Below are 72,089 nucleotides of genomic sequence, written 5' to 3'. Positions count from 1 at the left end.
CCAGTGGTGAGGACAGAGCTAGATATAGTGAGTTGACCAACAAATCTTCAGAAGCATGTCATGTCGCATGCAGTAATCCTTTCTTATTCGACAAGTTGACGGCAGCTCTGGATGATATTATAGCGAATAAGGACATTCAGGAAAATGAAGATGATAGTCAGCGAAGGTTCGTGAACAATAATCCATTTGAGCCTAACCGAGATCATATTCTGGTTCGTGATCCAGTAAAGGTTTCGACGAAGGGCGCACCTAAGCAGAACAGTAGAGGTCGCGGTAAGGGTGGCCCAGATGTGACAAAAAATGAGAGGCCTAAAGCATTTGACGAGAAATCTGGACGAAAATGTAGCATATGCAGCGGCACAGGTCATAACAGGAGCACATGCAGCAAAAATAAAGAGTATGCCTATTCTTTGTTTATGTTAGTTTTGTTGTTTCATTTACGGTACATTGATTCTCATAGTTTATTCTATGCAGCAACTGGGCTTGAAGACAGAAGTGAGGACGGTGCATCTGTTTTACTGCATCCATTTATATGTAACTGTATGTCTTTTTGCTTTGTTTATGTTAGTTTCGTTGATTCATCTACCGTACATTGATTCTCACAATTTTTTTATTTATTCTGTGCAGCAACTGGGCTTGAAGACTCAAGTGAAGACGATGCAAGTGTTTTACCTATTCCATTTATATGAAAACATTTGTTGAATTTATGTTCGTGTTGAGTATTTTATATGTGTGAAACAAGATTATTGCCTACAGACCGTTGTTATTTGAGACTTGTTATTTTCTGTCCACTACAATAAAATTACTGTGGTGACAATTGTTATGTTGAGACATCATTATTGTTGATATAAATATTCACTATTCATTGTTTATATTATGAATTCTGCATGTATTTACTACAGTTCCGTCGGCTGTCAAATATATTAAAATAAGAGAAGTACTCTGCGAATTATTGTTGAAAAAGAAAAAAAGGGGAAAAAATGCCCGCCCGTCTCCACAGCGTGTCTTACTAAGCCCACCAGGCGACTACAACAGGCGTTTCAGAGCACGCCGTGGAAAGCAGGCCCAACAGGGCATCATCGACGGGTACATCGACGGGGTCACTACTAGGAAAAGGGCTATAGATAGAATGGCCACTAATGGCGCACCATGTGCTGGTGCGCCATTAGTGTGACACTAATGGCGCACCAGACAAACGGTGCGCCATTAGTAACAATTTTTTTTATTTTGCCAGACATACTAATGGCGCATCAGGACATGGTGCGCCATTACTAGTTGTAACTAGTAATGGCGCACCAGCAACATAGTGCGCCACTATTTTTTTTCTTTTTTGCAAAACTACTAATGGCGCACCGGGTGCAGTAGTAATGGCGCACTGCTCCCCGTGCGCCATTAGTGTTTTTTTGCAAAACTACTAATGGCGCACCACCAGCAGGTGCGCCATTAGTAACCAGGGTTACTAATGGCGCATTGTGTGGTGGTGCGCCATTAGTAACCTGGGACGAGCTAGATATTTTGGACAGCCACACCTACCCACTCACTTTCCCCACTTCATTCTCTCCTCCCTCCTCCAAGCTTGTCTCGGCTGCCTCCTCCTCCTCACCTCATTTGCACCATAAATTCATCCAAATTACGTGGTTAAAGCCCTTTTTTTGATAGGTAAGTAAGGGGGAAGCTATCTTTATGTTGTTCTCCCTCCAACAACGTGCACATGCACTTTTTATGTCCTAGCTAGATCTATGTATATTTATGGTGTTGCATATGTTTGTGGTGTTGCATATATGTTTGTGTTTGCAGGTACCGGTATTTGAAATGCGATAGTTGCCAATATTTTGCCGGAATGTTGATTCATTTCCGTTTCGGCGAGAATTTTGGCACTATGCATTCTCTTTGGTCCTATTTTTAGGGAAAGTCATGCCAAATTTTTTCTTGGTTCTAAAATATCGTTTTGCTCTACCCCGCAGGTGACCATGGTCCGCACGATGACCGAAGGCATCGTGAATAGGTTTTTGAGCTCTGCGAAGGCCGAGATGCTTGAAAAGAACGAGACGGAGATAAGATGTCCGTGTCGAAGATGCAAGCTGAAGAGCCTTATTGCGGACCCGGATTCCGGGCAGGTGCGGGACCACCTGCTCTTGCGTGGTTTCATGGATGGCTATCGGTGGCAAGGTGATGAAGATGACTATGAAGTCGTCCATGGGGGTCGGGCAAGAAATGAGGATGGGCAGCAAGACAACCACCGCGGCTCGGGCGGGCGAGAAGACGAAGAATCTCCAGGACATGATCACGACGGTGATGCTGTACACAGTCATCATGTAGAAGATGCCGGACATGATGATGAGGAAGATGCGGGAGCAGACGAAGGGCATGATCATGAAGATGAAGATGCCGGCGGAGCAGACGACGATGGACCATCGATGGGCTGGGTGCAGGACCCTCATATTCAAGAGCTGCTTCTCAAGCAGACGGATAACGCAAGAGCTGCCGCCCGAGAGAAAGCCAAGCTGGATCAACTGGAGATAGACGCGGTTACTCCATTGTATGAAGGATGCAGGCCCGAGGATACCCGCCTGAAAGTAATGCTCATGGCTCTGGAGATGAAGGTAAAGCACAAAATGACCGACGCATGCTTCGACGAGAACATGTCATTCTGGCACGAACGTCTTCCAAAGGGGAACAAGTGCCCGACTAGTTTCGAGGAGGCGAAGAAAATCGTGTGTCCTCTGGATTTACCGCACGTGAAATACCATGTGTGCATGAACAATTGCATCATTTATCGGGACGAGCACACGGAGTCTACCATATGTCCGGTGTGCGGCGTCACTCGATACAAGAAGAGGAAGAAAGCTCCTCGAAAAGTGGTGTGGTACTTTCCGATCACTCCTCGTCGGCAGCGGTATTTCGCGGACCCTAAGGTAGCAAAGCTCATGCGTTGGCACGCGGATAGGGAGGATAAGAAGCGAGAAGATGACGCAAATGATCTGGAGATAAATAAAAAAGACAAGATGCTGAGTCACCCTAAGGATGGGAGCCAGTGGCAAGCGTTGAACTTCGAACACCCAGAATTTAACGATCCAAGGAACATCGTGCTGGGCGCGAGCACCGATGGAGTCAATCCGTTTGGCAGCCAGAGAAGCACACATAGCACCTGGCCTGTGTTTGTGTGGATGTACAACCTTCCCCCCTGGTTGTGCATGAAGAGGAAGTACATTCACATGAGTATGCTAATTGAAGGGCCGAAACAACCAGGGAACGACATCAATCTGTATCTGGGGCTGCTGGAAGAGGAGCTAGACACGCTGTGGAAAACGCCAGCCAATACGTGGGACGCCGTAGAGAAAGAATATTTCCCTATGAGAGCCGCACTGCTCACGACGGTGCACGACTATCTCGGTTTCGGATATCTCGCGGGGCAGGTGGTCCACGGATTTTCTGGATGTGTCAGGTGCATGGATGACACAACGTATCGCCAGCTAGATAGAGATCCCGGGTCTTCGAAAACCGTGTTCATGGGACATCGAAGGTGGCTTCGCGATGATGACCCGTGGAGGAAACGCAAGGATCTGTTCGATGGTGAAACCGAACCCCGAAGACGCCCGCGTACGAGGAGCAGCGAGGAAATAGACGAGCTGTTGAAAAATTGGAAAGATTGCCCACTGCCGGGAAAGAAGCAAAAGGCGCCAGAGCCGGGAAAGAAGCGAAAGGCGCCAGAGCCACTGCTGAAGGTATGGAAAACGAGGTCTGTTTTCTGGGACTTGCCGTACTGGAAGATCCACCGTGTGCCTCACAGCCTTGATGTCATGCATATCACGAAGAACGTGTGCGAGAGTCTGCTTGGTACCCTGCTCAACATGCCAGAGAGGACCAAAGATGGGCCGAAAGCAAGGGCAGACTTGAAATCAATGGGCATCAGGGAGGAGCTTCACGCTAATGATGATGAGGCGAAGCAGGACACGGAAAGTCGTCGCAAAGGCAAAAAGGCCAAGAAGACCGGAAATGACTTCCCTCCCGCGTGCTTCACTCTAAGTCAGGAGGAGATCGATCAGTTTTTCACCTGCCTCGTAGGAGTAAAACTTCCTTACGGTTACGCGGGGAAGATAAGCAGATACCTAGACTCAGTGAAGCAGAAGTTCAGCGGGATGAAGTCTCACGACTGTCACGTGCTGATGACGCAGATACTTCCAGTTGCAATCCGTGGGATCATGGACGTGCACGTCCGTGAAACGCTATTTGGCCTATGCAACTTTTTCGACGTCATCTCTCGGAAGTCGGTTGGCGTGAGGCAACTCAGAAGGCTACAGGAAGAGATCGTGGTGATACTATGCGAGCTTGAGATGTACTTCCCTCCCGCATTCTTCGACGTTATGGTGCATCTGCTGGTCCATATCGTGGAGGATATCATCCAACTTGGGCCGACGTTCCTGCACAGCATGATGCCGTTCGAAAGGATGAATGGTGTCATCAAAGGATACGTTCGCAACATGTCACGTCCAGAGGGAAGCATAGCCAGGGGCTTTCTGACCGAAGAGTGCATCTCCTACTGCACGAATTATCTAGGCATCGAGAACCCCGTTGGTCTGCCCGTCAACAGGCACCTCGGCAGGCTCGCTAGATGGGGTCACCATGAGGGTCGCCGCGAAATGCATGTCGACTTCGATGGTCGACTCGCCGACTTTGAAAGAGCAAACCTAGTCGCGCTACAACACATAGACGTGGTCGATCCTTGGGTGGTAGAGCACAAAACGTTTATTGAGAAGACGTACAATGACCGAGGCCAACAGAGGACAGACGGAGATATAATCAAAGAGCACAACTCATGTTTCACGCGTTGGTTCAAGCAGAAGCTTCTGTCGTACCCTTTACATGAGGATTCTTCCGCGGAAGAACAACTCATATTCGCCTTGTCACAGGGCGCCGAGCACAACCTGATGACGTATGAGGCGTACGATATCAACGGCTACACATTCTACACCGAGGACAAGGACATGAAGAGCGATGGTTATCAGAACTCCGGGGTAACGATGGAATCCTACACCGGTAACGACAAGGATAGATACTACGGAAGGATCGAGGAGATCTGGGAGCTGAGCTACGCTGGAGAGAAGGTCCCGATGTTCCGTGTCAGATGGGCCAAGAGCGTCATAAAAGAAGACCAGTATTTCACCACCATGGTTATACCCGAAGCCAAATCCAAGACCGCAAGTGCGAACGTCACCGCGAAAAATGAGCCATGGGTACTGGCTTCCCAAGTGGACCAATGCTTCTTCATTACCGACCCATCAAAGCCCAGTCGTGTTGTCGTGAGGAGAGGCAAAAGGAAGATCATCGGAATGGATGGAGTCGCCAATGAGCAAGACTTCGACAAGTACGGCGACCCGAAGATGGAACATGACGACGACGATGAAGTATTAGCATACACCACAAGAAGAAGCAGGACCACCCTACCTAAAGGACGTCCGTTCAAGAGAAGAACTCCATTTACGAAAAATAAGGGCAAGAAGATTGTGAACAGATAGCTAGCTAAGATCGATTGTATTTAAATTGTAGCCTTCATTTCTCGATTGTATTTCATGGGCACTTTTTGAACTCATGAATGTTTTTAAATTGCATGGACACTCGATTGTATTTCTCGATTGTAGCCGACCCCCCGCACCCTCCCCCGCTCCACCGGCCGCCGCCGCCGACCCCCGGCCCGCACCCTCCCTGTTTTTAAATTATTACTGTTATGATTTAAACAAGTTTGAACATATTTAAACACAAATAAATATCAAACAGCATTTTAAATGCATAAAAATAAAAATTGGGGAGCCTGGGAATCGAACCCAGGACCTCCTAGTGTGTGTGCTGCGTGTTGACCAGTTGGGCTAGTGGGCGTGTTCTGATGGAGATAGGGTTAGGTGGGATATAACCGGACCAGTCGGGCTAGTAAGTAAAACCAAATTCTAATGGCGCACCAGGGGGAGGTGCGCCATTAGAGTTGACGTACTTATGGCGCACCAGGGGGAGGTGCGCCATTAGAATAGACATACTTGTTCCCCTCACACTGTCGCCTCCCTCGATCCCTCCCCTCGCTCGCCAGATCCCCCACTCCTCGACCCCAACCGTACGCCGCCGCCCCCTTGCTCCGCCCCCTCCGTCCGCCGCGCCTGCACGCCGTCCGCCGCTGTGCTCTTGCGCTACCTCAACGCCGCCGCCCCGACCCCCGCGGGACTCCACCCCCGCCGCCCCCGCGCCCCCCGAACGGGATCGGCCGAGCGCGCGCCGCCCGCTCCTCTCCTCTCCTCCTCCCTCCGACGAGCGAGGGCCTCCTCCGGCCCCTGCAGCAGCCGGCGAGCGCGGCCCCGACGCGCCCATCCCGCCTGCCCCTACCGTCCTCCGCCACCGGCCCCTGCTCTCCTTCAACCGCGGCCCCGACCCCGACCCCGACCCCTCCGGCGACCAGGTACCTCTCCTCCTTCCTCCTTCCTCTGTGCTACTGCTATGAACTAATGGAAGTGTCATGTGAACTCTAGAGCTCTGTCACCATCATTCAACACTCTGCTTGCTTGATGTAGTATTAGCCTAGAAAACAATTGTTGGTGTAGTATTAGCAAATCTGGGTCACTAGATCAAAAAAATAAACGGTCCAAAATAACTTGTTGTACTGTAAAAGGTCTCTTTTTTATGCCTAGAAAACAATTTTTCTTTCCTTTTCTTTTACAAGATGGAACATACTGCTAGGAGAATATACTTTACACTACTCTGTCATCATCACTGTTATAGGAAGTAACTCCAAATTTAGCAAAAAGTGTATATTGTTATTTTCTTGTCATATTCTTTAGTTTGTATGCAATTTTTTAGCAAAATTACTGCCAACTTATACTCTAGTTATTTTCTTGTCATATTCTTTAGTTGTATTGGCAGGGGTCACCGAAATTATTATTTTTCTGTCTTAAAATTAATTTTCATTTATATTATATCCTATAACACTATCAAGTAGCTGAGCACTTAGATCTTCATCTCATATGTTGGAAAATGAACTAGACATTCACAGAGGCCAGTTGGTCTAGAATTATCCAAATTATGTCAGTTTTTAGATGCCAAAGGAAAATTCAGTTATGGCATCTAGAATTATGTCAGTTTTGTTTTGTAACTAGAAGACCAAAGTGTTAGGAATTCTGTCCAAACTGTAGTTTTCAGTATTCTGTCCAAACTGAAAACTGTTAAAAAGACCATGTGTTTTTTGGTCAAAATCTGCATGTAAAACTGAAACAATCAGTCATAAAGAATATCCTCAAGACCATGTGTTTCTTGGATTTCTGTAATGATGATGGAACATTATAAAGCATTGTACTCCAGTGTGTATGAAGGATACAAAAAATTTAGCAACTTCTCTTATTTTATAAAGTTGTTCTTATATGGGTGAAACTTCACTTGTTTTTAGGCTAGTGCAGGGTGTTGCTTTATTGTGATGCCTCTGAATTACTTGTGACATGAGTATTTGGCCTGCCCATCATGTTTTGTCTACGACCATTGTGTCGTGATGAATTTGCAGGTACCCCGAGAGGCCCTTGAGTTTGCTGGAATGTCGATTAACTTCCGTTCCGGCAAATTCGGGTACTCCATATGTCCTATTTTCAGCAAAGGTCATGCTGAAATTTTCCCTATGAGATTTAGCATGACTTTGCTAAAAATAGGACATATGGGGTACTTGCGACTAATGCATGGGCCGGGGTATCTTAGTACTTAGTTAAGTAGGATCGACTGCCCCGCCATTCTTGCTGCATTAAACCATAGGTGGCAATAGAGCCAAGTGATTACGCCCAACTTAGAATTCTCCTTAGCATCGATAAACCCTAGATGATAAACCCAACATAGGTGGCAATAGAGCCAAGTGATTAGTGCCAAGTGATTAGCCCCAACCTAGGGTGCCTCGGCATCGATAAACCGTAAATGATGAAAACTTAACTTAGCATTTAGGGTGCCTCGGCGTCGACAAACCCTAAATGATGAAACCTTGGCTTCTATAGGGTGCCTCGGTGTCGATGAGAACCTAAATGATGTACGCTTAGGCTTTTAGGGTGCCTCGGCGTCGACAAACCCTGAATGATAAAAGATTAGCTTTTAGGATGCCTTGGTGTCGACAAACCCTAAATGATGAGACCATGATCTTGTTCCTTGACAATAACCGACTTTTTGACCAAACTTTTTTCCTATTTAGAGCGAAACATGGCCCACAACGATGAGGCCGGCGGTTCGGGCGGCAAGCAATTCTGGGAGCTGTCCCAGGAGATGGAGGAAGAACCTCACCGCTATCGGGACGATGCCGCGGAAGACACCGATCCTGACTACACAACCCCTAGTGGGGTCGGGGATGATGACACCACTGATGGTGCCGCCGAGGATGCCACCACTGATGATGGCGGCGCACGCACAGATGGCAGCCAACCGAAGAGGCAACGGAAGGACCGGCGCCCGAACATGCTCGGCACCGTCAAGGAGGAATTTACTGAAGTGAACTCCGACGGGCATCCAACGGCGCCCAAACATGTAGTCAAGGGGTACTCGGTTCAGCTCGGGTGCATTCTCCGGAGCACCGTCTCGATCAACACCGAGAACCTAAGGCATAAGGACCGAGGGAATTTGCGCTGCCTCCTCTTCACGAAGCTGCACGAACGATACAAGTTCCCCAATGAGTTTGCAAACACACGCCTCTCAGGGAATAAAGTGAACAGTGCCGCCCTCACGAGGATGAGCACGACCCTGTCTACATGGAGAAGCACGGTGAAGGCAATGATTGAAAAAGGTGATAGTTATGAGAAGATCAAGGCGAAATATCCTTTGATGAGCGAAGATGACTACAAGGAGTTCAAGATCAAGTGCGAGAGCAACGCAACCTCCGAATCAAGTCAGTGGGGGAAAGAAATGCGGCAGTTGAACTTAGGGGTCCACCAACTCGGTCCCAGCGGTTATAGAGTGGCGGAGCCTATATGGGACAAGGAGGACGCGGAGCGTGCCGAGCAAGGCCTACCGCCCCGCTTCGAGAAATTCCCTGACAAGCAGACCAGGAACTTTGTCAGGGCCCGGTACAAGGAGGACCCGGTAACAAAGGAGCTTACCACGGATCCGAAGACCAAGGCGCTTGAGAAAGTTCTGGTAAGGAATACACCCCCGCGTAATTAGCTACATATATGGTTGCATTCTAGTTAATGAAGCCAAATTTCTAAATGGTTCACATTCCTTCCGCAAGAGGCTGAAAGCAGTAGCGCGGGGTCATCTCAGAGCTCCCCTTTTGACACCCCTTTAAATAGGGCGTTGAACGTAATGAAAAACAAGGATAAGCTCAGTACGCCGTCGTCAGCTGGTCGTGTGGCCGGCAAAGGCTTGTCCACAAAATGGTCGTCATACTATACCGCTGGTGGGCGAAAGGAGAAAAAGACCATCTCGGAAAGCCAGTCGCGCGAGGTTCAAGAACTCAAGGCACAAGTGGCGCGGATTCCGGAGATTGTCCAAGAGCAAGTGCAACAACAACTGGGAACGACGCTCACCGCCATTGTGCCTACCTTGATTCAGGGGCTGACGACGTGGATTGCGGGCGGCCAACAGGGGCCTCCCCCGGTTCCCAGCTCCATGGCCAGCAACTCGCACAACGCGCAGGCGGCGCCATTGGTGTCTCCGGCGGAGGCGGTATTCGTGTCTCCGGCGCCGGCACGGGCATTGGAGCTTAATGCACCTGGGTGTACGCCGGCCGGCACCTCGCCAGCAAGCGGCCCCTCCGTCAGTTGCACGCGCACGCCCGCCGTTGGCGGTGCCTCGACATTAGCCGAGCTCGACGGCATCACGGTAACTAAGCCTCTCGGCCGATGACTTCATCTCCTTGCCTTTGACTGGGCATCCCTGACGCCCTACATGTTTTCGCATGGCGCCACCGATGTTCCTTGCACTCTCCTGCACTTCGTGGGCGGCGAGTTGGTCGATGTCGCCAAGGGCAGAATCGTTCAACCGGGCAACCGCGTGTTCCACGGTAATCCGATGCCACCCACCTTCTATAGGGTTGAACTGGTTCGGGTACTGCCAGGCTGCGACGAGTTGTTACCTCCGATTCGACCCGCTGGGGCCGACGAAGATGATGTGATGACCCTCAGCGCCTGTGTAAGCTGGCCCCTGCTTTGGCCGAAGAGCCAGATTCGTTTGGGGGCGGGGGACACCACCCCACAGACAAGACCGCCAGTCGTGCCAGCGCCAAGCCATGGCAAGAATGCCGCAACGCTACCGGACCTGCCGGACATCCCTATGGCACAGGATCCGAACATGCATATGGCACAGGATCCGGACGACGACGACAACGACGACGGTACATTTACCAACGTCGATAAGTACTTTGCCGAGCATGGGTACGGTGACGAGTTCTGCGGGCCTCCTTCTCAAGAACCCAACCCTCAAAAAGACGACCGCGATCTAGCTGGTACGGCGGAGAAACCCAATTGCAACAGGCGTCGTCTGGCGTTCAGTTCTCAGGAGACGCCTCCAGCTGCCGCCTTCACCGAGCCTCAGATAGCTGAGGTGCCAAATATTATCAGCCCCAACACGCTCAAGAAGGCGGTCTGTGAGCAGAACTCGATCCCATTACAGCAGATCAAGAAGAAGGGACGGAAACGAAAGACTAACAAGGGCGCCAGTGCGAGCCAACCGGCACCGAGTACGATCCGTGCTCAGGACGGACCACCTTCACCTAAGGATATCTCGAGGAGGGTGCATGTGGCGGGTAGGCCGATGCTACCGACAAATATGCTCAATGCTGCAACCGGTGCTATGCGGAGTCTGCATGACAGTGTTCTTTCTTTGGAGAAGCGGCGTCTCAGAGAGAATGATGTGGCATACCCGGTTTTCGTGGCCAAGGTGCCAGAGGGCAAGGGCTTTGTGGATAGCGCCGTCGGGGGTACGATCGTCCTGCGATTTGATGACATCTTTGCTATGCTTAACCTTCATCCGCTGCACTACACCTTCGTTCGGCTGTTTTCGCTGAGTATGGAGATGCGGATCATTAGAGACAAGACCCCGGACATTGTGATAGTCGACCCCTTCTACATGCGTGCCAAGATCTTGGGCAGCGCTGGGGACCGGCAAGTCGCGAGTTCACACCTCGAAGGCGTCATTCTGGCAAACCCAGATAAGGATAACTTCCTCGTGCCTTACTTTCCCGAGTAAGTCATCTCCTAACCGCCCCGTAACATATGATTTCTTAGATTTCGATCGTTCTTTTTTTTCTAACATTCCGTGTTCTGTGCAGTGACACACATTGCACACTCATCCTCTTAAGCCCGAAATATTCCATGGCCACGTATCTCGACCCGGACCGTGACTCCAAGATAGACTACACAAATATCAAGAAAGTTCTTGATGATGCTCTCCCCGGCTACGCCGCATCTGGAGGCACCTTTAAGAGGCCAGTTCGTAGGTACGGCAGGCACGTGTTCACCCACAATACGACGTTCCCCTGCGTCAAGCAGCCGCCTGGCGGTCAGAAGGATGCCTATTACGCCCTCCATCACATGCGGGCGATCGTGCGGGACCATAATCACCTTCTCCTACCAAATAATCTCAAAGATTGGCCACAAGCTTGGGGGCAATCCAGGACGCGGACATCCGACAAGAATTCTTTCGCATCCAGTCGGAGTTTGCAGAAATCATCCATCAAGATGTCCTTCGTACCTCGGGGCAGTTCTACCTCAAATTTCAACCATCCAACAGCGAGATAGACACAACGCTACAAATGCAGGCTGACAACGCCCGCGACTTCATGACCATCACGACAGACGGCGGCTTCATCCACGCTCCGGTCCCATGAGTCGAGTCGAAAGTTGTGATGCTATGTGTAGTTCTGAAACATTCATTAGCTCATGTTGTAATTAAACTGTAGTGAACTTGTATGTCTCTTTGGTTTGGACAGTCGTTCAACTTAGATGTAATTGATGCTATTTGTTAGTAGGACCATGAATCGTGCTATGGATGTCTTGCTTTTCTCTTCCGATCCTTTTGTTGCATACTTATATATTGCTTATGTATTGTCTGTTGTTTGCCTAGTGCATAGAGATGCCGTCGTATGTCGTGTACAAGGGTAAGGTTCCCGGAGTCTACGACGACTGGGAGGAGTGTCGGAGACAGGTTCACCGTTTCAGCGGTAACAGTTACAAAGGGTACACCACTAGGGCGGAGGCGGAATCTAGATACGCGCGCTATCTAGCGGGAGAGAGGAGGGAGCGTTGGAGCAACCGGATGAAGACCAGTTTCATCGCGATGATGCTCATCGTGATGACCGCATCTCTCTTCTATGTGATGGTAGTTTAGATGATCGATATCGACTTGTAATGTGTAGACAAACTCGCTACTCGCGGTCTCGAGACTTGTAATGTTCTATCTTCGTTCGGTCTTTTGAATTCGGAGGCTAATATGATGAATTGTATTCGGAGACTAATCTTCTATTGTATTCGATGAATCTGCTGTTGCTGTGTCCTGCTGCTTATTTTCTGTCCAATAATATATTTTGTAATCTGTGCAAAAATCAGAAAAGAAAAAAATAATAATCCCTAATATACATACTAATGGCGCATCCCAGAGCAGTGCGCCATTAGTATGCCAGAGGGTACTAATGGCGCATCACCCAGCAATGCGCCATTAGTATGCCGAAGGATACTAATGGCGCATCACACTGCAGTGCGCCATTAGTATGGCAAAGCACATGGGTATATATGGCCCCCTGGGAGGCATACTAATGGCGCACCGTGGCCTATACTAATGGTGCACGGCCCGGTGCGCCATTAGAGTACCAGATACTAATGGCGCACCAGCGGTGCGCCATTAGTAAAAATTACTAGTGGCGTGATGCTAGTGGCGCACCAGTAGTGCGCCATTAGTACGCAAAACTGGTGCGCCACTAGTAAGCCTTTTTCTAGTAGTGGGTAGTAGACCAGAGGAGTTCAATGTGCCGACGGGAGCTGGGTATATAAACTGGTCGTCGTCGCCTTCGGCCGGCGAGGTGGGACTAAACTAGCGTTAGTTTCCCTGGCGCGTCGTCTCAGCGGGGGTTAACTGGGCCGGCCCACGGCGCGTCGAGCCGTCGAGAAGTCCGCGCCGTCGATGGCCTTTTTGGGCCGGCCCACGTCGCGTCTGGCTGTCTCCACGTCGCCCCGCGGCCGATGCAAGTTTAGTCCCACCTCGCCGGCCAAATGGGACGACGACCAGTTTATATACTCAGCTCCCGTCGGCACATTGAACTCCTCTGGTTACTACCCGTCGATGCTGCCCTGTTGGGCCTAGTTTACACGGCGTGTTCTGAAACGCCTGTCGTAGTCACCCGGTGGGCTTGATAACGACGGGCTTCCTAAGACACGTTGTGGACGGGCGGGCAATTTTTTTACCTAAAATAATTTTTTTAGCTTTTCTAAACTAAACTAACACCCAGTGTGCTGTAAACCAACTTTTTGCTAACAAAATAACACGCAGTGTGCTGCCATAGTTTACTGTACAAAAACTTAATGACGACACGATTACATATATGTAAATGTAAACATTATTGTTGTTTTTGTAAACTATTTTTTTTGTTTTTCTAAACAAAATCGCCACGTTTTTTTAATAATGCGCTACCATAGTTTAGTGTGCAGAAAATAAACGAGATCGTATTACATATATGTAATCGTAACATTAGTGTCAAAAAAAATAGTTAGTATTAAATATTTCTTCAACAAAATATCATGTACACATACAAACGGTAAGTACGCATATAACTATTCAGAAACAAAAAATCATGTAAACAAAAAAAAGACTGATTATATAATATTTATGAAACAAAATATCTTGTGGACATAAAAAACGTAATTAAGTGTATAATCTTTTCGGAACAAAATAGTGGCAAAATCAATAAATATGTCTATTACATAAAATTTATAAACAAGTGCGCAAAGCGTTTGAAAATTATAGTCCTCCAGTACCACCCAATCACATGCAAAACTCCTCCGTGGCGCATCTATTTCTTCTTCTTTGATATCCGAATAACTTTGTTTTTCACTTCATCAAGCTTGTTTCTTTCCGAAAAGATAAGTTGCGCTATCATTACCTCTCTCGAATCGTCAATTGACCTTTGAAAAAAAAGTGGTGTTAGCACAGCGTTCATTGTACATCGTAGTATAAACATTACTTGCGTACCTGTGAAAATAAGCCTGTCCATTTGTCACCATCCCAATATTGAAAGCATCGAAGGAGAAATATTCCACACGAATTCCTAGTGCATACAATTTACGAAGATTAAATATCTACTGTACATACAGGACCAACATTCTGTCAAAGTAAGAACTCACCCATCATGTTGTTTTGGCATGTCATACGTTTGAATAGGCCAATTGGAAACATCCGGATAATTCACAATTCCGGTTGCATTTGCTTCTTGGATATCTTTTGCTAGTTGTTTTCTCTAAAGATATAATTAACATGGTGGAAAGAATGTCATTTAGTGTACTAAAGAAAATGAATGTTACCAAATGCACATTTGAAAGTTAAACCTACCAGGTCCTCAACGAGTTCTCTAGTAACACTGTCAAGTTTTCCGGTCATCAACGAGTCAAGAACCTGGAACTCTCTCTTCCCGCTATGCATGACAACAGTAACCCAGTGAGTGTTTTCCTTGTTTAGAGGAATATAAGTCTGCATCACAAGGACCATAAAACACAATCAACACATACTATCGTATGTATGTACCGTGTAACCAATCAAACTTACCTTTGATTTTTTTAAATACTCGTCCTCATATCTATTCACGGGTCCATTACTATGCGACTCTGCTTCATAATCGTTACCGGCGGTCTTCTTTCCGGGTCTAATGTGAAGCAACCAATGTATCCTCCAAGTTGTCAACATGAAACGATCATCATTAACTTTGTCGACCAAATATGATGAGTATGCATTAATTACCGATAAATAATGTGTCAGATTTAACAATGGTATTTTCGAATCAATTGTAAAACAATATATGAAATTAACTTACGTCGCCACTTAGCCACTCATGGTTAATAATCTGACAAGCTCTCCGCACAGTGAGACCTTCTTCCATGCCATCATTGAAAATTTCTATTTTGGCATGTTTTTGTGAATACTCATGCGCGCGCACGTACTTGATGGACGCTTTCACCACATCATACTCATCACTACATTTGTTAACACCACCATTTTGGAACAATTCTGTAACACACAACTCAAATATTTATAAACACAAATATATAAATAATTATTACGCAAGAACAATTAGAAACACAAAGAACTTACTTTCTTTCGCAGAACGTTTTGCTCGCTTGTTCGGTTTAGGGACCACATAAGGAGACTTGACATGTTGTGATCCTCTGCGCTTGCGCCTGCCAGTAAGCTCCTCCACTTCCTCTTGTACTCCTTGAGAACCAAGCGATGCATGCGATGTGATCTCGTCCGTCCCTAAAGATGTGGCAGCTTTTTCATCTGATACTTCTGGTACTTGGATAGGATCATCCATATCACCCTTGAAACTATCCCCGTACTCAGGTGTGCAGTAAAAAGGTGTGTTTCCACAAGAAGTTACATCAACGCCGTCATCATCCTTTTGCAAATTCATTTTGGAAGGTGTGCGGAACCGGTCTGAATCATCTTTTTGATATACAAACTCTTTTTTCGGAAGTCCACCATCGTTTGAAGACTCATTAATGCCTCCGTACAGATTCTCTTCATCTTCTTCCAGGTTACTGGGTTTGTAGAAGACACCGGTTTTGTTCAGTTTCTCAATCATCCTCTGCAAGAAAACATTTCATCTTAGTTCTTCAATTCAGTGATGGACATTAAAGTGACGTGCTCAAGTGTTACCTGTGCGCATAACTCTGGCAAACGAAGCATTTCCTTCCGAAGCTCATTCATCTCACTCAAAATCCTGTCCATAGTAGGCTTCTGGCTCGAAGCCTCCGAGGTACTGCCCTCTTTCCTCATTCCAGTAATGTTAGATTTTTTGCTACTAGCTTTCTTGGTTTTTTGAGCTTCTTCTTCTGCAATTTTTTTCAGCCTGTACTCCTCTGTAATGTTGTCATCGATCTACAAATGCAACAAGAGAATTATACATACCATATGCACACTTAATTTTATTTCATAAATGTAAAAAAACATGATTACTCGGATTACCATCCCAACACCACGACCATATTCATAGTCGTATTTGCCTCTTCTCACAGCCATATCTTCCGTCCAGTTCCTCATCAGCGGGCCCAACAATGCCAACGGATCATATTTTGGACCGGTGAGTGGTTGCACCTTCTCCCAATATAGGTACTGCAAAACACATAAACTAATTAAATTACATGTTCTTCCGTGACATTTTATAACAAAAGTGTTGAAATTAATAAATACAACGTACTTGCAAAAGGGCGAGGTTCCCCTGGGGCCACTGCCTAACATGGCCGTCCTGCAGAAGCTTACCAATCTCCGACAAACAGAATCGCGAAGTGAATGCATTCCAGTTGAACTTCCTTATCAACTTAATATTTTGCACTAAGGCATAGTATTTCTTCGGAACGTATTCGTGAGACACTGGTGCAATTATAGTTCCTAAGAGAACTAGAAATGTCATCCGAATAAAGTCATCGTCAGTGCTCTTATTCTTCACAATCTTTTCTATGAGATCATCAATCATGATCTTACCATTTTTCTTGCTAACAAAACTAACTGGTATTTTTTTGGTTGCTTTTTCTCCTTCAGTACTAAGAAACCCCAAAACATCCACTCCATTGTTTTTCCAACCAAATATGGAGTACACATCATCAGGCCTTAGTGAAATAAGGACTTTACTTCCAGCAGTACTTTCAGAACTCTCTTCGACCATGAATTTTTTGCTACTTGGATTGTAACCTTGGAGTAAAAAGTGAAGCAAATAATCACGCATCTGTATCGATGGTATTCTAAACATGCCCTGCATATCCGTTTCATAAAACCGGAATTTCTGACTTGGTGACAGTTTATCAACTAGGCTAACCCACTTTTGAACAGAACATGGAATCACACCGTCGATATTCATACTGCATCAAATAGTTTTCTATCACATACCATCATACTGCTATGAGCCTCGTCGTATAAAAAACAGACAAACAAAACTTACACGACGGCGACGGTGGGAGAATCACCGGCGGCGTATAGTGGGCGACGGGTCAGGGTACGCAGGCCGGCGCGGGCGCACCGACGGTGTTTGGACGGTGGGAGAGGCACCGGTAGCGTATAGAGGGCGACGGGTCAGGTCAGGGCAGGCCGGCGCGGGCGCCGTTTGGAGTGTGGGGCGACGGGCGGCGTACGTCGGCAGCACGTGCAGATCGCGGCGGCGGCGAGACGGGCTGGACGTACAAGGAAAATTTGCATGTGCGTCGGCTAACGACGTCGCCCGAGCGCTGATTGCAGCGTCGTTGTTACTGGGACGGCCCCATGCACGCATGCGCGTCGGTTAGCGAGATGGCCGGCCTTTTTTTTCATAGAGGGCCTCATTTTTTTAACTAAATAAAATAGGCTGATTTTTTTAAACTGTATAATTTTTTTTTTACCTTAATCAATTTTTGTTAACTTAGCCAAACGTGCCCATTTTTTTACTTAATCAAGTAGGCTCATTTTTTTTAACTTAGCCAAACGTGCCCAATTTTTTTTCCACGTGCTACAGTGCCCTTGCAGGGCACGCACACAAAAATTTGTCGCGTTTCGAGTCCGTATGGATTTTCTACGATTTTCCGGGCCGAAAACCCCTAAAATACTGCCCGGACGTGACACAACGTGCGTTCGTCGTCGGATTTCGTTCATTTTGGCCGTGGGGTGCCCGGGTGGGGCCCCACACGCGCTGGCAAAAGTTGGGTGCATTCCGTGAAACTACTCAGGTACTTGCTGTGGAAGGGGTGGTTTCGGTATGGGCGGAGGGGACCCTCGGTCGCACGTCTCCGCTTCGCATCCGCCAAACGTGCCCATTTTTTTTCAGGTGCTACAGTGCCCTTGCAGGGCACGCACGCAAAAATTTGTCGCGTTTCGAGTCCGTATGGATTTTCTACGATTTTCCGGGCCGAAAACCCCTAAAATACTGCCCGGACGTGACGCAACGTGCGTCCGTTGTTGGATTTCGTTCATTTTGGCCGTTGGGTGCCCGGGTGGGGCCCCACACGCGCTGACAAAAGTTGGGTGCATTCCGTGAAACCGCTCAGGTACTTGCTGTGGAAGGGGGTGGTTTCGGTATGGGCGGAGGGGACCCTCGGTCGCACGTCTCCGCTTCGCATCCGCCAAACGTGCCCATTTTTTTCCACGTGCTACAGTGCCCTTGCAGGGCACGCACGCAAAAATTTGTCGCGTTTCGAGTCCGTATGGATTTTCTACGATTTTCCGGGCCGAAAACCCCTAAAATACTGCCCGGACGTGACGCAACATGCGTTTGTTGTCGGATTTCGTTCATTTTGGCCGTGGGGTGCCCGGGTGGGGCCCTACACGCGCTGGCAAAAGTTGGATGCATTCCGTGAAACCGCTCAGGTACATGCTGTGGAAGGGGGTGGTTTCGATATAGGCGGAGGGGACCCTCGGTCGCACGTCTCCGCTTCGCATCCGCCAAACGTGCCCAATTTTTTCTCCACGTGCTACAGTGCCCTTGCAGGGCACGCACGCAAAAATTTGTCACGTTTCGAGTCCGTATGGATTTTCTACGATTTTCCGGGCCGAAAACCCCTAAAATACTGCCCGGACGTGACGCAACGTGCGTTCGTTGTCGGATTTCATTCATTTTGGCCGTTGGGTGCCCGGGTGGGCCCCACACGCGCTGACAAAAGTTGGGTGCATTCCGTGAAACCGCTCAGGTACTTGCTGTGGAAGGGGGTGGTTTCGGTATGGCGGAGGGGACCCTCGGTCGCACGTCTCCGCTTCGCATCCGCCAAACGTGCCCATTTTTTCCACGTGCTACAGTGCCCTTGCAGGGCACGCACGCAAAAATTTGTCGCGTTTCGAGTCCGTATGGATTTTCTATGATTTTTCGGGCCGAAAACCCCTAAAATACTGCCCGGACGTGACGCAACGTGTGTTCGTTGTCGGATTTCGTTCATTTTGGCCGTGGGTGTCCGGGTGGGGCCCCACACGCGCTGGCAAAAGTTGGGTGCATTCCGTGAAATCGCTCAGGTACTTGCTCAGGTACCGCTCATTATTTTGCTAATTTTTTGAACAAACTTTGAAGACAAATTAAAATAAGATTTGAACAAACTAGATTGAACATAGAGATATTTTACATAGTCCATTCAACACTACCGAAACGAAACGAGTTTATCCGAACTTAAACGATACATAATTCATACTTATAACATTTTTTTAATAAACAACTACTCCTACTCGTCGTCGCTAGCCGCGAGATCGATGAACTCCGCCGCGCCGTCACCGCCGTCGTCGTCGTCGTCGTCGTCGCTGACCTGGGCTAACCGCTCCCAGTCGATGACGTCTTCGTCCGACGACTCCGACGCCTCCGCCTCCGCCTGCGGGACCACCGGCGGAATCGCCGCCGCCGCCTGGATCGCTGCCGCTTGCTCGGCGGCCTCCCTCACAGCCGCCACCGCATCTGCAGCCGCCGCTGCAGCCACCGACGCCCGCAGGGTGACGAGGTAACCCGGCGTATCGTCGGGATCGCCGTCCTCCCGAAGAACCACCTGCTCCGGCGGCAGTTCCACCTCCGGCGGGGCAGGGGGATCGGCGGGCGCCGGCGCAGGTGGTGGAGGGGCCCGACGGCCGCGCGCTTCTGGACGGGGGCGCGGGACAAGAAGGCGGCGGCGGTCGCCGATGAGGTCTGGCGTTACGCCGGCCTCCGCCAGCCGGTACGCGCCGATGACGGCGGCGTACTCTTTGCCGTCCCAGAACGCGTGACGGCCGGCGATGTTGTTGCGGCCGCCGGTCCGCTTCTCCTCCGCGGTGGCGCCGGGCCCGCGCCTCTGGTAGCCGTCCTTGTCGAGTTTTCAGTTGTGCGGAAGACGGCAACCCGGCGGCACGAGGAGCCCAAACCGGTACAGCTCCTCCGTCTCCGGTGTGCTCAGGCTCGACGGCCACGCGCTCGGTCCGTCGTCGCCGCCGGTGCCGGAGCTGCTGCCGCGGTGGAACGACATGTCGCCAGCGGGTGGACGGGGATGGAATGCGACGGGCGGGTGGGTGGGCAGATAATGCGACGGGCGGGTGGGTGGGCAGATAATGCGATGGGCGGACGGGCCGGCAGTCGAGGGCGGCGGCGCGGCAGACGAGGGGACGGGGCGGCAGACGAGGGGATGGACGGGACGGGGCGGCGGGCCGCAGTTCACGCGCCACGACGCGCTTTCACCGGGGGCCGCGCGGATTGACCACCGACGCGGTTAGACGTAAGTACGTCGCCACAGTAAAAAAAATGCCGTCGGACGCGCGTACACGTGCGTACGTCGACGGGCCGCGCGGGTACGTCGCGGGGGCGGGGGCTGGGGAGGGGAAGGGGCAATGACCATCCTATCCTTTTTTAAGTTTCCAGGTGAAGGGATATAGGACGATCTGGACCGTTGATATTTTGAGGGGTTGTACTGAAGAAGATCTCGTAGCATAATTAGGCAAGCATGAAGAGACATGTGCTTGTGTTAATCCCTTACGTCGTATTCACAATTTCACATCACTCACAGCCTTACGTCGTATTCACAATTTCACATCACTCACAGCATGAAGAGAGTGCCCCTGCAACCTGCCGCCTCGCCGGCTATGCCTAGATCGGCATATTCTTTGATGTGGTTTGACACCTATTCCCAACACCACCCACTCCCGTTCCAAATACTCCCTTTTGTGATGCTAGTATTAAGATTACTATGAAAACTTCTATCAAACCCTCTTCCCCTTGTATCTCTAACATGGGCTGTCATACTGCTCAGGAATTTGGGTGGCTCATGCCAGTGCTAGAGAAGTGACCAGGAAAGTATCCTACATGTATATAGGCTGGACAACTTAGTGTTCATGTCTGTTTTTACTATAGAGGACTCAAATATTTTGCTCACTTCTCACCGGCCAATAATTAGTTCATTGCACACATCACTGTCTCTGTACTTCGGATGGTTGAGATGTATAAATCAAAGTCATCAGAAAAGCACATACTCTAAACTCACAATGCAACCACACATGCCTCTAGCAACACTAGTAAATTTTGTTAGACAAAAAGGGGCTATTTATTACATACCTGACCTGCAAAAGTATATATAATCAAAACCCTGTCGAGACACCGGAACAGAAGCGATCAAAATATGTTGCTTTAATTTTTTTTTTAAATCTGTTGCTTTAAGATCTGTGCTCCACAACTAACTTACTACATGAAATTTTCTCTTTTTCATTTCTTCAAAACAAAACAAACAAAACAACATATGAACTTCGAACTTTGCAGGACAACAAAACATTCACATTCTTACTACAATGTGGGAAAAAACTTTCAGATTTTTTCGTCGGTCGTAAATATACAAAATGAGATTTTTTGAGTAACAATATATATTATTTTTAGTATATATGATTCACGAAAAAATCTGGAAGTTTTTTCCCACGTTCTAGTTAGAATGTTTTATTGTCCTACAAAGTTTTAAGTACATATGTTGTTTTATTTGGAAGAAGAAAAAGACAAACATGCTTGCACGAATCGCGATGCAGAAATAAATTGCTAGATAAGATAAGGGGTGTACCAAAGCCTATGCTTTCCCTAGTGTTGACGGTCCAGATATCGTATGGATGAACACAGCAAAATTACCCATTGCATCTTATTCAAAGTAAATAAACTACATGCTGCATGACTACCTTTTTTTCTTGTATGAGACTTTCAGTCCATGAGGCCTCATCATCCTGGCACCGATCTTCTTTTAACTCATCACCCATATGCTTGGAGATCTCACTTTGAGTGTAGGTGAAACTCAAACCCACAGTTGATGCTCTTTCCACTACTGTTACCACCTCCTTTTCTTCCTTTCTTTCTTGTATGAGACGGCAGTCCATGAGGCCGCATCATCCTGGCACTGATCTTCTTTTAACTCAACACCCATATGTTTGGAGATCCCACTTTGAGTGTAGCTGTAACTGAAACCCATGTATCTTTCAGCGTCAAACTCAGCCACCGCTTGTAGATCCTTGGCGCTTGTGTCGATAGCAAGCACCAATGCCTTGCGATCTGAGAACTCAACCTTGGTCATGATGTAAACAATGCCATCATCATGCATGCTCACAACAGGACTGCCTGCGTGGAGCCTCGTCAAGACGGGCTTCTTGTCGACATTGCCGGGCGGATCATGCAACTATGCGAGATGGCTCGGGTCATCTATTGCGATCTCCAAAGCTCTGAGATGGTAGTCCTGCTGCTATTGCCGGTTCCCCGAAGGACATGCCGCCATCTTCCATGCGCCGACTCTCCAGTCTCCCATGTACTCCCATATTTGTTTTACGGAGGGAGTAGTAGCTAGCACTGCTTTCGGTCATAGCCTCATAGGGGGGTAGGTCATGCTGACATACTTGAGGCACCCGTTGACGGCAGCCATGTACAACATGTAGTTGGTTCTGAGGTTGGGCAACTCCGAAGGAGGCAGCAGAATGTGACGAAGAATATTGTTGGGCAAGAGCACGTCGTACGGGCACATAGTTGGTTTTGAGTTCGGGCAACTCCGAAGGAGGTAGCGGAATGTGACGAAGAATATTGTTGCGCAAGAGCACGTTGTGGATGAGGATACCACGCGAGAGGTCGACCCGGGCCATTGAGCCGCGCTCTCCTCTAAAAAGTTAACTGCATGAAAGTACCATAATTGGGGCACTATGTGTAGATTGATATCAATTTTGATAGTTTTTACAAGTCAGTACCAAGTCTAGAGCGAGCCATTGCAGAATGGACTAAACGACATATAAACACATTTTGATGGGAAACTGACCAGCGATGCCCGCCTGGCAAGGGCTGACGTGGCATGTTCTTTTAAAAAGGACCCTCAGTTTATATATTTAATCACACGAGGACAGTTTATATATTTAATCACACATAGGGCCTCGTTTGCGAAAAAAACGACAGAACCAGCAAAATAAAAAGTACACTCGCCCGGCAGGATTCGAACCTGGGATGCGTAGAACGCGGGCTAGGCGCGCTGACCACTAGGACAGTTCACTGCGAAACCAGGCGATAGGCTTAATACTTTTTATACTATAACTACGAAACAGTTTTTTTTTGCTGAACGACTGTTTCGTTTTTTTATGTGTTTTTTCTATGTTTCGTATTTCTTTTATCTTTTTATAGACACGTCCTGGCCTTCTTCGGGTTTTCCGCTTTAAAATTTTTGCGCATCTCTTTTATATATAGGTTTTGTAATAAATGATGTACTTTTTTTAATACTATCAATATTTTTAAAATTAACATTGTATATAATATTAAAAGTTAGCGCATAATATAAAAAAGTTCAATATATATTGAAAAAACATCTCATTATATATATATGATCGTATATTTTAAAAATGTTCATCTAAAATTAAAAAAGATCATCGTATGTTAAAAAATATTCAATATATATAACAAATTGTCCATATATTATACGATGGTGTTCAGTATATATTTATAAAATAACTTTCAGTGGGTATTTACAAAAATATCGCGTACCAAATAGTTCAGTATAAATTAAAAATATATCGACAGTATTGAAAAAACATACACCATTTACTACAAAACCTGTATAAAAAATGTGCATACATAAAAAAAAGGAAAACCCGAAGAATACCCAAGATCTGAAAAATAAAAGAAATGTAAGAATGATTTTACACAATAATTTTTTTAATACACATCAAACCTTTTTTGAAATACACATTGTCAAGTTGGCGCATCATATCTTTGTTTATGCGCATTTCAAAAAAGGTCTTGTCGAGTATACTTACCTGGACCTTAAAAAAGGCCTGGTCGAGTATACTCACATGGGCCATCAAAAAAGGCTTGGTCGAGTATACTCACATGGGCCTGTTCAACATGTATTCAAAAACGTTGTAGGTTTCTTCAGATCGTTGGTATTCTTCGGGGTTTTCTTATTCAACTTACAAAAAAGTTATTATATAAATACAAACTGAACATTATTGTATAATATATGATGAATTTTTTTAGATACACTGAACAGTTTTAATATACAATGATCTTTTTAATTATAAATATATGATGCAGTTTTCTTAACACATATTAAAAAAATTTAAATTATGCGATATTTCTGAAAATACATACGGAACATTATTGTATAAATACACACTCAACATTATTGTACATATTTGATGAACAATATTGTTATATACATTGAACATTTTTTAATAGGGAATGATTTTTTAATTATACAATGAATTTTCTGAAATAGACGATGATTTTAATATATATTGAATTTTTTATATTATGTGTTATTTTTAAAATATACAATGAACATTATTGTATAATATTCAATGAAAAGTTTTGTTATATACATTGAAATTTTGTTCTATGTAAAATAATCTTTTTTAATTATATGATGAATTTTTTAATGTATATTTACTTTGTTTATATTATGTGATATTTTTTGTAAGTACACACTGAACATTATTGTATAAATATACACTGAACATTTTTGTTGTATATATTGAAAAAAATCAATACACAAGGACCTGAAAAAAATATCACATAATACTAAAAGATAAAAGAGATCCGAAAAGAAACACATAAGAAACACGAATCAGTCCAGAAAGGCCCGGACATGTGCACTTTTAGATTATAAAATTTCATGAGCCTTTACCTTGACACGAGTTGCCGATTAGCACTGGTCACAGCGCGCGGGGGAAATCCAGCGCGACCGTCGTTCGACCCTGGCGCGGAGGTCGCCCGTCTTGATTTCGTTATTTTTTTTCCTTTTTTGTGAACAAGGGTGTTTGCGTGATTCAATATAAAGCAAGGGGTTTTTTGTGAAAGAACATGCCACATCAGCCCCATTCAGGCGCGCCTTGCTAGTCAGTTTCCCCGGCAATACGTGTTTATACGTTGTTTAGTCCGTTTTGCAATGGCTCGCCCTAGACTTCGTACTGACATGTAAAAATTATGAAAATTGGTATCAATCCGCACGTAATGCCTCCGTTGTGGTACTTCCATACAATTAACTCTCCTCTAATCATGATCACCTTGTATGTGAACCTGTAACGGTAAGCCTTGGGTGATTCGACGAAAACCTCCTTTCTAGTCCATCCCGAGGTCTCAGAGTCGAACAGGCTGATCTAGAACTTCACGGAGCCGCCAGGCATGAGCGGGTGCACTTGGTAGAACGTGACGACGAACAACCTCAACAAGGCAGTTCTCATCAAATATATATATATATTAACCTTTAAGAATATAATTTACAGAATTTAGAGAACGATATCAAGCATGATATCTCTTAATGTCAATTAAGTCTAGATCGACCAAATTGCAATGTTATGTGGATTCAGTTTACAATGCCAAACCAAAAATAGACTTTTCATGGGAGTGTACAGAAGCACATCAAGGGCTGACTGAAAACTACAAGGCGTGGCAATGATCATGTAGCATAATTAGGCAAGTGGTAGGAGACGTGTTTTTGTCTTGAACACAGTACAGACGCAAGCGCTCATATACATGCGCATACACTCACCCCTATGAACACACACACACGCACACCCTACCCCTATGAGCACATCCGAAAGACTGAGCCGGCATATCATCTTGAAATTTACGAAGTCACCGTAGGCATCTCGTCGTCGATGGGAACATCTCCTTCCACTGAATGCGCATCGTCGGAAATACTGAAATAAATCCAAGAATAAATGCGAGCACCAGGACTTGAACCCTGGTGGACTGGGGATACCACAGTCCCTCTAACCATCCAACCACAGATTGGTTCGCGTGGTAGGAGACGTGTGCCTGTGTCAACCGTTGAAGGCCTACATTGAACGGATACTTGGATACGTACCGGATACACGATACAGGGATACGCCCGATACGTCAATTTTCTAAAAACATGGATACGGGGATACATTTATATATAGATATTACATATATCAATTATTGAAAATATGAAAAAAAATGAGTTTTTAGGTCAAAACATGCCTCAATAGAATTACCACCTTTCTTTTCTTACACTTAATCCACTTCCATTAATTGGCAGTGAGATTTCCCTAGGTTAGCTGTTCCAATCAATGCATGGACTCTTTCTTGGTCACCTTTGAATTGAACAAGAACATTGACAGACATGTCTTGACATGAACTCACACCCATGTTGGAAATTCTCAAAAGGTGCGCCTTTATTATTAAGGGGATTTCACGTCGAACAAGGTGTTTCAGATATCCAAAGCGTATCGCAGAAGTATCCTAGGAGTATCAAATATTAATGTTTTTTAAATCAAAAATCAAGCAATACTTATGGGATACGTATCGGGGCAGTATTCGGCTGAATATGCACACTTTCTGAAGTATCCGTGCAACGTAGCTGAAGGCTCAATTTGAGTATTCACAATTTCACATCAGTCACAGCCCCGTGAGATGACAGAGAGTGCCCTTGCAACCTGCTGGCTCGCCCGCTAGGCCTGGATCGGAATCTTCTTTGACATGGTTTGACACCTATTCCCAACACCAGTACACCACCCATTCCCATTTCAGATACTCCCTATTGTGATGCTAGTATTAAGATTAGTATGACCACTTCAATCGAACCCTCTTCCTCTTGTTTCTCGAACCTAGGCTGTCATACTACTCTGGAATTTGAGTGGCTCATGCCAGTGCTAGAGTGACGGAAAGTATCCTACACATGTATACCCAAGCCTGTATATGCGGCAAGGTTTACGCTCTATTATTGATACACTTGGTTGAAAGTGACCCATGGTGAATATTTGATGTGCCACGTGCCTCTACATACAATATTTGATGTGCCACGTGTCTTGTGTATTCAGTAATTTGATTCAAATTTTTTGAACGGGTGTGGCGATTGCTTTGCTTCGTTTAGCATTTTTTGACTGCATGTGGGCTAGGCTGATGTGATTGTTCTTCTTACGTGCTTCTTTTCCTTTCTATTGGCTCTTGGGTTTTCCATGTCGGCTTCATTGGGTTGTGTTCCTTCGACAGCGGTTCTGTGTTGATCGTTTTCTTGCGTCGTCTTGTCGCTGTCGTTTTGACCTTTGATCGGTGCCGCTTCGCACTTGTTTTCTGCCGCACCCAGCCCGACCAAAGCTAGCGTTCAAGCAATCAGTAGTATGCAACCAGCCCGACCAAAGCTAGCGTACATATATAGCAGCTTCTGCATCTGTCCGCCGGCCAATAGCAGCCCGACGCGGACGAGCCGACCAAAGCTAGCAGCTGATGCTAATCCTGCTAATCCTGGTCCCGGATCGCAACTGATGCTAATCGTGCTATTAGCAAAAGAGAAATGATTGGGACGATGTCCACTTGCATGCTGACCCTAGGGAATTAGTAATATTTCTCATGTTAAAGAGTACAACCAGTAATAATATGAATATTAAATATCTCCGTTTGAATTGGCAATAATAACAAAACATTTATTTGATTTTACATGAACAAGAAATAGTATCATAACTCTTTCGTACCTAAAATAATATTATAAAAAATGGAACAATGATCAAAATAGATGTTTGCCAGACGTTGTGCAACATGTGCACAATCATTTGCCAATTTAAATTATTTTGGGGCCTTGGCGAAATTCCTTTCTTCCAAAAACTGAATTATATTTAGGAGTATCAAATACATTGTTATATTTATTTTTCAATTTGATTCTACAAAAATAAGATAATCATAAAATAATGGATTTAATCTCACACCTATACACAAGGATGAATCAAAATGGCTGCTGCTTATGTATTTGTTGTTAAGCTTTCTGGTAATTATTCCTGGGCTCCTGGTTTGTTTGTGTGTCGATCTCTACCATCAGTCAATTTTATCATTTATTTCAGTTACATCGGCACTGTATCTTGCTTTCCCGCCTATTTTGTTTGGAATACAATATTCATCTCCATCAACTTGAGAATCAGGAACAAAAATTTAAGATTGAATACCCTGATCTCTTAAAGAAAAATATATTCTTCCACATTCATCCTTGGTTTTGAGTTTTAACATCTGGATCGTGATGACAATACTGACAATGATATCGATGTGACAAGCAGAAGATAGCCACATTAAAGAGGGCTTTACATAGCTGGGGACAAACTTTGTTCTTCTAAACCTAATATTAAAAACTCTCCAAAGAAATCTAAACAAATCTACACTTCCACATATATTCCTCAAGATAAGATATCTGATCCTCAAAGCCATCGAGTCTATATCTAACTTGATTCAGGAATTGGATGAATGTCCAATTGGTCTACACCAATTGTCTCAAGGACGATCTACCATCAGAACCAGCTTACATCCATATCACACACTTTTGGCAATGGATCAAAATTATGGCCAGAGCCCAGAGGATACCATGTCAACATAACTCTGAGTAAGCTAGCGTCATGATGGTGACCTACTGAACTCGCGGGGTGAGGGGATGTACTTTGCATCTTGCAAGATGTAGCACTTATGATGGTAATAAATGGGTCCTTTCGAAATCATTCATGTGCATAGCCTGTTTTCTTGTGACTACCGAGTTATAACGGCAAGTTTACACACATGAAGACCTTATTTTTCATCACATGAGTAAATAACACAATACACATATACGGTATCGACGGGGCGTGGCGTGCCGCCACGCGGGCTAAGCTAGTATAGGCTAGCCAACTTAGCGTTCATGTCTGTTTATACTACTCAAATATATTGCTCACCGGTCAATAATTGGTTCATTACACACATATACTTTGGATGGTTGAGATGTATATAACTCAAAAGTATAGTTAGAAAAGGACATACACCAACCTCCAACACAATGGAGCTACACATGCTTCTAGCAGACTCTATTTATTACCAAGGGTACCCTATTACAGATGTATAAATATAATGCATCCGCTTCATGGTTTCCTCTTTTTCGTGCCTAGAATTACTGTGCTTTTCCTGTGTGGTATCCAAAAAGCAGTTTTGGAGTATTCCTCTGTTTTGGATTCATGTAGGAATTCAGGACATGACACCCTAATTCCTCGATTTTTGAGTTCTTGCATTCGAGATGAGGTCTTAAGATATACGATGCTACTTGCATGGGGTTCCTAGTCCTAAAAGCGGAATGCTTTATTGAGCTAAACACTACATATTGATCACAATGCATCAGTCCCACATATAGGATTTCAAGTTATATAATACAGCTTTATTGCTCTATTTGTAAGCATCCACAACAGTTCACCCATATGTTACCACCTCTTTTTCTTTCTTTCTTTCTTGTACGAGACAGTAGTCCACGAAGCCTCATGATCCTGGCACTGATCTTCTTTTAACTCAACACCCATATGTTTGGAGATCCCACTTTGAGTGTAGGTGAAACTGAAACCCATGCATCTTTCAGCGTCAAACTCGGCCACCGCTTGTAGAGCCTTGGTGCTCGTGTTGACGGCAAGCACCCACGCCTTGCGATCTGAGTACTCAACCTTGGTCAAGATGTAGACAATGCCATCATCATGTAAGCTCACAGCAGGACTCCCGGCGTGGAGCTTCGTCAAGACCCGCTTCTTGTCGACATTGTTGGGAGGATCAGGCAGCAGCTCAAGATGGCTTGGGTCGTCTATGGTGATCTCCGAAGCTCTGAGATGGTAGTCCTCCTGCCATTGGCAGGTCCCTGAAGGTTGCATCGCCATCTTCCATGCCTTGGCTTGCCAATCTCCAAAGTAGTAGCTGGTGCTGCTTTCGGTCATAGGAGGGTAGCTCATGCTGACGTATTTGAGGCAGCCGTCGACGGCAGCCATGTCCCGCACAGAGTTGGTTCTGAGGTCAGGCAACTCCGACGGCGGCAACGGGATGTAACGAAGAATGTTGTTGTTGCGCAGGAGCATGTCGTGGACGAGAATGCCATTGGAGAGGTCGACCCAGGCGATCGAGCCGCGCTCTCCTCCGATCGTGATCACCTTGTTCGTGAACCTGTAACGGTAAGCCTCCGGCGAATCGACGAAGACCTCCTTTCTGGCCCATGCCCAGGTCTCGGAGTCGAACATGCTGATATAGAACTTGACGGAGCCGCCAGGCCTGAGCGGGTGCTCTTGGTAGATCGCCGCGGCGAAGAACCTATCGTGGTCGTGGGTGCCGTAGTTCAGGAAACCAACGGTATCGTCCATAAATATGAGCTTGTGGGGATTGGGGAGCTGTCGAAGCCAAGGCGGCTTCTCTCCGGCGCCGGCGCCGATCCGGTAGATGAAGTATCTGTCGGGGGGCGGATCGCTGAGTGGATTTACTGGGCCGGAGGGGAGGCGGAGGAGCGCGAGGTCGCCGTCCGTCGCGAGGACATTGGCCATCTCGGGGAACGCGTCGGGTTTCACGCCGGGGGAGTGAACCGTGAAATAGGAGACGAGCGGCGGGTGGTGCATCCAGAAGGTCACCTGGACGCGCTTGCCGTCCTCGCCGACGTAGGCGGCCGTCGTGTCGTTGCATTCGCCGTCGACGTAGCCCATGGTGTCGAGGAGGACGGACTTGGGTGGGGAAAGTGTTGGATCGGCTTTGGGGCGGTCAGCCGGCAGGAGCCAGATCGGCGTGGTGCCCTCGGGGTAGACCATGGAGTACGTGCCATCTCCGTTGAAGAGCAGCGCCATGGAAATTAACTGAAGCTGGAGAAGGGACGATCGAAGAGGACGGGCGCGGGTTTTGCTCGATCCGTTCGTTGTGGGGCTTTACTCAGGTGGATCAGACGTGACCAATCGAGCCTGGACTGGGAGGAAAAACAAAACCTAAACCCGAGAGGACACAAATATGTTCAGACAAGGAAATAACCAGAGATGGACTCGATCTCCGCCGCTTTTCTTGCACACGTCCGGATCAATCTCCGCTGCTGGTCGTTGCTCTGTTTTTTTTTGACTTTGCTAACTTTCACCCAGTCGGAAGTTAAGCAACAGATCCACAATTTCCCCCTTTCCTAATGGGAAAGGTTTATAGCCGGTCGACTGGCCGAGAGCGTTCGGCCGGTCCCCTTGCTCGCGTCGCTGGGCAGCCCAGCCCACCAATCACAGAATTTATCTCTAACCCCACCACTTTCATCTTATCCTCTCGCTCTTTCTGGAGACCACACGAGGCATCCTCGTCCTGCTCGCCCTTCAGTCCCCAAGTTCTCAATCTCTCCTCCTCCTTCCTGTGTTCTCTCCAAAATCCACACCTAATCCCCATGAAATTGAGCTCGTTTTTGTTGCCTTCTCTGCTCCGCGCAACATTTTTCCTCCATAGATCCATGAGAGGGGTGAGCTCGTCCGTGCTTTTTTGCTTTTTTCTCTCATGCCATGTGCAGTCCGCCATGGATCCCATGAGGTTGGGTTCAAGCACAAGATTGATGTTTCTTTTCTTCCGTTTATATTGGAGCAGCGTGCAAAGGGCAGGACGACCGTGATGCAAGCTCGTGCACCCGCTGTGTTACCATGGTGTGCAACGGCGGAGACCGGTGCCGGCTGGGGCAGCGATGCAGGAAACGGCACACCTCGTTGCTGGAACCGGCCGACTGGAAAGCTGCAACCGGCATCCGTTGATGCTGGAACCAGTAATCATTTTTGCTACCACAGGCGTTTGGTTTTGTTGGAACCACCGCCAAATTTGTAAGTTTGCTTCTACTGATTTTCTGGTTTGCTGGAACAAGCTTGAATTTTTGCTGGAACCATATTCTTTTTTTGCTGGAACCGACCCATGTTTTTGCTACCACCCACTCACCTCAAATCTGCTACCATGTTGATTTTTTGCTGGAACCAGCGAACCACTTTGCTACAACCGTTTTGGGTTTTGTTACTATTGTTTGTTTTGTGATTTTTTGCTACATCCATCTCTATGACATAGCCTGTTTTTTCAGTCAATTTTGCTACAACCATGCTTTGATTTTGCTGGAAACGAAGACAATTTTTGCTACAATCATTTTTTGATTTTGCTGGAACCGAAGATAATTTTTGTTACATCCACCAGGTGGCGATGGCTTTCTTTTTGCTGCAACCGTCTCGGATTTTTTGCTACTACAGGAGTTGCCATTTTGCTACTACCAGAGCCTTGCTCGAAGCATCAGGAGTTTTTGCTTCGCCAGCGGCGGCTAGGCTGCGAGCACCGACGGCGAGCAGAAGCAACGAGGGTCCAAAGGAGGGCAGCGGGGGCTAGCGTGCGGGATCCCGCGAGCGGCGGCGGCGCTCGCTCCCCCCCCCTTTTCCCTTTGCGGAGGATGACGAAAGGGGATGCGGGACAGATCTGACGGTCCCGCGCGTCCAGATCGAGCGGCTCGGGTTGGACCGGCCGAAACTTTGCGCCGGTGCGCCGGCGCAGAGTACTGCCCTTTCCTAATTTGCATGCATGCATTAGCTTCATCTTATTTCTTTTCTCTGTGCGTGTCCACTGTCTAGTAGCAGTTAATTAGCAGCTACTAATCGTATACGTGCAGAAAAAACAAAATTGATGATGTCATAAAAAATTCTTCCTAATGCGAAAATTCAAAATATTTTGTAGCTCAAATCGTCGCTCCGATTGAAAAACCGTTTCACATAAAAGATTTGTCGCGAGAAGATCTTCGAAACAAGATCCCATATTAATATATTGTCAATGGGCTTGCGCATTTGGGGTTTCACCCCAACCGGTTTTGGGAAGGTTCTAGAACCTACCCTGAATCGGGTTTATCTGGTTCTCTTTTGGTTTTTTTTTCTTTCTTGTTCATTTTTCTTTTTTTGTTCCTTTTTTGTTTCCTTTTTGTTTTTCTTTTCCTTTCTGTTTTTCTGTTTTCGTTTTTGTTCTTGTTTTTTTAATTTGCGAAAGTCATCTAAATTCGTGAATATTTTTTAAAGTCGCAAACATTTTATGAAATGATGAACATTTTTAAAGTCGTGTTTTCTTTTTACAATTCATCAACAATATCTTAAATCATGAACATTTTTTGAAACTCACAAACATATTTTTTGAAAATGTGAACATTTTTTTAAAATCATGAATATTTTTTCAAATTCGCAAAATATTTTTCTCGAAACCTTGAATATTTTTTGAATCATGAATATTTCTTAAATTCACGGTCATTTTTTTTTTTGAAATCATGAAATATTATTAAATTTGTGATTATTTTTTTTACAAATTTGTGAACATTTTTGGAAATCGCGAACATCTTTTGAAATCATGAACATCTTTTGAAATCGCGAACATTTTTTGAAACCATGATAATTTTTTTCAAATTTTTGAAACCATGAACATCTTTGGAAATCCTGAACATTTTTTGAAATCGTGAACATTTTTTTGAAATCATGAACATGTTTTTACAAATTCGTGGACTTTCTATTTAACCGTGAATGTTTTTTGAATTCCTGAACAATTTTTTTTTATATTATGAAAATTTTCTGAATTCATGATCATTTTATTCAAAATTTGTAGCCTTTTCTGAAATTTAGAACCTTTTGATATCCTGAATTACTGAAAAAGAAAAGAAGAAAAGGAGTAGAAGTGAAAAAAAAGGCGTTGTTCCGGCCCACACTTAGTTTGCATATGTAGGTGTGGTTTACTTAGTGCCTTCCCGTCTCCATTGTAACCACCGTCGATCGCCGGCACCGTCCCGTCGCCGGCACCACCTTGTGGTGAGCCTCTTGTTCTTATCTTTTTTATATTAAAAAATCATGTTTGTGTGATTTAGATATATAGTTACTCGTATAATTATCTTACCCATACGTTGTTTGTTATACATACACTAGTAGAAAACAGGGCTTTGGTCACAGGGCAAGATTCACATTAGTCCCGGTTCAGTTACGAACCGGGACTAATGTGAGCATTGGTCCCGGTTCGTGCGGCTGAGGCATTAGTCCCGGTTGGTGCCACGAACCGGGACTAAAGGGTGCGATGCCCATTAGTACCGGTTGGTGGCACCAACCGGTACTAATGGGCTTTGAGGCATTAGTTAAACATTTTTAGAATCCTCAAAAACCTAACAGAAAAAAAGATACGGGGCTTTTAAGATCTGGAGAGGCAAAAAAATTTAAAAAATTTCAAATTGTGGTCAAACTGTGGTCAAACAATGGTCAAACTAATTATTCTAGAATATTAGTGTTACTAAATAATTATTTCAGTTTTTTGAATTTTGGTCAAATCTGGTCAAACTGTGGTCAAACAATGGTCAAACAGTGGTCAAACAATGGTCAAACTAATTATTCCAGAAATATTAGTGTTACTAAATAATTATTGTTTTTTAAAACAATAGTTTCAAACTCAAACAGTGAAATGTGTCACTTCATGCTCAAGCTAAATTCCTGAGGGTTAATAGAATTGACATCTTACTATTGTCAGGAAAACAACAAGTGCAGACTTGGAAACAAGGGAGAATAGAACCCGGAAGTTAAGCGTGCTCAGGCTGGAGTAGTGAGAGGATGGGCGACCGTCCGGGAAATTAGATGATTTGGAATGATGAGGGGTGATTAGAGCTTAGAGGATAAATTGAGCAGTGATGAGGGGTGGTGATTAGAGATTAGAGGTTAAGATAATTCAGAAATTTGAAAATTAAAAAAAAATCGCAAAAAAAAATCATAAAATTTCCTTTAGTCCCGGTTGGTAACACCAACCAGGACTAAAGGTGGAGCTCCGGGCTGCGTCCACGTGGACGGCCTTTAGTCCCGGTTCGTGTAAGAACCGAGACTAAAGGGGGGAGGCATTAGTAACGACCCTTCAGTCCCGGTTCAAAAACCGGGACTAAAGGCCCTTACCAACCGGGACAAAAGCCCCCTTTTCTACTAGTGATAGTGCCATGGTTTTGATATCCGTCCCCGTCGGCCCTCGTCCGGGTTATGATTCGGATGTGGTATATTCTCTGAACTATTTGTTGCATTTCGTATTTATGGCAAATTAAGCCATCAAGTTGACATAGATATTTTTATCTAGGAGGTATGCGAACCGGAAATTCCAACCGACCCTATTGTCAAGAGGTTAAATTTAGTTGGAAGAGAAAACGAGTATTTGAAAGAAAAATTGAAAAGAATTGAGGGGATAAGATGGAATTGGAGTTGCATGTTTCCGATGTCGTCGATGATCACAAGATCAAGATGGGGAAAATGCGCTTGAAGATTAGAAAGATTAGAAAATATGCCATTGATAGTGAGGCTTGGTATCATTATGCTGTTGGATCAATTGTTACCTTAGTTGCGATCTTGATCACATTTGTTGTTGCATTTAAATGCTTTAGCTAGAGAGTTATTTGTATATATGTTGCATTTAAGTGTTGTATGAACTTTATGTATGAACTTGTATTAATTTTGTCTTTTCAGTGTTGTGTAATGAAGATGAGCCGGCAATGGATGTACGATGACCGATGCTCTCCCCAGTTCGTTGATGGCGTGCATACTTTTCTGCTTGCGGCTGAGGCAAACAAGCAGGCGGATGGTTTTATGCCTTGTCCATGTGCTGGCTGTAAGAATGATCGGAATTACTCTAAGTTAAAAACCATTCACGTCCACCTGTTTGAGTCCGGTTTCATGCCCCACTATAATGTTTGGACCAAGCACGGAGAAAGAGGGGTTATGATGGAAGACATGAGGGAAATATGCCCTAGAGGCAATAATAAAGTTATTATTTATTTCCTTATTTCATGATAAATGTTTATTATTAATGCTAGAATTGTATTAACGGGAAACATAATACATGTGTGAGTACATAGACAAACAGAGTGTCACTAGTATGCCTCTACTTGACTAGCTCGTTGATCCAAGATGGTTATGTTTCCCAGCCATAGACATGAGTTGTCATTTGATTAACAGGATCACATCATTAGGAGAATGATGTGATTGACTTGACCCATTCCGTTAGCTTAGCACTTGATCGTTCAGTATTCTGCTATTGCTTTCTTCATGACTTATACATGTTCCCATGACTATGAGATTATGCAACTCCCGTTTACCGGAGGAACACTTTGTGTGCTACCAAACGTCACAACGTAACTGGGTGATTATAAAGGTGCTCTACAGGTGTCTCTGAAGGTACTTGTTGGGTTGGCGTATTTCGAGATTAGGATTTGTCACTCCGATTGTCGGAGAGGTATCTCTGGGCCCACTCAGTAATGCACATCACTATAAGCCTTGCAAGCATTGTAACTAATGAGTTAGTTGTGGGATGATGTATTACGGAACGAGTAAAGAGACTTGCCGGTAACGAGATTGAACTAGGTATTGAGATACCGACGATCGAATCTCGGGCAAGTAACATAGCGATGACAAAGGGAACAACGTATGTTGTTATGCGGTCTGACCGATAAAGATCTTCGTAGAATATGTGGGAGCCAATATGAGCATCCAGCTTCCGCTATTGGTTATTGACTGGAGATGTGTCTCGGTCATGTCTGCATGGTTCTCGAACCCGTAGGGTCCGCACACTTAACGTTTTGATGACAGTTATATTATGAGCTTATATGTTTTGATGTACCGAAGGCTGTTCGGAGTCCCGGATGTGATCACGGACATGACGAGGAGTCTCGAAATGGTCGAGACATGAATATTGATATATTGGAAGCATATATTTGGATATCGGAAGTGTTCTGGGTGAAATCGGGATTTTACCGGAGTACCGAGGGGTTACCGGAACCCCCCGGGGGCTTAATGGGCCATAGCGGGCCTTTGTGGAGAAGAGGAGAGGCGGCCAGGGCAGGGCCGTGCCCCCTACCCCCTAGTCCGAATAGGACAAGGAGAGAGGGGCGGCGCCCCCCTTTCCTTCCTCTCTCCCTCCTCTTTCCCCCTCCACTCCTAATCCAACAAGGACAAGGGAGGGAGTCCTACTCCCGGTAGGAGTAGGACTCCTCCTGGCGCGCCCCCTCCTGGCCGGCCGCACCTCCCCCCTTGCTCCTTTATATACGGGGGCAGGGGGGCACCCTAGAGACACAACAATTGATCGCTTGATCTTTTAGCCGTGTGCGGTGCCCCCCTCCACCATAGTCCACCTCGATAATATTGTAGCGGTGCTTAGGCGAAGCCCTGCGTCGGTAGAACATCATCATCGTCACCACGCCGTCGTGCTGACGAAACTCTCCCTCAACACTCGGCTGGATTGGAGTTCGAGGGACGTCATCGGGCTGAACGTGTGCTGAACTCGGAGGTGCCGTGCGTTCGGTACTTGATCGGTCGGATCGTGAAGACGTACGACTACATCAACCGCGTTGTGCTAACGCTTCCGCTTTCGGTCTACGAGGGTACGTGGACAACACTCTCCCCTCTTGTTGCTATGCATCACCATGATCTTGCGTGTGCGTAGGAATTTTTTTGAAATTACTACGTTCCCCAACAAGACAATGAAGAAGAAGAGGACGACGATAGCTATTCTGGCCAGGGGTTCCCTGAATACGATGATATGACAATGGGGGAAGAAGCTGAGCCAGCAATGCGGGAAGAAGCTGAAGAAGAGGCATCCGATGAGCCCGCTGATGATCTAGGTCGGGCCATTGCCGATGCAAAGAGAAACTGCGCAAGTGAAAAGGAGAAGAAGAAGTTGCAGCGCATGTTAGAGGATCACAAGAAATTGTTGTACCCGAATTGCGAAGCTGACAAGAAAAAGCTTGGCACCACACTGGAATTGCTGCACTGGAAGGCAGAGAATGGTGTATCTGACAAGGGATTTGGAAAGTTGCTACTAATGTTAAAGAAGATGCTTCCAAAGGACAACGAATTTCCCGAGAGTACGTACGAAGCAAAGAAGGCTGTCTGCCCTCTAGGGTTAGAGGTGCAGAAGATGCATGCATGCCCTAATGACTGCATCCTCTACCGCGATGAGTACGAGGATTTGAACGTGTGCCCGGTATGCGGTGCATTGCGCTATAAGATCAGCCGCGATGACCCTGGTGATGTTGAGGGCGAGCGGCCAGGAAGAAGATTCCTGCCAAGGTGATGTGGTATGCTCCTATAATACCAGGGTTGAAACATTTGTTCCAAAACAAAGAGCATGCCAAGGCTATGCGATGGCACAAAGAAGACCGTAAGAAAGACAGGAAGTTGAGAGTACCCACTGACGGGTCGCGGTGGAGAAAAATCAAGAGAAAGTACAGGGAGGACTTTGTAGGTGATGCAAGGAGCGTATGGTTTGGTCTAAGCGCAGATGACATTAATCCTTTTGGGGAGCAGAGCAGCAACCACTACAGGAATCAGCTACTTTGCCGTCTGCCACGGCAGACGGCAAAGGCAAGGATGGCAGACGGCAAAGGCCTTTGCTGTCTGCCGCGGACGGCAAAAGGCTCCGGCAAAGTAGGCATCGGTAAAGAGCTTCTTTGCCGTCTGCTTTTTGAAGCGGACGGCAAAGGGGCCTTTGCTATCAGCGGCTGACGGCAAAGAAAGCCGACGGCAATAAATGCGCTGTTAGTCCGTTAGGCGGCTAACGGTAGCCTTTGCCGTCCGCCGCTAACGGCAAAGAGCATCCGGCCTTTGCCATCCGCCGAATGACGTCAGCTGGACGTCACTGCGGGACAAGCCTTTGCCGTCTGCTGCTGTAGGCAAATGTGGGCATTCTTTGCCATCTGCCACTGTAGGCAAAGCCTTTGCCGTCTGCCGCTGTAGGCAAACTGACCAAATGGGTCAGCTCCCAGGGAGCACAGGTGGCTGCCGCGTGGCTTCTTTGCCATCCGCGGTAGACGGCAAAGGAGCCTTTGCCATCAACGGCTGACGGCAAAGGTGCCTCTTTTTTTCTGTTTTTAAATCCAACAATTTTCACAGCAAATATATGACATATATATATATATATATTTCACAGGGCTATTTAACAGCAAACATATGACATATCCAGCACATAAGTTTCATCGTGCATACATATATAGTTCCATCCATTCATACATAGCAAGTTGCACATACACATTGCTCCATCCATACAAAGTTTCATCAAGATAGCAAGTTCCATCATAGCAAGCTAGAAGAATACTAGAGGAGAATGAAAGAAAAAACAAGCACTCCATCATAGCAAGCTAGCTTCCGTGAAGTGAATGAAATCTGCAAAATGGCAAATAAGAAAGTTAGAAAAAGGTGACTAGAAGAAGAAGTATATGCCATTTATGAGATAACTTAGGTGAAATGGATCATTTATGAGCTAACTTAGTTGAAATGGATCGTTTAAGAGCTAACCTAGGTGAAATAGATCGTTTATGAGCTAACTTAGGTATAATGCATCATTTTAGAGCTAACCTAGGTAAGATGGGTCATTTTGGAGCTAACCTAGGTGAAATGGATCGTTTTTGAGCTAAGTTAGGTGAAATGGATCGTTTATGAGCTAACCTAGGTGAAATAGATCGTTTATGAGCTAACTTAGGTAAAATGCATCATTTTAGAGCTAACCTGGGTGTGATGGGTCATTTTGGAGCTAAACTAGGTAAAATGGATCGTTTGTGAGCTAACCTAGGTAAGATGGGTCATTTTAGAGCTAACTTGGGTAAAATGCATCATTTTGGAGCTAACCTAGGTAAGATGGGTCATTTTGGAGCTAACCTAGGTAAAATGGGTCATTTTAGAGCTAACATAGGTAAAATGGATCATTTTGGAGCTAGTCTAGGTAAAATGGGTCATTTTAGAGCTAACTTGGGTAAAATGGATGATTTATGAGCTAACTAAGGTAGAATGGGTCATTTTAGAGCTAACTTAGGTAAAATGGATTGTTTATGAGCTAACTAAGCTAATTATGCCATTTTTGACATAAGTAAGCTAAGTACATGTCATTATTGAGCAAACCTAGTTAACTAAGCATATTAGAGCTAACTTAGGTCATTTTGGAGGAAACAAAGCTAAGTATAGATCGTTTTAGAGCTAACTTAGGTAAAATGGATGGTTTTGGAGGTCAGTAAGCTTATTAAGTCATTTTGGAGGAAAAGAAGCTAACTCTAGGTCATTGTGGTAAGCATATTGGAGGAAATAAGGCTAAGTATAGGTCTTTATGCATTTGTTAAGCAAAACACTAGAGAAACTTACCATGATCATGGAGGTGTAGGAGCGGGCTGGCTCGTGCCGGTAGCTGGAGAAGGATCGTGCGATGCTTGTCAGGAGTTACACTGCACCAAAGATCATTTCCAATGTCTCGTTAGCATGATGACACTCAAATGTTAAGACTAGCAAGTAATGTCCATTCAAATTAAACTCACCGTGGTCCCAGGAGCAATCACTGGCATCGGCGGAGCGGTTTGACCGGTCTTCTCGCACACAGACTGCACATTTGGTTTTGACGACTCAGTCATACTAGTTAGTAATGAGACAAACACTACATGAATGTTTTGGCTAATCTGCAGAAGAAACTTACCACAAGGAGCTCGTACATGGACCTTGCCTGCATGTCATTCCGTGCCCTCTCCTCCTCCAACATCGTTGTCGTCCTCTCCTCCAACTCCCGCTGCCTGTCCGCCGCCTCCGCCAGAAGTTTCTCCGTTCTATCTCTCTCACTCTGTATAGCAGCCTACAACACCACTCCTCGTTACCATTTGTAATCATTGATGGAAGCACAGACAATGTAATGGAGAAAGATAGCTGAGTATGTATAACTAACCTTGATGGCGAGTTGGACTGGCCGTTCACGAGGCCTTATCTTAGGAGCAGAGCTCGACCGGTGCGCCTTGATCTCCGGGAGAGTGCTAGGACAACGGATAAGTCCATCTCCAATGGCTATGGAGCCATGGGACCTCCCGCCACCAGATATCATCACCAGCTCTGGATCATTGGGACCCTGGCTCGGGTTAAAGTCCTCCCCTTTCCTCGCCTTCCCCTCATCTCTATATTTCACGAGCTTGTCCTGGGAGGAGATGTTGGTGAAGTTGTTTGCATCATCGAGGTCAGACGGAGAGAATGCCTTGACTTTCTTGAAAGAGGCAGTGTGGGCCATGGCATACAGGTCGTACACCTCTGGCACCTTATCCACCTTATTGTAGCGTGCCTGAAAGAGAGAAACAAAGTAAATTAGTAATTAAAGGGCTCAAGCTAGCCTGATGAATGAATTGCATGAATCATGAAGCAAACCACATACCCAGTTCCGCCCGAACTGATATAAGTTGGAGCTGCCTTAATGGTGTGGCACACCTTCCATTTGGGCACGTTTGTCCTTGGCCGCGTTGTGGACGGCTAGCCATTCTTTTGAGCACCACTCATTGACCAACACCTCCCAACAATCCATCCGATCCGCATACCATCTCGGAGGCGCCTAAGTTAGCAAATAGAAACTTGAGTGCTACGGCTATGAATTACTAAATGAAGGAAGTAAGTACAAGGCCTTAAGAATTACCTTCATGTACTGCTCCTTACTCAGGAACTTATCGCGGCACGCCGGCTTGGGCTTCTTGATACCACACAAGGCATAGTAGTCTCAAATAGCCTGCACCCGAGCCTCGTGCCGTAAGTTCTGTAGTAGGCGGTTGCAGACGTTCTCGATAACAATTTCCGCCTCCTCCTCGTATCCCCCTCACACCTGTAGAATGCCTGCAATCAAATGAGACAATATTGATTAGTACACTTAATAACTAGCTAGTTGAAGATTTTTAAATGTGTAAAGGAGAAATTACCCAGAACTTTCTGATCACCATGTCTGCCCTCGTGTCGCACAAGACACCATCGATAATCTCACCCGGCGGGGCCGGGGCAGCCAAGTAGTGCTCCCAGCTCAATCCAAGCTCTGGAAGCCGACCCTCACCAGGCAACTAGCCCTATATGTTCATGAGTCCTTCTAGTCTCCTTCGGCTGAAACCAATAACATTTGAAGAGTACGACATTCGGTGGGTTGTGACCATAGAATAGAAGTTCATAAATTGCTTCAACTCTCCCATAATACTTGGTACCTCCTTCGCCGATAGCAGATACACAACAATTTGTAGACTTTCGATCGGCCATAGATAGCTCTTTGCCATAGGTACGAAAGCGATACCCGTTGATGTCATATTTGTCAAATGAACGGACCTTATAGTCAAAACCATTAGCGACTTGTCTCAATTCGGCGTCCATAGACTCTGAATTAGCCTACAAGTTTAATACGAAAGGATTGTTGCATTAGGCAGAAATTAGCGAATGTAATGAAATGGTCTAATAGAAATTACCGTTTGTTTGAACCAAGAGATGAAACTGGGATAGCCGCCTCCTTGCTTTGCGAGAAGCTCATACTCTTCGACGGAATCCTTTTGGATTACCGCTCCATACGAGAATATGGCGACGTATCGACTGTATGAAATATCAAGGAATAAGAGCAGTTCAAAGGAAATAGAAGTTGCGAAACAATGTACCGAGAACTTACTCGATGTACGGCCGCACTTCTGTCAGGTTGTTGAAGATATACAACGTAATGGTCCGCCATTCTTAGTTATCCAAAGATACTGGTTTCGAACCACTGGCTGGTGCGAGATTCCCTTTGAATAGGCTGAGGTTGGATCCACCCTTTTGAGGTTCGTCAGCATTGTACCGAGGCTTCGGATTATGCAAATGATGATTTTTGGCTTCGTAGTGTGCTGTCACGAAGTTTGCCGCCTCCTCAGTGATAAATGCCTCAGCCATCGATGGTTCAATTCTTCGTTTATTTTTACATTTTTGTCGAAGCGTCTTCTGCATCCTCTCAGTTGGGTAGCACCAACGATTTTGCACGCCTCCCCAATCTTGCCTCGGTCGGGAGATGCAAAATCAAATGCTGCATTGGATTAAAGAAGCCCGGTGGAAAGATCTTCTCTAACTTGCAGATCAACTCCGGCGCCAACTCTTCCATTTTTTCTAGCAGACCAGGCGATAGTTCTTTCGCACAAAGAACACGGAAGAAATAGCTGAGTTCTGCCAGTACTAGCCATTCATCCTCAGGGATGAAGCCACGCAACATCACCGGCATTACCCGCTCAATCCATATGTGCCAATCATGACTCTTGAGACCAAATATCTTCAATTTATCAAGACTCGCTCCCCTCTTTAGATTCGCTGCATACCCATCGGGGAACATCAACTGCATTTTCACCCACTAGATAATTTCCCTCATAGCTGGCCTTCCAAGATTGAACCATGCCTTTGGCTTCGTCCAGTTCTGCTTTCCTTTCGGTTCTTTCATGTTTTGTAACGGCCTATCACATAGTGCCTCCAGATCGACTCTAGCCTTAGTATTATCCTTTGACTTCCCATCTATGCCGAACAATGTACCAAAAAGTGCCTCGGCGATATTCTTCTCAGTGTGCATCACGTCGATGTTGTGTGGGCAAAGGAGATCTTTGAAGTAAGGCAGATCCCATAAGCATGTCTTGTGAGTCCAGGCGTGCTTAGAATTATACCCCTTGAAGTACCCTGGACGCTCTGGATCTGGCTCGAGAGCGTTTAACTGATCCAGGGTCTGTTGGCCTGTCAACGCAGGTGGTGCATAGTTTTTGACAACTCTACCTCTGATGAAGTTCTTCTTGTCTTTCCTGAACTTATGGCGAGGATCCAGGAACTGTCTATGCATGTCGAAGCAAGAAAACTTGCGACCGGCCTGAAGCCAACGAAACTCAAGAGCTCCCTTGCATGTGGGGCACGGGAACCTTCCATGCACACACCAGCCAACGAATAGCGCATACGCCGGCAAGTCATGCGTCGAGTACATGTACCAGACACGCATTATGAAGTTCCGTTTGCTATAGGTGTCGTATGTCTTGAACCCATTATCCCAGGCTTCTTGCAATTCGTCCTTAAGCGGCTGCATGTACACATCCATATTTTTCCCCGGATAGTTGGGCCCTGGAATTATCAACGTCAGGAAAATGTTCTTTCTTTGCATAATCTGTCCGGGGGGGAGATTGAGTGGAAAGACAAATACGGGCCAACAACTGTATTGGGCTGCCGTCAGACCAAACACACTGAACCCATCCGTGCTGATGCCGACTCTAGGATGCCTCGGATCTGCCGCTTTGTCAGCATGTAATTCATCAAACTTTTTCCACGCAACACCATCCGATGTGTGTACGATCATCAGATTCCCATCTGCATCTAGTTCGGTTCTTTTGCCCGTTTTGTGCCATGTCATCTGTCTGGCCGTCTCTTCGACCATGAAAAGACGTTGAAGTCTTGGTACGATTGGCATATACCGAAGAACACTAACGGGGATTTTGGTCTGTGTCTTCTCACCCATAGCATTGTCTACCACAACATACCTGGAAGACTTGCAAATGGGACAATAGTCCAAGTCCGCATAGTCAAGCCTAAATAAGACACATCCTTTCTCATAGGCATGTATCTTCTCATAGGGCATCTTCAGTGCACGGAGGATTTTGTCCGACTGGTACAGGTTTGCAGGCATTACATGGCCTTTGGGTAGAAAGCGTCCAAATACTGTCATCATTGCGTCGTAGCATTCTCTGCCCAAGTTGAACTGAGCCTTCAGAGCCATTACTTGTGAGATGGCATCCAACTGACAAAGCTCAGTGTGCTCGTGGAGCGGACGTTTTGAAGACTCCATCATTTCATTGAAGGCCTTTGCAGATTCCTCCATCTCCTCGTCCGAATCCCGAGCATCATCGAAGTCTTGCACCATGTTTTCCATCCCGGTACCATGCTCGTCGGTGCGACGACGATCCACCTCAGCTCGGTCATGTTGGGCAGACTCACCATGATATGTCCACACCGTATAATCGGGCGTAAAACCACTCTTCTGCAGGTGTTTGCCCATTTCAGCCTCTGTCCTCTTTTCCAATTGCCGCACCGTAAACAGGGGCACCAGGTTTTCCTCTGGCCATTTGCAAATGCAGCTTGCACAAACCCCTTGGTTTTTGTGAACCATTCAGTGCTCCATTTGTTCTGACCAGTGTGACCGGTGTACATCCACGCACGATCACTCATCTTGACTTTCAGAGCTACTGGACACACAACAAATATATATATATATATTTCACCATGTATATATTCATCAGTTGATCTACTTTGTCAATTTTATTACGTCCATGCAACCTACACTCTAATAGGTAATGATAGGTCCTAATCCCACCCGAGTATGTGTAGATTGGGTTCATTTTCCCATGCTATGCTCCGGATCCGACGCAAAATTTCGGCAGCACCTCCCCGCTGTTCTCCTGATACACGTCTCTGCAATAAACAGAGAGGATGTGTACCCGGAGAACAACAGGGGAGGCACTGACGAAATTTATGCGTCGGATCCGGAGCAAAGCATATGGGAAAACAAACCCAATCTACACATACTCGGGCTGTCCATGGATAGCGTTGGACAATTCGAAAGAATCACGGTTATAAATATGCAGATGCATGCATATTTATAACTATAACGCTTTCGTACGGGAGACACATATTGGTTACGCATACTGATAATTCAAGACAGATATATAGCTAGCTATCAAGTTTCATCGGCACGAACACCGGAACAGAGCAAATAATTGAGGGGGGAGGAGGACATGTCATTTGTGCTCACCCACGAACGAAGGGGCAGAGCTCGTCAAACGCATGGGGAGGTCGTCGAACACCAAAACTCGCAGCGATGAAACAACTGCACATTTAAATCTACCCGATCAACACAATTATATATATATATATATGATGTTTTTCATAACAAAATCGAAAAATATATGACCTAACTCATAATTCACAAATATATGACCCCGTCGGCCTCTGGAAGGCCAAAGAGCACCTTTTCGGGAGGTGTCGGGGGTCGGGGTGTCGTGTCGGTGTCGGGGTGCCGTGTCTGGGTCGGGGTGCTGTTTCGGGGTCGGGGTGTGGTGTCGGGGTCGGGGTGTGGTGTCGGGGTCGGGGTGTCGGGGTCAGGGGGTCGGGGTGTCAGGGTGTGGTGTCGGGGTCAGGGTGTTGGGGTCAGGGGGTCGGGGTGCTGTTTCGGGGTCGGGGTGTGGTGTCGGGGTCGGGGTGTCGGGGTGTGGTGTCGGGGTCGGGGTCTCGGGGTCAGGGGGTCAGGGGGTCGGGGTGTGGTGTCGGGGTCAGGGTGTCGGGGTCAAGGGGTCGGGGTGTCGGGGTGTCGTGTCAGGGTCGGGGTGTCGGGGTCAGGGGGTCGGGGTGTTTCCTTCTATCCTTCTTCTTCTTTCCTTTCTTCTTCTTCTTCTTTCCTTCTCTTCTTCTTCCCCTTCTACATATTCTTCTTTTCTTCTTCTTCTTTTTTCATCTTTTTTCTACTTCTTTTAATAATATAACTAATTATCTAAAACCCATGCACTAAATCTAACACTAACACATATCTAGCACTAAATCTAACACTAACACTAACACATATCTAGACCTAAATCTAACACAAACAATTAAATAGCAAAAAAAGGAAAAACAGAAAAAAAAATAACTCACCGGAGCTCGGGGGGGGGGGGGGTGGCGGTGGCGACGGGGGCGGCGGGCGGCAGGGTGGCGGTGGCGTCGGGGGTGGCAGGGCTCCGGGGTGGTGGAGCTCAGGGGGACCCGGCAGGGAGGCGGGGCCGATGGGGCCGCGGTGGCGCCGGGGGAGACGGTGGCGCCGGAGTGGTGGGCGGGTGGTGGGGGCGGCGGGGCGGGGCGTCGGGGTAGTGGGACGGTCGGGCGGCGACGTGGTGGGGCGCCGGGGCGGCGGGATGGTGGGGCGACGGGGCGTCGGCGGGTGGGGGGGCGGCGGGGTGGTGGGCGACGGGGCAGGCTGCGGCGGGTGGCGGGGGCGGTGGCGGGGGCGGCGGCGGGTGCTAGGGGCAGCGGCGGGTGGGGGGCGGCGGGGGGTCGATCTGGTCGTGGAGAGAAACAGAGAGGAAGGGGGTGGGGGGCTCGGCCGTTAGTTAGGTTAGTGAAGTTAGGTCTTTGCCGTCCGCCATGCTTTGCTGTCCGCTATTTTTCTCTCTTTGCCGTCCGCTAGCGGACGGCAAAGAGGGGAGCCGTTAAGTTTTATCTAATCGGCTCGTAAGTGGGGCCACCTCTCTCTTTGCCGTCAGCCAGCTAACGGCAAAGAATCTTTGCCGTCAGCTAGCGGACGGCAAAGAACTGGCTGATGGCAAAATCCTTCTTTGCCATCAGCCAGTTCTTTGCCGTCCGTTTTTCGTAAGCGGACGGCAAAGACCTTTTTTGCCGTCAGCTAGCAGACGGCAAAGAACTGGCAGACGGCAAATAAGCTAATTCCAGTAGTGAACCATAGCACCTGGCCTGTGACTCTATGTATGTATAACCTTCCTCCTTGGTTGTGCATGAAGCGGAAGTTCATTATGATGCCAGTGCTCATCCAAGGCCGTAAGCAACCAGGCAACTACATTGATGTGTACCTAAGGACATTAGTTGAAGAACTCTTACAGCTATGGAATGGAAAAGGTGTACGTGCGTGGGATGAGCACGGACAAGAAGAATTTGACCTAAAGGTGTTGCTGTTCGTCACCATCAATGATTGGCCTGCTCTCAGTAACCTTTCAGGACAGACAAACAAGGGATACCGTGCATGCACGCACTGTTTGGGTGATACGACAGTATATATTTGGATAATTGTAGGAAGAATGTGTACCTGGGACATCGTCGATTTCTTCCGAGCAGGCATCCCGTAAGAAAGAAAGACAAGCATTTCAAAGGTGAGGCGAATCACCAGACGAAGCCTCGCCACCGTACTGGTGCTGATGTACATGATATGGTCAAGGCTTTGAAGGTAATCTTTGGAAAGGGTCCTGGCGGACAACCTGTTCCGAATGACGCTGACGGGTGCGCACCCATGTGGAAGAAGAAATCTATATGTTGGGACCTGCCCTATTGGAAAGACCTAGAGGTCCGCTCGGCAATCGACGTGATGCACATGATGATAATCTTTGTGCGGCCCTGCTTGGCTTCTTGGGCGTGTATGGGAAGACAAAAGATACACCGGAGGCACGGGAGGACCAGCAACATATGCACGGAAAAGACGGCATACATCAGGGTCATGCCAGCTACGCTCTTACCAAAGAAGAGAAGGAAATCTTCTTTGAATGCCTGCTCAGTATGAAGGTATCGCCTGGCTTCTCGTCGAATATAAAGGGAATAATAAATTTGGCAGAGAAAAAGTTCCAGAACCTAAAGTCTCGTGAGTGCCACGTGATTATGACGCAACTGCTTCATGTTGCATTGAGGGGGCTTCTACGGGAAAACGTTCGATTAGCCATTGTGAAGCTATGTGCATTCCTCAATGCAATCTCTTAGAAGGTAATTGACCCAGAAATCATACCAAGGTTAGAGAATGATTTGGTGCAATGTCTTGTCAGTTTCGAGTTGGTGTTCCCACCATCCTTCTTCAACATAATGACGCACGTCCTAGTTCACCTATGCGAAGATATTAACGTTTTGGGTCCTGTATTTCTACACAATATGTTCCCCATTGAGAGGTTCATGGGAGTCTTAAAGAAATATGTTCATAACCGTGCTAGGCCAGAATGAAGCATCTCCAAGGGCCATGAAAATGAGGAGGTCATTGGTTTTGTATTTACTTTATTCTTGACCTTAAGCCGATTGGTGTTCCTGAATCGCGGCATAAGGGTAGACTGGATGGAAAAGGAACGCTAGGAGTGGATCAAATAATATGTATGGACGGGCATTCTCTCACCCAAGCACACTACACATTTCTACAGAATTCTGCCTTGGTGGCTCTATATATGGAGGAACACAAGAATTTTCTATGCTCCAAACACCCGGAGCAGTCTGACGACTGGATTACACATGAACAAACGGAGACTTTCGCCGGTTGGTTGCAAAAACATGCCATGCATGACGCCGCTAATGAAGATGACCTATACTTGCTGTCCCAGTTACCATCTTCGAATATAATGACTTTCAAAGGATACGAGATAAATGGGAATACATTTTACATGATCACCCAAAATAAGAAGAGCACCAACCAAAACAGTGGTGTCTGCTTTGATGCAGCAACCAAGACGGGAAAGGACACATATTATGGTTACATAGAGGACATATGGGAACTTGACTATGGACGTGGTTTCAAGGTCCCTTTGTTTCAGTGCAAATGGGTAAATATGACACGAGGCGGGGTAACGGAAGACCCGCAGTATGGAATGACAACAGTGAATCTCAACAATCTAGCGTATGCAGACAAACATTCGTCCTAGCCAATGATGTGGCGCAGGTTTTCTATGTGAAGGACATGTCTACCAAGCCGAGAAAAAGAAAAGATAAGGAAGCGAATACATCATACGATGAGCCAAAGCGCCACATAGTTCTTTCAGGGAAAAGAAACATCGTGGGAGTGGATGACAAGACAGACATGTCAGAAGGTTATGAAAAGTTTGATGAATTTGCTCCATTCACAGCGAATATTGACCTGAGCATCCAGTTAAATGATGAAGATTGTCCATGGTTACGGCGCAATGGGACACACGGGAAGAAAAATTTTCACACCCAGAGATCCCACTCTAGGATGTGATCGGCTTCACTGTCATCACTTTCTTCTCTAGTGAGTTTCCGGACTTATATATCTAGAAAGTCCCGCTTCGAACAAACCGGAGGGAATCTTTGTAATAGTTAGGGTACTTATGTGTTTTGGCATTTGAAACGTGAAGAAATATTATGTGCGAACAAATTCTTTCATGCATTTACTGATTTTTTCAGCTAAATGACCCTGAAATTGAAAAACACTTCAAATGAACTCTGAAAAGGTTGAAAGTTGGCATGGTATCATCATTTCACCCACATAGCATGTGCAAAAAATTTGAGAGGGTTACGGCAAAAAATGGATGCACTTCGTGTACAAAATGGACAATCTCTTTCAAAGTATCAGGGTTTCGGATAAAAACTCATCTGTTACAAAGGCATTTCATTTTTTTAACTTATTACAACTCCAAACATTTTGCGCGTTCAGTATGCACCATTCAAAGCCACGTCATCAATTTTCAACCCTTTCTGACTTCATTTGCTATTTTTTATGCATTTACTGATTTTTTCAGCTAAATGACCCTGAAATTGAAAAACACATGAAATGAACTATGAAAAGGTTGAAAGTTGGCATGGTATCATAATTTCACCCACATAGCATGTGCAAAAAAGTTGAGAGGGTTACGGCAAAAACTGGATGCACTTCGTGTACAAAACGGACAATCTCTTTCGAAGTATCAGCGTTTCGGACGAAAAGTCATCTGTTACAAAGGCATTTCATTTTTTAAATAACCTAAGTATTACCAAATTGAATATAATGATAAAACACACTAATATTAAACAAAAAAAGAATCACTGAAAAATCTATTTTTAAAGTTAAGTTATTCACAAACTAGTGATTCACACAAATTTCAAATAATTCAAATTTGAAAACTACTGGCACTAACAGAAACTTTGGAATTTTTTTGTACCTAAAGCAGAATATTCACAAAGAAACTCTAAATACAGCAAAAGACAACTCTGAAATAAATAAAAGAAAATAAATAAAGCAGAAAAGAAAAAAAACTGAATAAAAAAATTTGCACGCTGCCCTGTGAGCCAGCTCGGCCTTGGGCCAGGATGTGGGCCCGCAAGGCCCGGCAGGCCCACAGGGAAGCGCGACAAAGTTAGGCCCAGAAGCCTAATAACCCACAAGTATAGGGGATAAATTGTAGCCTCTTTCGTTAAGTAAGAGTGTCGAACCCAACGAGGAGCTAAAGGTAGAACAAATATTCCCTCAAGTTCTATCGACCACCAATACAACTCTACGCACGCTTAACGTTCGCTTTACCTAGAACAAGTATGAAACTAGAAGTACTTTGTAGGTCTTGTTGGATAGGTTTGCAAGATAATAAAGAGCGCGTAAATAAAAGGTAGGGGCTGTCTAGAAGAAGACACAACTAAGTTAGTTTTAGTAGAGAGTTTGTTGTCACACAAGAAAGTTATTTGTCCCTAGGCAATCGATAACTAGACCGGTAATCATTATTGCAATTTTATTTGGGGGAGAGGCATAAGCTAGCATACTTTCTCTACTTGGATCATATGCACTTATGATCGGAACTCTAGCAAGCATCCGCAACTACTAAAGATCATTAAGGTAAAACCCAACCATAGCATTAAAGCATCAAGTCCTCTTTATCCCATACGCAAAAATCCCCTTACTCAGGTTTGTGTTTCAGTCACTCACGCAACCCACTATAAGCAAATCATGAACGTATTGCAACACCCTACAGCGGGGATCCCTCACGCTTGCGCGACACGGAGAGCACCATAGGACAACACCAATAATAAAACATGAAACTCAAACCAATCACGATCATCAAATAACCCATAGGACAAAACGGATCTAGTCAAACATCATAGGATAGCCATACATCATTGGGAAATAATATACAGCGTTGAGGGCCATGTTTAAGTAGGGAGTACAACGGGTAAAAGAGGGGTTACACCGCTGCATAGTGGGGGGAAGAGTTGGTGATGATGGCAGTGAAGTTGTTGGTGAAGATTGCGGTGATGATGATGGTGGCCACGACAGCGTTCTGGCGCCACCGGAAGAGAGGGGGAGAGGGGGCCCCTTCTTCTTCTTCTTCCTCGACCTCCTCCCTAGATGGGAGAAGGGTTTCCCCTCTAGTCCTTGGCCTCCATGGAATGGGAGGGGAGAAAGCCCCTCCAAGATTGGATCTGTCTCTCTGTCTCTCTCTGTTTCTGCGTTCTGGTCGGCTACCCTTTCACCGTTTCGTATATATATGGAGATCCATAACTTCGATTGGACTGAAATCTTCGCCGTGATTTTTTCCTAAAAATTAGCTTTCTTGCGGCCAAAGAAGGGCATCAACCGCCTTACGGGGGGCCCACGAGGGTCAGGGGCGCGCCCAGGGGGGTGGGGCGCGCCCCCCTGCCTCGTGCCTCCCTCGGGCACCGTCTCGCGTGGATTTTCCTTCCCATATTCTCCGAATATTCCAAAAATAATCTCCGTCCATTTTTATCCCCTTTGGACTCCGTTTGATATGGATATTCTGCAAAACAAAAACATGCAACAAACAGGAACTGGCACTGGGCACTGGATCAATATGTTAGTCCCCAAAAATAGTATAAAAAGTTGCCAAAAATATATGAAGGTTGTAGAATATTGGCATGGAACAATAAAAAATTATAGATACGACGGAGACGTATCAGCATCCCCAAGCTTAATTCCTGCTCGTCCTCGAGTAGGTAAATGATAAAAAAGATAATTTTTGAAGTGGAATGCTACCTAGCATAATCTTGATCATGTATCTAATCATGGAATGAATAATAAGATACGAGTGATTCAAAGCAATAGTCTATCATTTGACATAAAAACAATAATACTTCAAGCCTACTAATAAAGCAATCATGTCTTTTCAAAATAACATGGCCAAAGAAAGTTATCCCTACAAATCATATAGTCTGGCTATGCTCCATCTTCACCACACAAAATATTCAAATCATGCACAACCCCGATGACAAGCCAAGCAATTGTTTCATACTTTTGACGTTCTCAAACCTTTTCAACTTTCACGCAATACATGAGCGTGAGCCATGGACATAGCACTATAGGTGGAATAGAATGGTGGTTGTGGAGAAGACAAAAAGGAGAAGATAGTCTCACATCAACTAGGTGTATCAACGGGCTATGGAGATGCCCATTAATAGATATCAATGTGAGTGAGTAGGGATTGCCATGCAATAGATGCACTAAGAGCTATAAGTGTATGAAAGCTCAGACTGAAAACTAAGTGGGTGTGCATCCAGCTTGCTTGCTCATGAAGACCTCGGGCGTTTGAGGAAGCCCATCATCGGAATATACAAGCCAAGTTCTATAATGAAAATTCCCACTAGTATATGAAAGTGATAACTCAAGAGACTCTCTATATGAAGAACATGGTGCTACTCTGAAGCACAAGTGTGGTAAAAGGATAGTAACATTGCCCCTTCTCTCTTTTTCTGTCATTTTTTGTTTTTTTCTCTTTTTTTTTTGTTTTGGTGGGCTTCTTTGGCCTCTTTTTTTGGGCTTCATTGGCCTCTTTTATTTATTTGTAAAGTCCAGAGTCTCATCCCGACTTATGGGGGAATCATAGTCTCCATCATCCTTTCCTCACTGGGACAATGCTCTAATAATGATGATCATCACACTTTTATTTACTTACAACTCAATATTACAACTCGATACTAGAACAAAGATATGACTCTATATGAATGCCTCCGGTGGTGTACCGGGATGTGCAATGATCTAGCATAGCAAAGATATCAAAAAACGGACAAGCCATGAAAATATCATGCTAGCTATCTTACGATCATGCAAAGCAATATGACAATGAATGCTCAAGTCATGTATATGATGATGATGGAAGTTGCATGGTAATATATCTCGGAATGGCTATGGAAATGCCATGATAGGTAGGTATGGTGGCTGTTTTGAGGAAGGTACATGGTGGGTTTATGGTACGGGCGAAAGTTGCGCGGTACTAGAGAGGTTAGTGATACGTCCATTTTGCATCATGCTTTTATATCGATATTTATTGCATTATAGGCTGTCACTATACATTATGTCACAATACTTATGCCTATTCTCTCTTATTTTACAAGGTTTACATAAGGAGGGAGAATGCCGGCAGCTGGAATTCTGGGCTGGAAAAGGAGCAAATATTAGAGACCTATTCTGCACAACTCCAAAAGTCCTAAAACTCCGCGAAAGTCATTTTTGGAAATAATAAAAAACACTGAGTGGAAGAAATACCAGAGGGGGCCCACACCCTGGCCACGAGGGTGGGGGGCGCGCCCTACCCCCTGGGCGCGCCCCCTGCCTCGTGGGCCCCCTGTTGGCCCTCCGGTGCCCATCTTCTGCTATATGAAGTCTTTCATCCGAAGAAAAATCATAAGCAAGCTTTCGGGACGAGACTCCGCCGCCACGAGGCGGAACCTTGGCGGAACCAATCTAGGGCTCCGGCAGAGCTGTCCTGCCAGGTACACTTCCCACCGGGAGGGGGAAATCATCGCCATCATCATCACCGACGCTCCTCTTATCGGGAGAGGGCAATCTCCATCAACATCTTCACCAGCACCATCTCCTCTCAAACCCTAGTTCATCTCTTGTATCCAATTCTTGTCTCTAAGTCTGGGATTGGTACCTGTAGGTTGCTAGTAGTGTTGATTACTCCTTGTAGTTGATGCTAGTTGGTTTATTTGGTGGAAGATCATATGTTCAGATCCTTTATGCATATTAATACTCATCTGATTATGAACATGAATATGCTTTGTGAGTAGTTACGTTTGTTCCTGAGGACATGGGAGAAGTCTTGCTATTAGTAGTCATGTGAATTTGGTATTCGTTCGATATTTTGATGAGATGTATGTTGTCTATCCTCTAGTGGTGTTATGTGAACGTTGACTACATGACACTTCACCATTATATGGGCCTAAAGGAAGGCATTGGGAAGTAATAAGTAGATGATGGGTTGCTAGAGTGATAGAAGCTTAAACCCTAGTTTATGCGTTGCTTTGTAAGGGGCTGATTTGGATCCATATGTTTCATGCTATGGTTAGGTTTACCTTAATACTTCATTTGTAGTTGCGGATGCCTGCAATAGGGGTTAATCATAAGTGGGATGCTTGTCCAAGTAAGGACAGCACCCAAGCACCGGTCCACCCACATATCAAATTATCAAAGTACCGAACGCGAATCATATGAACGTGATGAAAACTAGCTTGACAATAATTCCCATGTGTCCTCGGGAGCGCTTTTCTCTATATTAGAGTTTGTCCAGGCTTGTCCTTTGCTACAAAAAGGATTGGGCCACCTTGCTGCACTTTATTTACTTTTGTTACTTGTTGCTCGTTACCAGTTATCTTATCACAAAACTATCTGTTACCTATAATTTCAGTGCTTGCAGAGAATACCTTGCTAAAAACCGCTTATCATTTCCTTCTGCTCCTCGTTGGGTTCGACACTCTTACTTATCGAAAGGACTACGATAGATCCCCTATACTTGTGGGTCATCAGCTAGCAATGGTGGAAGGGTGAGAGTGCGTATAATCCATGGACTCAACATTAGTCATAAAGAACTCACATACTTATTGCAAAAATCTATTAGTCATCGAAACAAAGCACTATGCGCATGCTCCTAGGGGGATAGATTGGTAGGAAAAGACCATCGCTTGCCCCGACCGCCACTCATAAGGAAGACAATCAATAAATAAATCATGCTCCGACTTCATCACATAACGGTTCACCATACGTGCATGCTATGGGAATCACAAACTTCAACACAAGTATTTCTACAATCCACAACTACCCACTAGCATGACTCTAATATCACCATCTTTATATCGCAAAACTATTGCAAGGAATCAAACATATCATATTCAGTGATCTACAAGTTTTATGTAGGATTTTATGACTAGCCATGTGAATGACCAGTTCCTGTCATCTCTCTAAATAGATATAAGTGAAGCAAGAGAGTTTAATTCTTTCTACAAAAGATATGCCCACGCTCTAGCAAATATAAATGAAGCAAAAGAGCATTCTACAAATGGCGGTTTTCTATGTAAAGAGAAACAGACAATCCAAACTTCAAATGATATAAGTGAAGCGCATGAAGCATTTTATAAAGCCATACTCAAAAGATATAAGTGAAGTGCATAGAGCATTCTATAAATAAACCAAGGACTATCTCATACCAGCATGGTGCAAAAAAGAAAAGTGAAAACTAAATGCAAAAGACGCTCCAATATTGCACATATCGCATGAACGAAACGAATCCGAAAACATACCGATACTTGTTGAAGAAAGAGGGGATGCCTTCCGGGGCATCCCCAAGCTTAGACGCTTGAGTCTCCTTGAATATTTACTTGGGGTGCCTCGGGCATCCCCAAGCTTGAGCTCTTGCCTCTCTTCCTTCTTCTCACATTGAGACCTTCTCGATCATCGAACACTTCATCCACACAAAACTTCAACAGAAAACTCGGTACGATCCGTTAGTATAATAAAGCAAATCGCTACTCTAAGTACTGTTGCAAACCAATTCATATTTTGTTTTGGCATTGTAGCTACTGTAATATAAATTTTTCATGGCTTAATCCACTGATATAAATCGATAGTTTCATCAAAACAAGCAAACTATGCATCAAAAACAGAATCTGTCTAAAACAGAACATTCTGTAATAATCTGAACATTCACCATACCTCTGGTACTCCATAAATTCTACCACAATTAGGAAAAATAAACAATTTGTATAGAAAGACAGTGCAAAAATAATCAGAACCATTTGACGTTCCAGTAAAAAATGTAAAATCAAGCACTACAACCAAAGTTTCTGTCCTGCACCGTACAAACCAACAAGCATTGTAAACATCCTAAAGGCAAACCTTGGCACATTATTTTTATAATACAATGAAATTGTACAAGGGGATAATTATTTTTGTTGAAAAGTTTCTGTAATCAAGATTCACAAAGTTTCCGTGAGCATGAACAAAGTTCAAGGCTAGCTCCCACTTCAACAATGCTCGTCTTTCTCACTTTCGCTTTTCTTTTTGAAAAGTTTCGGGTTCCCCTCTTTTTTTAACTATATAAAAGCACTCAACAGAAATAAATGACTCTCTAAAACTTCTGGGTTGTCTCCCTGGCAGCGCTTTCTTTAAAGCCATTAAGCTAGGCATATAGTGCTCAAGTAGTGAATCCACCCGGATCCCAAGGTATATCAAAGCCAATTTTAATTAGCAATGATTTGGCATTTAGTAGTGAGCATAAGGCAACATATATCATGTAACAACGGAGTCTAACTCTCTTCCTATGCATCGGCATGTCATAAAAGAACAATTCATGCACACAAATTAAAGGCCAATGCATAGTACAAACAGTTTCTTGCAATTTTATCGTGTTGGAAACATAGAAAGGTGGAGATATAGTTCCTCTCTCATAATAATTGCAAGTAGGAGCAGCAAGCACATGCATATTATATTCATCAAAATCATCATGTGCAACGGTAAAAGGCAACCCATCAATATAATCCTTAATAAGTGCAAACTTCTCCGATATAGTGTAGTCGGGGGAATTCAAAAAAATAATAGGACTATCATGCGTGGGTGCAATAGCAACAATTTCATGTTTAACATAAGGAACTATAGCAAGTTCATCTCCATAAGCATAATTCATATTGGCATCATGGCCACAAGCATAGCAAGCATCATCAAAAAGGGATATTTCAAGAGAATCAATGGGATCATAACAATCATCATAGCATTCATCCTTCGGTAAGCACGAAGGGAAATTAAACAATGCATGAGTTGAAGAGTTACTCTCATTAGAAGGTGGGCACGGGTAGCTAATCCGCTCTTCCTCCTTTTGTTCTTCGCTCTCCTCATCATCTTTTTCATCCAATGAGCTCACAGTTTTATCAATTTCTTCTTCCATAGGCTCCTGCAAAATATTAGTCTCTTCTTGGACAGCGGAGGAGACCTCGATATATGGTTTAACATAGGCATTAGAAGAATAATTCTCATAAAAATATTCAAGTATGGCAAAATATTTGTAAAGAGTAGCATCATACGTTTCAATCAAAGAAGCAATTTCATAAGCACCCTTAAAAGCAACAAATTCTTCAATTTGTTGAACATCATAGTAATTATAAACACCCTTAGCATACGAAGATACGATTCCATTATCAATAAACTCACATTGGTAGGGAAGCTGTTTCTTAGGGTTTTCAGAACAACAAGTAACATCATATATTTCACATAAATTCCAAGCATAGCATTGCAAACGATGAATTTGATCCAGTAAACGTTTCCCTTTTTTAGATATATGATGTCGCACATAACAAGCATGCTCATCTAAAGATTTGCCCTCAACTAAGCTGGTTGGGGTTTCAGCACGAGCACATAGGGATCGAAGATGATCCAAGTAATAAGCTTTAGGAGTGTGATAGATTTTGAGTGGTTCTTCAACCATTGGTTCAGTAGGTACAACTAATTTTTTTGGTATTTTGCATTTCCTACCCATAACTAAAGATAGAAAACAACTAAGAACAGCAAATAAAAATTACTTAGTGATAAAGCAAACAAGCACACACGAGAATATTCACCCCACACTATTGCTCCCCGGCAACGGCGCCAAAAAAAGGTCTTGATAACCCACAAGTATAGGGGATAAATTGTAGCCTCTTTCGATAAGTAAGAGTGTCGAACCCAACGAGGAGCTAAACATAGAACAAATATTCCCTCAAGTTCTATCGACCACTGATACAACTCTACGCACGCTTAACGTTCGCTTTACCTAGAACAAGTATGAAACTAGAAGTACTTTGTAGGTGTTGTTGGATAGGTTTGCAAGATAATAAAGAGCGCGTAAGTAAAAGGTAGGGGCTGTCTAGAAGAAGACACAACTAAGTTAGTTTTAGTAGAGAGTTTGTTGTCACACAAGAAAGTTATTTGTCCCTAGGCAATCGATAACTAGACCGGTAATCATTATTGCAATTTTATTTGAGGAAGAGGCATAAGCTAACATACTTTCTCTACTTGGATCACATGCACTTATGATTGGAACTCTAGAAAGCATCCGCAACTACTAAAGATTATTAAGGTAAAACCCAACCATAGAATTAAAGCATCAAGTCCTCTTTATCCCATACGCAACAACCCCCTTACTCGGGTTTGTGTTTCTGTCACTCACGCAACCCACTATAAGTGAATCATGAACGTATTGCAACACCCTACAGCGGGGATCCCTCACACTTGCGCGACACGGAGAGCACCATAGGACAGCACCAATAATAAAACATGCAACTCAAACCAATCACTATCATCAAATAACCCATAGGACAAAACGGATCTACTCAAACATCATAGGATAGCCATACATCATTGGGAAATAATATATAGCGTTGAGCACCATGTTTAAGTAGAGAGTATAGCGGGTAAAAGAGGGGTTACACCGCTGCATAGAGGGGGGAAGAGTTGGTGATGATCGCGGTGAAGTTGTTGGTGAAGATTGCGGTGATGATGATGGTGCCACGGCAGCGTTCCGGCGCCACCGGAAGAGAGGGGGAGAGGGGCCCCCTTCTTCTTCTTCTTCCTTGACCTCCTTCCTAGATGGGAGAAGGGTTTCCCCTCTGGTCCTTGGACTCCATGGCACGGGAGGGGCGAAAGCCCCTCCGAGATTGGATCTTTCTCTCTGTCTCTCTCTGTTTCTGCGTTCTGGTCGGCTGCCCTTTCACCGTTTTGTATATATATGGAGATCCATAACTTCGATTGGACTGTAATCTTCGCCGTGATTTTTTTCCTAAAAATTAGCTTTCTTGCGGCCGAAGAAGGGAATCAACCGCCTTACGGGGGGCCCACAATGGTCAGGGGAGCGCCCCCTGCCTCGTGCCTCCCTTGGGCACCGTCTCGCGTGGATTTTCCTTCCCATATTCTTCGAATATTCCAAAAATAATCTCTGTCCGTTTTTATCCCGTTTGGACTCCGTTTGATATGGATATTCTATGAAACAAAAACATGCAAAAAACAGGAACTGGCACTGGGCACTGGATCAATATTTTTTTTTGAAAATCACTTCCTCACTTTATTAGGCTAATATAGGAAGTTCATCAGAAACAATACTGAGAATACAATCTGGGGGAGACATCTCCCACGACACCGAAACACTATTACAAAAACCAAAACGGGCAATCTCATGATTCGCTTTATTCGCCTCCCTTCGCACCCACGTAGCTTTGAACTCCCCCAAGTTTGTGGCCATCAGCTTGATTTCTTCCACCAAGATACCCACCGCCGACAGATTTCGGTCTTGCTCATTTAGCATCCTGGCCACATTAAGGCAGTCGGTCTCCAGATGAAGCTTTGGCACCCCTCTTTGCAAGGCTAGCTCGACCGCCCTCCTGCAGGCCTGCAGCTCCGCCACTTCTGCCGATGTGATCTCCGGAAGAAAGACAGCATCCGCTCCTCTGAAGGCACCATCTTCATCCCTGAACACAACACCACCACCTCGACCCTGCTTTGCCCGAGACATAGCACCATCGACGTTGTCCTTGAGCCAGCCCGCCTCCGGTGGTTCCCATGCAGCGCGTTGGGTAGGTGTTGTCGAGGTCTCCGTCTGGCCCCGACGATCCTTCCATTCTATCATAAGCGCTGCTGCTCTCCTCGCCACCATGTTGGCCTCCTCAATTCTTTCTCCATCACGGGTGTCATTTCTTGCCAGCCATAACGCATATAAGCCCTGAGCCATCGCTGACTTCTCATCCTCTGAAGCGTCCGACATCCACTGAAGCATCCATGATGCAACCGAACTCTGGGCGCACATAGATCGAGGTGGGATCGCCACCCTCGCACCCAATACCGAGTTCAGCTCCTTCCAGAAAAGCATGGAATGATAGCAGCCCCAAAATCTGTGATACAATGTTTCTTCCCGTCCACACGCCAGGCATAAAACGCTGGGCTTGATCCTTCTACGAAGAAGTTCTGAGCCCACCGCCAAGCCGTTCTTGATCAACTGCCACACATGGATCAACACTTTCCCTGGCGCGTTTGTGCCCCACAGCGCCAACCAACTCTGGTGATTCACCGCTGTTGAGGACGAGCCTGGCTGTCCAGATCTTGCCTTCTTCTTCTCCATACATAGGTGGTACGCTGACCTCACGAAAAACTTTCCATTGTTCATAAAATTCCAAGCTAAGATATCTTCTGTACCCGGTCCTCCCGCACAAATCTTTAAGATATCTTGTACGTCCTCGTCGGTGAACGTGGCTTCTAGCTTGTGCTGATCCCAACCTGTAGCCTCATCATTTAGTAGATCACTCACCCTCGTAATCCCTGGCATATACACCTGGCCCAGTGGCTGTAGGCTGCCTTTGCGAGGGATCCAATTATCATGATGAATGCGGATGTTGGAGCCATCACCCACACGCCAAATAAGTCCGTCCAAGAGCAGGTTTCTGCCATGCAGAATGCTTCTGAAGGTGTATGAAGCACCGCTCGGGCAAGTTGCATTGAGGATAGATCCATGAACATAATAGCGTGCTTGAGGACGTGACCACACAGAGAAGACTGGACCTGTAATAATCTCCAAGCTTGCTTGGCGAGCAAAGCTTGGTTGAAAGCTTCCATGTCTCTAAAACCCATCCCGCCCTCCTGTTTGCTTTCACACATTTTCTTCCACGCAATCCAGTGAACCTTCTTCTCACCATTTGCCTCGTCCCACCAAAAGTTAGAAGAGATAGATGTCAGGTTCCCGCACAATTTCTTGGTGAGCTGGAAGCAACTCATGGTGAATGTTGGGGTTCACTGGGGCCCCGACTTAACCAACACCTCACGGGCCTTTTTTGATAGCCCTTGCCCCTTCCAACCAGTGACCTTACCCTTTGCACTCTCTCGGGCGTATTTAAAAGTACCCTCCTTGGATTTACCCACAGCCGTGGGCAGCCCCAAATATTTCTCACCTAGAGCTTCAGAAGAAATCCCGATAACAACCTTCAGTTGTTCTTTGGTATCCTCTGTGCTCCCTTTACCGAAGAATATAGAAGATTTTTGCAAGTTTACTTTCTGTCCCGACGCTGCCTCATAGTCCTGTAGGATTGTTTGAGCCAGAAGATTACTTTCATCTCCTTGAAGGAACACGATGCTGTCGTCTGCAAAGAGGAGGTGGGTAACCATGGGGCCAGTGCTCCCAAAGGACACCCCCTTTATATCACCGGAGCTTTGTGCATGTTTCAACAATGCCGAGAAGTCTCCACATAGAACAAGAACAAATAAGGTGAGAGGGGATCCCCTTGATGGAGACCCCTAGACGGCAGAAAGGAATCCGAGACCCCCCCATTCAGCTTCACCATAAATCGTGCCGACGTCACGCACCTCATTATCATCAGAATCCATGCTTCATGAAAACCAAACTTCTCCAACACCCTCTCAAGGAAAATCCACTCCACTCTGTCATAAACCTTCATCATGTCTAATTTAATCACACACAAGGCCTTCTTCCTCTTCCTCATCCGTATGGCATGGACGCACTCATAAGCCACCAAAACTTTATCCGTGATGAGTCGTCCCGGTACAAATGCGCTCTGCTCTTCTGAGATCAAGACAGGGAGGATTCCCTTGAGTCTATTGGCTAGTACTTTTGTTGCGATTTTATAGAGTACATTACACAGACTGCTTGAGACAACAACTCCGGTGATGTGACTTTAGGAATCATCACAATAACTGTATCATTGAAACCTTCCGGAGTCGCCACCCCCTCCAAATAATCCTTGACCGACCTGCACACATCCTCCTTAACTAGCGACCAGTGTCGTTGATAGAACAAAGCCGGGAAGCCGTCCGGCCCTGGCGCCTTCGTAGGGCCCATCTGAAATAGAGCTGTCTCAATTTCAGAGTCGGTGATCATGGCAGTGAGCTTCCCATTCATCTCCTCCGAGACTAGAGTATTAATGTGATGTAGCACACTGGCCGCCTCATTAGAGCCCTCGGAGCTGAACAAAGAAGCATAAAAATTCCTAGCCATAGTCCACATGTCATCGTCCAAGGTACAGAGTGTGCCATCCTCCCTGCGTAGTGCCTTGACCGTGTTTTTTCTCCTTCGATGCGATGCTCTATTCTGGAAATACTTTGTATTTTGATCACCCCACTGCAGCCAGTCAATCCACGAACGTTGTTTGTAGTAGATCTCCTCCTTCTCATACAGATCATGAAGCTGGCTCTCTATATCCTTGACCTCCTGGAAATAACCGGTCACCAGCGACCTTTCTTTTGCATCTTTCAACTGAGTTTTTAACCTGGAAATCTGCTTGCGCAGGGAACCAAACGCTTCCCTACTCCACGTCTGCATGGCCTTGGTAAGAGTGCCCAGTTTCCTGCTCATTCCGGCATGCACTCCATGTTGTTCCTTTGCTTGCTCCCAGGCCCTCACAATCATCTGTTCATAATCATCATGCCTGATCCATGCTTCTTCGAATCTAAAAACCTTTTGCTTCTTGAGGCCCGCAGCATCCAGTGATGCCGCCGCTCTAATTAGCAGTGCCGCATGGTCAGACTCCTCCATAAGAACATGTTCAACCGCCGTCTCCGGAAAGAGATGCAAAAGCTCGTCATTGCATGTGGCCCTATCGAGCCGAACCTGAATGTTTGCCCCCTCTTCTTGCCTATTGTCCCACGTGAAAGGGTAACCAGTGAAACCCAAGTCCGCTAATCCGCAATCACCAAGGCACTCCCGAAAGTCCTCCATCTGATTGAAGTTCCTCGGATTGCCTCCTTTCTGCTCCGTTTGAAAAAGAATCTCGGTAGATTGTCTTGTCGTCTCAAATAACGGAGGGCCTCCCACGTCTTCCGCCTGTGCTTCGTCCTAGGTTCACAGTAGACTCCAGTGAATCTAACGGTTCTTCCCTTTGACATGATTTCCGCATCAATATAGTACTGGAACCACGGTCTGAGAGTAACTGATATATGATCCCTCCACAGTAGAGCTAATCCACCACTCCTTCCCTCGCAATCCACCGCAACACCATGACGGAAACCTAAACTCCATTTAGCTTTCTCCATAGCCCGCGCCTTCTTCTTCATCTCACACAGAAAAACCACCGCTGGGTTGTACGACCTAATCAGGTCCCTCAACTCTCCAACTGTCGCCCCCCCCGTCATCACCGCCCGTCACCATCCCCGTCATCGCCGCCCGTCGTCGTCCCTGTCACCGCTCGTCGCCATCCCCGTCGTCGCCGTCCCTGTTGCCGACCCCGTCGCCTCGCCTCGCCGGTGAGCTCCTGCCCCGCCATGGCCACACACACACACACACACACATTGTTAGTTATAAAAATGTTAGTAATTTTTATGTTTTTTAGTTCTAGAAATGTTAGAATTTTTTTCTGTTTTTTAGTGATAGAAATGTTAGTTATATAGAAATTTTAGAAATGTTAGTTTTAGTTAGATGAATTAGATTAATGTCAAATTGTTAGACGATGATCGATGTTTTTTTAGTTTCTTATAATTTTAGTTATAGAAATTTAGAATTTGCATATAGATGCATATTGAATTTGCATATAGAATTTTGACATATGCAACGATATCATTTTTTAAATTTGTATATAAGAAATCACAATCCAATCATTTAAAAAATGTTACATTTGCATATAGTATTTGTTCTCGACGATACCCGGCCCGCATCCTCGCCGTCGACCCGTTCGCGACGACGTCCTGGTTCAGAGGACCCATGTCCGGGACTAGGCTCCGCCGGGCTGGCACTGGGAGGTGCTACCTTCAGGGGCGCGCCGCTTGGTGAGGAACTCAGCCCCGGGTCCCGTCGTCGACCCTGAGCTCATTTGGTGGCGTTCGCGTGGGCCACTTTCGGTGCGGAGGGAGCCGGCCCTGCCGGAGGTGGTACATAGCTGTGTCAGGGAGGAGGACAAGCACGTCCGTCGCTACATGGGTGCTACGGACGTCAGGTTCTCCAATACCTGGCAGGTTCTTTGGGGAGATGACCCGAGCTATGATCCTATGATGGTTCCTTCTCTTTGGGTGTCCACCACCCGCGCCTCAGGAACCGCGAGTGGCCTAGATTATTCTGTAGTATTCAATCTTTATTAGCTAGCTAGCTAGTGATGTATTCGATATATAATATTTGAGACGATGCATTCGATATATAATATTCGAGACGATGTATTCGAGATTATATATATTATTCGAGATTATATTCGATGATGCATATTATGCACTATGATTCCATTTTTCCTTATTGATTGCATGCATGCATTGTAATTTGAATACAAAATTGTTTCATATTTCTTCTAGATTAGTTAAATAAAAGTTATGGCGGACAATACCGGTAGAGAAGGAGAAGAGGCCCTGTTCGAGATCATACGCTCCCCTCGCGGGCCAGATGATCAGAATGAAGAAGGTGACGGCTCCCAATATCTGAACAATACCGGGAGGGTGATATGATATTCGATCACGACGACCGAATTGATGAAGTCATGAACTATGATTATGATGATGAAGAAAATGTTGATCTTGAAATAGTAGAGACCGGCGAGGTATATTTATATAAGCAGGCATCTGGTGTGTCGGTGAGAACGACACCTATGGGATCACTGGGATCCCTTCTACGGTCGGCGGGCGCGGGGTCGTGAGAAGAGCAGGTTTAGGAACTAGCACACGGATCGTTTACCCAGGTTCGGGCCGCGAAGATGCGTAAAACCCTAGTCCTGCTTTGGTGGATGTATTTCAGAGTGTCCGTGAGCTCTTCAACTAGCTACGGTGGCTGCGTAGTTTCAAAGAGCCGAATCCCCCTCCTGGTTGCCTCGGGCCTCCTTTTATAGGAAAAAGGGTTGCCACAGTGGCACACAGGAGGTGGAAAGGCCTACAGTGTGCGAGCTTATCTCCCGGCATTACGGGACAAAGTGCATTAAATGCGCTACTTAGGTGTCCATTAGATTTATAGGGGACGGGAACGAGGCCCGTCCCGTCCGTCGCCGCTCCGCCTCGCTTCGACACGCGCCCAGGCCAGCGATGCATGCAGCACCATGTAGGCAGGCAAGCAGCTAAGGTGGCGCGGTGGCAGGGCCTTCACGAAGATCTGCACGCCATCACGCAGGTGCTTGCTGAGTTGGCCTGGAAGCCGCATGTTGCCACGCAGGCGCCTGCCCAGCTGGTTGGGCTGGCAGCTGCATGCGAACGGCGGCGGAGTCTTGGCTGGCGCGGGCCTGGCAGTGGCCCCGCTGACGCCTTCGGCAAGGATCTTGCTGGGGGCCCGGCAAGGGTCTACCCGCGGCGTCGTAGTTGTCCCCGGCAAGGCGCTTGCCGGGGGTCTTGTGGATTCCCTCGGCTGGAATCCAGCCGAGGGTCGCCGTCTTCTGGTCCTCATCTGATGTCACATGTTTATGATCTTGACGAAGATCTGCATGCCACCACAGAGGTGCCTCTCCCGAGCCCTGGGTCCAAAGTAGTTGTTGATGGTGTTTGGAACCCTTGGGCTCAAGGGTGGCTTACTCTGCTGGCATTGGGCAGGCTGCCCCGGCAAGGGTCTTGCCGGGGCCGCGGAGACCGCCCCGGCAAGGGTCTTGCCGGGGGAGTCCACCTCGCCCCTTTGCCGTCTTGTGTTTCTTGTCTTGGCGTTGCCTTGTTTGTCTTGTGCTTTGACTTCTCTCCGGCTCCCCTCTTCTGCCATGCTAAGCGTGGCCGCGGCGCGCGGCTCTGACTGCCAGTGCACAAGTAAAGGGGTCAAAAGGAGAGCCCCTACTTTTGTACACCGACAGGAGCCCCCGGGCCTGGGCCACACATAAGCGCGACGCGTTGTTGGGCTAGGCCCAAAACGTTGCGCGGGAAGGTGGGGCGGATTTTACCGCAGTAATTCTTCGTCCGCTGTGCTTCCCCACGACCCACGTTGAACACGCGACGTGGAGGGTCGTGCGTGACGTGGGGGTCATGCATGGGGCGGTTTCCGCACGCATGCGTCACATCGTAGTAAAGAGGCGGCTCGCGCCTTCCCCATAAGAAAAAGAGAGAGGCGCAGAGGCGCGACTCATTTACTTAGTGGACTCGGGTTGCGGTCTTCAAGGCGCCCGCGCCCCACGATCACGGGGTGGGGAACGGTCGCCTCACCCGTCCCCTCGATCCTGCTCGCTCGCCACGTGCCCCTCATGCAGGTGGCAGGTGGTGGAGGCGGGAAACCGGGCCGTCGCTAGTTGGGGCAGCGGGGCGGTCCTGATTCCCTACGCCTCCGATGGCTGTATTGGTCAAGTGGGGCGGCCGGGCCTCGACCCTGCCCCTTTATAAGGAGGGGGAGGGGGATGTCATCCCACGTCCTCCCAGCATCCATCTTCTTCCACTTCCGCTCCTTCCTTCCACCCGTCAGGGCGAGAGGGGGCGCAGGCCCTTCAACGGTGGGGGCGAGGGTCGCCGCTCGACAACGCGGTCCTCCTTCCCACGAGCTCGCGGCGGCGGAGCCGGCTGCAAGAGGAAGGGGGAGGGGGCGAGGCCGAGGTCGCCGCGGCGTTCGGGGGAGAGGGGGCGAGGCGGCGCGATGTCCGTGCCTCCGCCAGCGATGCCGCCTGTGATGGAGGGCCACGTTGGGGACCAGCCTCGGGAGTTCTTCATCAGGCTGCGCCGGCCGCCGCAGCTTCGCCTCCGCCTCCCCACCCCATTTGCTCTGGAGATGGAGCCCGATCTGCCCCAGACCCTCGGGCTACACATGAGGGGCTGCGAGAATGGCGGCACGCGGGTCGACGTTGACTTCCCCGCTCCTCACGTCATGTACCTCCGTCGTGGATGGAAGACGTTTGCTCACATCCACAGCCTTACGACGGGGCTCATCCTCTACTTCAAGTTAATGGAGGGCGACCTGTTCTCCGTCAAGGTCTTCGGAGATCTTGGAACTCGCCTGAAGTGCTGCGTGGAGAGCTCCTCCGATGATGAAGATTCCTCCTCGAGCGGGAGTGACGAGGAGGACAGCGACAGCGATGACGAGAGAGTCGAGCGGCGGGATGCCGACCCCGACTCCGACTGACCGCGCCGCTCCTCCCTCGGCCACGCGCCCTGCCGAGGGCCATCCTCGCCAAGCTCTCCATCGGGGTGCTCCCGTCATCTCCTTGGGCGGCTGGTGTAGGAGGGCCGGAGAAGGTGAAGAAGGCGGGTGGCGGCCGTCAAGTCGGAGTACGCGGGCACCGACGCCTTCGTCGCGTATTGCCGGCCCGCTGCCTCGTCTTCCAGCTCCTTTCCCGGCACCAAGATGTTCTCTTGGCGCCTTCTGCTCCTCGTCCCTTGCCTAGGCGCTCTTTTTGCCCTCCTGCTGCCTTGTTCCACCTTCTGAGGAGAGGGACAAGAAAGGGATTACGAGCACCTTATCTCTTTTTAGTTTGTAAGCCTGCGGGCACGTGTTAATTTTAAGACTTGTAATCCCCTTGCTCATGTTTTTAATTCCGTATGAACTATATCTGTATGGGATGTTTTTAATGAAAAAGGGTGCTTGCCGGGTTCTTTGTGCGTGAGCGAGGCCCACGCCAAGGACGAATCCTTGTTATTCTTAAGATAAACATTGTCGCCCGGCAACAGGCCTTGCCGTCTCCCACTTCAGTCGACCATTCTCGCGCTCTTAGCGGAGGCAGGGGCGAAGTAGAGTTAGGCCCCTCATTCATTTCCTCGCCACCGCGACTACGACCAAGTTCCGACCCAGGAGATATCTCTTGGGTACAGGAAAAGGGGAGCACGGTGGTTTAAGAATATAAACGAGGTTTCACATGTCCCAGTTCTATACGGAAATGCATAACAGGGGGATGAAAGACTTATCTGAATCCGCAGCCCCCGGCAACCTTGGCTTGCCGTGGTTGGATCCTTGTGTCCTCAGCCCCCGGCAGTCTTAGCTTGCCGGGGCCGGAGCACCGATCCGTTCTCTTTCTCCCAAGCGGCTTGGCAGAAGTGCCCACGTGCCCTGCGAACCAAAGAGAATAGAAAGACGCACACTCGACCTCTAGGCTAGGGGTTAGTCGCCGCTAAGCACTATCAACCCTAACCGAGGGAGAGACTCAACCTAGCATGCATGCTAAAACTTAGGGCGCCCTCGCTTCATTTATTTATGCTCAGGGTCTGCGCCTGGCTTTGTACAGAGGGTTACATGCCCTTCCGGCAAGGCTTGTACAAAAGGTGGTTTGCCGGGAGGCCCGGCAACCGCGCCTTATGGGTAAAACTTGCGAAGATGTTCGATGTTCCAGGAGTTGCTCACTGGGACAGCATCTTCGGTCTCCAGGCGGAATGCGCCGGGCCTGGTGACTCGTATTACCCGATAAGGGCCTTCCCACTTCGGCGTCAACTTTTTGGAATTCTTGGCCGACTGAACGCGCCGAAGAACAAGGTCGCCTTCCTCAAAGCTTCGGGCATGAACCTTGCGGCTATGGTAGCGGTGCAAGGCTTGCTGGTAGCGTGCTGCTCTCACAGCCGCCCGAAGACGATCTTCCTCAAGGAGCGTTGCGTCATCTTGCCGCAATTGCTCTTGCTCAAGCTCGTCATAAGAGAGCACTCGAGGTGACCCGTATATGAGTTTCGTGGGGAGAACTGTTTCTGCCCCATATACTAGGGCAAAGGGTGTCTGGCCGGTGGCTCGATTTGGTGTCGTTCTGATCGACCAAAGAACCGCCGGAAACTCATCAATCCAGCGCCTTCCACTTTTGTGCAGCCTATGAAAAGTCTTTGTCCTCAGGCCTCGCAACACTTCAGCATTTGCCCTCTCCACCTGGCCGTTGCTCCGTGGGTGTGCCATGGAAGTGAAATAGACCTTGCTGCCGAGGTCTTGGATGTACTGCATGAAGGTGTGGCTTGTGAACTACGTGCCGTTGTCGGTGATGACTCTGTTTGGTACACCAAAACGACAGGCTAGCCCCTTGAAGAACTTGACGGCTGACTGTGCGGTAACCTTCCTCACTGCCTCCACCTCCAGCCACTTTGTGAACTTGTCGATTGCAACATACAAGTACTCAAAGCCCCCGACAGCGCGGGGGAAAGGGCCCAGTATGTCGAGCCCCCAGACCGAAAATGGCCAGGAGAGAGGGATTGTTTGAAGGGCTTGAGTTGGTTGATGAAGCTTCTTCGAATGGAACTGGCACGCTTCACACCTGGTTACTAGTGCCGTTGCATCCTGGAGGGCGGTGGGCCAGAAGAAGCCTTGCCGGCAAGGGCCCTCGACCCTATGTGGGAGCCACATATGCCTCCATGTATCTCTCCCAACAGCTCCAGTCCTTCCTCCCGGGGGATGCACTTCAATTTCACGCCGTTCGGTCTTTTTCTTTACAGGACGTCGTCGACGAACTGGTACAAGGCAGACCGACGGGCTACCTTTTCCGCTTCTTCCTGCTCCTCAGGAAGTTCCCCTGTCTGGAGGAAACAGACGGTATGCTGTGCCCATGCCGGAGCCTGGGGCTCGACGGCAAGGACCAAAGGCGTTTCTTCTGCCATGGGAGCGGCCGTCCCTACGGCCGGGGCTTGAGGCCTGATACGTCTCCAACGTATCTACAATTTTTGATTGCTCCATGCTATATTATATTCTGTTTTGGACATTATTGGGATTTATTATACACTTTTATATTATTTTTGGGACTAACCTATTAACCAGAGGCCCAGCCCAGAATTGCTGTTTTTTTGCCTATTTCAGAGTTCCGCAGAAAAAGAATATCAAAACAGAGTCCAAACGGAATGAAACCTTCGAGAACGTGATTTTCGGAACGAACATGATCCAGAGGACTTGGACCCTACGTCAAGAAAGCTACCAGGAAGCCACGAGGTAGGGGGCGCGCCTACCCCCTAGGCGCGCCCTCCACCCTCGTGGGCCCCACATTGCTCCACCGACGTACTCCTTCCTCCTATATATACCTACGTACCCCCAAACTACCAGATACGGAGCCAAAAACCTAATTCCACCGCCGCAACCTTCCGTACCCGTGAGATCCCATCTTGGGGCCTGTTCCGGAGCTCCGCCGGAGGGGGCATTGATCATGGAGGGCTTCTACATCAACACCATAGCCTCTCCGATGAAGTGTGAGTAGTTTACCTCAGACCTTCGGGTCCATAGTTATTAGCTAGATGGCTTCTCTCTCTTTTTGGATCTCAATACAATGTTCTCCCCCTCTCTTGTGGAGATCTATTCGATGTAATCTTCTTTTGCGGTGTGTTTGTTGAGACCGATGAATTGTGGGTTTATGATCAAGTTTATCTATGAACAATATTTGAATCTTCTCTGAATTCTTTTATGTATGATTGGTTATCTTTGCAAGTCTCTTCGAATTATCAGTTTGGTTTGGCCTACTAGATTGATCTTTCTTGCAATGGGAGAAGTGCTTAGCTTTGGGTTCAATCTTGCGGTGTCCTTTCCCAGTGACAGTAGGGGCAGCAAGGCACGTATTGTATTGTTGCCATCGAGGATAACAAGATGGGGTTTATATCATATTGCATGAGTTTATCCCTCTACATCATGTCATCTTGCTTAAAGCGTTACTCTATTCTTATGAACTTAATACTCTAGATGCATGCTGGATAGCGGTCGATGTGTGGAGTAACAGTGATAGTGCTAGTGAAACCTATGGCCCCCGGGTCTATTTTCCATCATATTAATCTTCCAACACTTAGCTATTTCCATTGTCGTTTTTATTTTACTTTCTTTGTTTTGCATCTTTATCATAAAAATACCAAAAATATTATCTTATCATATCTATCAGATCTCACTCTCGTAAGTGACCGTGTAGGGATTGACAACCCCTTATCGCGTTGGTTGCGAGAATTTATTTGTTTGTGTAGGTGCGAGGGACTCGTGCGTGGCCTCCTACTGGATTGATACCTTGCTTCTCAAAAACTGAGGGAAATACTTACGCTACTTTGCTGCATCACCCTTTCCTCTTCAAGGGAAAACCAACGCAGTGCTCAAGAGGTAGCAAGAAGGATTTCTGGCGCCGTTGCCGGGGAGGTCTACGCAAAAGTCAACATACCAAGTACCATCACAAACCCTTATCTCCCGCATTACATTATTCGCCATTTGCCTCTCGTTTTCCTCTCCCCCACTTCACCCTTGCCGTTTTATTCGCCCTCTCTTTTCCGTTCGCCTCTTTTTCGCTTGCTTCTTGTTTGCTCGTGTGTTGGATTGCTTCTTTGTCACGATGGCTCAAGATAATACCAAATTATGTGACTTTACCAATACCAACAACAATGATTTCCTTAGCACTCCGATTGCTCCTCTTACCGATACTGAATCTTGTGAAATCAATGCTGCTTTGTTGAATCTTGTCATGAAAGATCAATTCGCCGGCCATCCTAGTGAAGATACCGCTACTCATCTAAATAGCTTCGTTGATTTGTGTGATATGCAAAAGAAGAAAGATGTTGACAATGATATTGTTAAATTGAAGCTATTTCCTTTTGCGCTTAGAGATCGTGCTAAAGCTTGGTTTTCGTCTTTGCCTAAAAATAGTATTGATTCTTGGAATAAGTGCGAAGATGCTTTTATCTCTAAGTATTTTCCTCCCGCTAAGATTATCTCTCTTAGAAACGATATTATGAATTTTAAGCAACTTGATCATGAACATGTTGCACAAGCTTGGGAGAGGATGAAATTAATGATACGTAATTGCCCTACGCATGGTTTGAATTTGTGGATGATTATACAAATTTTTTATGCCGGATTGAATTTTGCTTCTAGAAATCTTTTAGATTCGGCCGCGGGAGGCACTTTTATGGAAATCACTTT

General features: G+C 46.5%; 3 protein-coding genes and 1 long non-coding RNA gene across 4 annotated transcripts in view; 2 read left to right on the top strand and 2 right to left on the bottom strand.

Annotated features, from left to right (window-relative positions):
- LOC109740726 (protein FAR1-RELATED SEQUENCE 5-like) overlaps positions 1 to 689 on the top strand; it is a 3,053-nt gene extending 2,364 nt beyond the window's left edge. Inside the window, exons 5-6 of the mRNA XM_073499255.1 lie at positions 475 to 540; positions 628 to 689. Coding sequence (XP_073355356.1) covers positions 475 to 540; positions 628 to 689 — 128 coding nt within the window. The remainder of the gene's footprint in view (positions 1 to 474; positions 541 to 627) is intronic.
- Positions 690 to 14,002: 13,313 nt separating this feature from the next.
- LOC109740676 (uncharacterized) lies at positions 14,003 to 16,770 on the bottom strand. Its single transcript, XM_073499254.1, has 9 exons — positions 16,684 to 16,770; positions 16,400 to 16,465; positions 16,168 to 16,314; positions 15,859 to 16,080; positions 15,295 to 15,787; positions 15,017 to 15,210; positions 14,539 to 14,676; positions 14,182 to 14,288; positions 14,003 to 14,114 (listed from the first exon to the last, which is right to left on the bottom strand). The coding sequence occupies exons 1-9, from the start codon at positions 16,768 to 16,770 to the stop codon at positions 14,003 to 14,005; spliced, it is 1,566 nt and encodes a 521-aa protein (XP_073355355.1).
- Positions 16,771 to 30,974: 14,204 nt separating this feature from the next.
- On the top strand, positions 30,975 to 35,363 carry LOC120965243 (uncharacterized). The gene is made up of 5 exons (XR_005757821.3): positions 30,975 to 31,349; positions 31,472 to 31,698; positions 32,057 to 33,690; positions 34,844 to 34,901; positions 34,982 to 35,363. It is a non-coding gene; the product is annotated as an uncharacterized lncRNA (long non-coding RNA).
- A 24,090-nt stretch (positions 35,364 to 59,453) lies between these two features.
- LOC109740727 (uncharacterized) lies at positions 59,454 to 60,113 on the bottom strand. Its single transcript, XM_020299778.1, has one exon. The coding sequence runs from the start codon at positions 60,111 to 60,113 to the stop codon at positions 59,454 to 59,456; it is 660 nt and encodes a 219-aa protein (XP_020155367.1).
- Positions 60,114 to 72,089: the final 11,976 nt, after the last annotated feature.

The sequence above is a fragment of the Aegilops tauschii genome, chromosome 5 (assembly GCF_002575655.3).
Source record: "Aegilops tauschii subsp. strangulata cultivar AL8/78 chromosome 5, Aet v6.0, whole genome shotgun sequence".
In the NCBI taxonomy this organism is placed as follows: Eukaryota; Viridiplantae; Streptophyta; class Magnoliopsida; order Poales; family Poaceae; genus Aegilops; species Aegilops tauschii.
This window is presented reverse-complemented; position numbering and strand designations above follow the sequence as displayed.

Bases quoted from the DNA above. Each gene is read 5' to 3' on its own strand.
- LOC109740727 (XM_020299778.1), bottom strand. From the start codon at position 60,113: ATGGCTCAGGGCTTATATGCGTTATGGCTGGCAAGAAATGACACCCGT.
- LOC109740676 (XM_073499254.1), bottom strand. From the start codon at position 16,770: ATGGAGTGGATGTTTTGGGGTTTCTTAGTACTGAAGGAGAAAAAGCAA. The intron at 16,466-16,683 runs GTAAGATCATGA...TGTTTGTCGGAG, and splicing joins TTTTGTTAGCAAGAAAAATG to ATTGGTAAGCTTCTGCAGGA. The intron at 16,315-16,399 runs GTACGTTGTATT...TGTGTTTTGCAG, and splicing joins GGAACCTCGCCCTTTTGCAA to TACCTATATTGGGAGAAGGT.